The sequence below is a fragment of the Salmo trutta genome, chromosome 37 (genome assembly GCF_901001165.1).
Source record: "Salmo trutta chromosome 37, fSalTru1.1, whole genome shotgun sequence".
Lineage (NCBI taxonomy): Eukaryota > Metazoa > Chordata > Actinopteri > Salmoniformes > Salmonidae > Salmo > Salmo trutta.
Window position 1 is genome coordinate 28,108,758 of NC_042993.1, and position 72,089 is coordinate 28,180,846.

The following is a 72,089-nucleotide window of genomic DNA, read 5'->3' on the forward strand; positions in this document are numbered from 1 at the left end:
CAGATGAATTCCTTAAAGAGAAAGTGTTACTCTACATAAAAGTAGGATGATGGCTTGACGATACATAAACGGGGAAAAAACAAGAAAAACTCACAGGATGTAAATGGCTAGGACTTACTTATACCCCAATACCCTAAAGACTTACTTATACCCTAATCACAGATGCTCCATTCCAAATCCACCCCTGCCCCTGGCACTTCATCTTGATATGAAAGGATTGGATTAGGTATAAGCATTATTATAATAGTCCACCTTGCGCTCTTAGAAGATCCACCTTGCCCGCTTAGGGTCAAGATTAAAGTTCTCTGTGTCCATATTAGGACAACCTCGAAGTCACAAACAGGGGTAAAGCTAAGGCGGTATGGTCCGGTAGATCATCCCAGCAAAATAAATAGTGTGGGTATGGCGTACTGGTCAAACATAAGCCTATCACAACAATTACAACAAAATGTCAAGAAAACGGTAGGCTATTACACCATTATTTATCAATATCGATGTCATAGACATGGAAAATTGCCGAATGGACTTCAAATTCAACAGCAGATGTCACAAAGTGCTATACAGAAACCCAGGCTAAAACCCCAAACAGCAAACAATGTAGCTCTAGAAGGGCCCCCGAGTGGCGCAGTGGTCTAAGGCAGTCCATCACAGTGCTAGAGGCATCACTACAGACCCTGGTTTGATTCCAGCCTGTATCACAACCGGACGTGATTGGGAGTTCCAAAGGGTGGCGCACAATTGGCCCAGTGTCGTCCGGGTTTGGCCGAGGTAGGCCGTCATTTTAAATAACAATTTGTTCTTAACTGACTTGCCTGGTTAAATAAATAAAAAGAAGCATGGGGGCTAGGAAAAACTCCCTAAAAAGGCAGGAACCTAGGAAGAAACCTAGAGAGGAATCAGGCCTTGACGGGTGGCCAGTCCTCTTCTGGCTGTGCCGGGTGGAGATTATAAGAGTACATGGTCATTTAAGGACAGATTGTTCTTCAAGATGTTCAAATGTTCATAGATGACCAGCAGGGTCAAACAATATTTACAGTGGTTGTCGAGGATGCAATAGGTCAGTACCTCAGGAGTAGATGTCAGATGGCTTTTCATAACCGAGAATTCAGAGGTCGAGACAGCAGGTGCGGTAGAGAGAGAGATAGAGAGTCGAAAACAGCAGGTCTGGGACAAGGTAGCACGTCTGGTGAACAGGTCAGTGTTCCCTAGCCACAGGCAGAACAGTTGAATCTGGAGCAGCAGTATGACTAGGTGGACTGTGGACAGCCAGGAGTCATCAGTCCAGGTATTCCTGAGGCATGATCCTAGGGCTCAGGTCATCCGGAAGGGGAGGAGAGGGAGAGAGAGAGAATTAGAGTAAGAAAATTTAATTCCCACAGGACACCAGATAAGACAGGAATATTACACCAGATATAACAGCCCCTGGAACATAGACTATTGCAGCATAGAGACTGGAGACTGAGACAGAGGTGTGTCGGGGGACACTGTGGCCCCGTCCGACGATACCCCTGGACAGGGCCAACCAGGCAGGATATAACCCTACCCACTTTGCCAAAGCACAGCCCCCACAACACTAGAGGGATATCAACATACCACCAACTTACTACCCTGAGACAAGGCTGAATATAGCCCATGAAGAGCTCCTCCACCGCACAAGTCTGAGGCGGCGCAAAACCAGACAGGAAGATCACATCTGTGACTTAACCAGGTGACATTTAGCCAAGGTAGATGTGAGTGGCTGAATCCACTGTTTGGAGGCTGGAACTATGTTGCTATGGATGAATGTTTGCAGGTAGCCTAGTAAAGGAGCCCTTTGAAGTAAGTGTTTGACAATCAGATGAAAACATCATGACTGGTTGTGTTTACGCCACAATAAAAGGTAAACCATTTTAAAAGTTAAATGAGAAATCTTTACGACTAAGCCCACAGATATCCTATTGAATTAACAGGGATTCTATATGTCATTCTAGGATTAGGCCCATACTTTCTGGGATGCCGAATATAGGAGGTCTTGTACCCGGAAAGAAATTAAATCTACTTTCACCCCTGGTTACAAGGAGTTGGTGTCAATGACACTGAAGCTGTCCCAATATGGACACTGTGTACCTGACATCTAAGTCTCAAAACATGACTGAATTGACTACTACGAAATCTCATACAAACAGATGATGAGAGTACAGTTTATGTGATGGAAAGACTTCCGTACTGTAAATAATTCTTAACGTTATCTACGTGGACACTGGTGCTGAGCGTGGCAAGGTCGCCAGGTTGCTAGAATAAGGTATTCAGCATCATGCCAGCCTGCCTGCTGCTCCTCAAGGCTGACCTTGTCAAAGTCATGTGCTGAGCTGAGCGGCTAATACCTGCACCCCTGAATGAGAGTTCCAAAAGGAGCTCAGATCACTGTTGGCATAAGGCAGAGTCTAGCTGTTGACGTTATTGATGAGGCCAATGCTCATAATTGCCACTGCGTGACTCCGCAGGTTCAACTAGAATTTGGCTGTCTCTCTGTCTCTCTCTTCTTTTTTCATGTGGAGGGACCCCCCACCCAGTGGAACAGCTGGCTTGGATCCAGGCACATCAAAATATTGTCAGGAACTCACTGTGTCCCCAATAGTCCCCCCACTCAAAATGAACCTTTAAATCAAAGATAGGGCGCCTCTTTTTCCCTTTGCTGTCTCTTCCTCTTCTTGTCCTCTGGGTGAATTAATTCAATCTTAATTTGCCATTAGCCCCGTCAATTGGAGTAAGCACTAATAGGCTGCCCTGGTGCATTGGAGGGAAGCTTTTCCCATTCAAAATGTTCCTGCTCAACAATTAACTTCCATTGGAGCCTTTGGGGGGCTGGGATCTCATTGCAAATGTGTCTTTGTATCCAATCCACTATTCACCTCCACTACAGGAGGAGAGAAAGAAGACGTGTATTCTAAGGCCTTGGAGACGTTACAGTCAGTGAGTCACACAGACACAGATATACAGTGAGGACTTTCAAAGCATAAACCCATCCTTTTATGTCCCGACAGGAACACCATACAAAGGGTCAGCGTGAACCCTGAACTCAGAAGGGTTTGAGAGGAAAGAGTGTCAGTGATCCTAATCAAGTCTATACTAACTTTGGGTCATCACTGACAACCTCTAGAGTTTTTTGATAGGCTGTCAGACCACTGGAACACTCCACTTCTTTTTCCCAGCGTGCGGAGTAGTCTGTGCCCTCGGAACGCCCCTGGACTGTAACCCTCTCAATTCTGTCATTAGTGTCTGAAATGGGGTGAAACACACCCGGGTGGTGCAGGCTCAACCTCCTCAGCCAATTTGACACACAGTGGCTATCCAGGTGGCTGCTGGGAGGTGAAACAACTCTAAGCCAATTCATTACCTAGCCTTGTAAGCAGTGCCAAGGAACACGCTTGTCTGCGATTGCATGAGTGTAGACGTAGGGTGGACGAAAGAATCCAAACCCAATGTTTTCCAGTCTAGCACATTTTGTTTGAACAAAACTCCCTCTTTAATTCTCTCAGATCCCTCTACACCTTTCTAAGTCTGTCTTTTCTAATCAGTGATACCTTTTTTTAAAAGACCCCCATACATGTACAGTACAGCCCATGTCATTATCATGCCTGTGATGTTTGATATGGTCAGGCAGGTAGGTGTGAAGAGACTCATCTTTGAACCCACTGGATCCACAATCCACTGGGTTCATCCTGCTTTCCATGCTTTTACTGTGATTCTGATATTGATATTTGTATTTGAATGGTGTCAATCGTGTCAAAAATAACAACAGAAATAACAACAAACTGGGAATGGTCTGTCAATCCTCTAAATCCCAACCAACACCTTTCCATGTTGAAAGCAATTGTCTGAAACAGCTGCCAAGCTTTGCTCCATGCCATGTGTGCTGCTTGTTCACAAGGGTGCATGTGAGTGTGTGTGCCCATATGTGTGCACCGACAACAACCTTCCCCATGGTGTTGACTAGCAGTACACCCTGTCACGCACCCTCCCGCAATCCCACCGACCTCCCTTACCCCCTGGGGAAAACGTGGCTGACAGTGCCATGCTCAACTTCTCCTCTAATCCCTCCTGACAGGTCACATTGTGACTCACTGTGAGTCAAGCTGGGGAAAATCTAACATGGGAGGAAAAAGAAAACCTACTTCAGCGGAGGTCTTTTAGTCACTGGTGGTGAAAGTGCAAAAAAAACGTTGTTTTTTAAATAACCAATGGAGAACCTTGAGGGAACGTTACAGAAACGTTCCGTGTTTGCTGGGTTCACACATAGGCAGGAGGATGACAATTTCCTTTTTTCAATGGCTGAGGACCTCTTTGGTAGTTGAAGACATAATTCATGTGAAATATGCTCAGTTAATGATGTCCAGTGTGGTCAGAGACAGTCATTGTCATTGTCCCCTGAGACAGACATGTGTTGCTTTTGGGTCTGCATGACTAGGGGACTTGGTTGTGCCAGGGAAACCGCCGGTGCTGCTGATGTTCAAAGCTGGTGTAGAGTAAGGTGGTGGAGGAGGGTGTACAAGAACCATGGGGTTATTTGTTGGGGGGAGGGATGGCGGTGTAAAGGGAGTTTGGGAACCTTCGAGAGCATTCTCTCCATTTTAGCTCAGCAGTACTTCACCAGGCTTCCGCTGTAAACAGCCAGCCTTCAGTTGAACGTTTTTTCGCAAGAAACATCAAAGGCCCTTTCTCCATACTGTCAGATTAATTTATTGTTATTTTCTCTGTATTTATTAATCCGGCTCTGAATTCGTCAGCCCCCTTTTTGGATAATATGTTTTACCGTTCAAAGCCAACTTAAGAGAAAGGCTAACTGAATCTCTTAATTAAAATATAATTGTTTTGTCAGACAAACCAAAGGAAAAAATGTCTGCTACAATTTTAAACTGATAAAGAAGTTGACTGCAAAGAAAAAGAAAAAAGAAAGAAAAGAAAAGTGCTTAAAAGGGGTGCATGTTTTGTTGATTAAAATAATCAACTCATCAATACATTTTTGTTATTTGAATCAGCTGTGTAGTGCTAGGGCAAAAACCAAAATGTGCACCCCTTGCAGTACCCAGGACTGAGTTTGGGAAACACTACATTAGAACATATTAACCTCTTGTTATTTTGAGTATGCCAGCTCATACTTGAGTCAACAAAGAGAGCGTAATGCATTTAGGCACAGCTATTGTCTGGGGCTGTCAATGGACCTGATCTGTCTAAGGTCTCTGGTGGTGTTGCAGACAGTCTCTGGCTTGAGGCTGAGGGTGTCCTAAAATGTACACCGTACAGTGTACACTGTTTTCTTCCAGCACAAATACTGAAAGTGGAGAAAGTGAAAGCAAAATAAATAAAGTTAAGTTAATTATATCAAAAGCAAACCAAAGAGATCTTCTACATTTAATAGTATGCTGTTGTTTGGCTTGTAAAGTCACATAATATTTCCTACAATCATGCATTAATCTACACCTATGACAATTGAAAAGTGCATATTAACGACACTGGGCTTTGTATAATGTTTAGCACCGGTACACCTACGAGGAACTGCAGAGTGCCTATTTCCCCCAGAGTGCCTATTTCTCTCTTGCTCTCTGTGTTTCAAAGCTATGATACTGTAAGATGGGACAGTCTATCAAACCTCACCGAGGGTTGTGTGCCATCCGCGGCAGCTCAGTTATCTAAGCTGCATTGCGGTGGGGATATAACAGAGAATCAATTATGAGTGCACAGATACGCGCAAGGTTTAGTCAGTAAAAGATGCTTCTTGACAGCTGTGATGATATGATGGCAGTAAATAAGCGGCATACATTTCCCACATGCTAAAAATACTACACCCTTGAGCAAACGGCTGCATGTTAAGATAAAGAGAGGAGAACAGACCTTACAAAGCCAGAGAATGTTGAATTAGACTCTGGGAAAAGGAACAACAGTAATGAGAATAATGATCCAGATTATTCAGATGATAACTGAATTTAGAGCAATGGCGTAAACTTGTTTTCTCTATGCTCTTTCAACATGTAGGCCGATAGTCAAACCTGAAACGAAAAGTTCCACATTAATTTGCAAATAACAGTTACGGTTGTATTATTTATCATCTTAAAGTTCATTTGGGTACTAAGTCGTGGCGTGATGGAAATGTAAACATTGAGATAATCATACTTCAGTAATACTGAAACTGTGTTCCAAAAAGAGATGAGCTGTTTGATATACAGTACATAGTTGCCTTTTGAGTACAACATAGGAGAAAGGAAGTCAATCTTAGTTTAGCATTTTTCCGTTCCTTATTCTCTTTCAAGCTGGAGGCATAACAGAACTTAGAAGATTTCAAGTTTGGGAGTGCAATCGTTTGGACTCAAAATAAGAGGAGTCTTCAAGGGTTTGAAGTGGCTGTTGATACAGTCCCATTCTTCCGTTATTCTACATGTCTTCTAAGACATCTAAGAAAGGCCTCCAGAATTTGCCTAGGGCTATGCAATCTTCTGTTACAAGACCATTATAAAAAGTGAGAAAGTGTCACTGCTCCGCCTATGGCAATGGGAGTCAAATGGAAAATGCCTAAACATCATGTAGAAAAAAAGTATCTTCACACTTCGTTAGAGAATGCAGCCAAACATAAAAAGGCTTAAGAGTGTTGAGAGCTCGGGTTTCTATCTAATGTCCTTAACCTTGTTGTCGCTGACCCTCACTCTCCATGTCATGCTCTCAACCTCTGATAGATTCTTTTCACGCCCAACTGCAGTGTTTATGCGCAATTGAACAATAATAGGATATTGATCCAACGATCATAACCCAATGGGTCCAACCTTTAAACTCTAAGCACACCCAGTTGGTCCTCGATACTGAATTCAGTCTGAAGCTAAACGCATGCCTTTACCTGCAGAGCTTCCAGTTTGAGCACCACACACTGTGGCGAGAATACACAATATAATGGCCATGACAATGCTCAGTAGCCTGGTTCGAGCATCCAGACATAAACTGATCCATGTCGTCTAAGTATCTCACTTAGCACTATGCTAAGTGAGATACGCTTGATAGGCCTACAACATAGCATCAGGCATACTACTGTATATATGGCAGAGCACTACACTACTGTATGTCATTTTGGGAGATGTGCTTATTTGCTCAGTAACTCACAAAACTCTCCTGAGGAGTTATCGATTGCTGTGGGGTCACTGTTTCTCTGCCCCTGGCCAGAGAACACTCCCTCAAAGGAGGGACACATAGAGGAGCATTCCCTCTGGGCCTCTTGATACGGCTGCTTTGTTGTCTGTTGTCTTGGGTTGTTTTTTTGCTCTGAGCTGGAGATTCCTCTGGCAGGAGGCAGGGAGGACAGCATGGCTGAGTGTCTTTGCCTTTTGGGCTGCAGTTGAGATTAATAGACAATTCTCTTTGTTCTCCACCTCCGGGGCATAGGACAGGAGCGGAGCCTTATGCCACCTCACTCCTCTCCTGCTACAGGTGTGCAACGCTAGCAGTGACAAATGGGAAAGGGCACACAGCCTTCCTCCATACCCCACGCAGCCTCCCTCCCTCCTTCCCCGGTAATGGATTCACCTCCATGCAATCATCGCCTTCTATTAGGGCGCGGGACGGAATCGATAGTTTTCTAAAAGTAGCAGAATCGTTCATCATAATAGGACTTGCGTCCTCCTTTTTTCTTCTCCTCCACCTTCCATCTCACACTCGTTTCTCCTCTACAGATCTCAGAAGATTCAAAACAATTGAGTCTCCATTTGTGATGCCCCTGGGGGAAAGAGCTTGACGGAGGTGAGTTGATGTGTTATCAGTTTTACCGTTCTGGCCCTCCTAGCGGTGCAGATACCTTAGCAAGGTACCAGATCTTAAGACATCAGACGAGTCGCCGCTTGCTCGCTAATCTTAATTGATTTGCTTTATTCTTCACCTGGAACATAGATTTTTTTTATACACATTCAAAATAATATCCTGAACCACATGGTTTCTGTCTTAAAGAAATGTGTCTGTTAGAGATAAGTTATTAGCTCGGCAGTACCAAAACATTTCATAGTTAAAAGTATTTTCATGGATTTCCTAATCAAATTTAAATATGCTTTTCTACTGAATGAACCTATACAGTACAAACTTCCAGCATTATCAAATATGTACATGTACCTTTCATCTTCTGTGTATTTGTTTATATTGAAAAAGTTGGTCTCTGAGGAGAACTTTGGCATACCAATTTCAAAGAGCGGCGTTTGACAATATACCATCATGCTTCTCAAGTATTTATATTATGGTTGTGTTTTACTATAGGCTGAAGGCCCTATATTTTCAACATATTTCATTAACCACAAGTGGTTCATAGTTACCTAGTGGTTAGTGCTTTGGGCCAGTAACCAAAAGGTTGCTAGATCGAATCCCCGAGCTGACAAGGTAAAAATCTGGCGTTCTGCCACTGAACAAGGCAGTTAACCCACTGTTCCTAGGTCGTCATTGTAAATAAGAATTTGTTCTTAACTGACTTGCCTGGTTAAAAAAATAAAAAAATCAGTAGACCTCATGAACTTTAAGACATGATTAATTGGGGCAATGAAACTCATTATGGAGATTAAGTAGGAGTTACGAGAACGTTATTGATTGTTGTCCCTTAAATAACCTTAAAGTTACTTGTTTGAGTGTTTTCTGATCACGACAGAGGGCATCTGAAGACGTGCAGAATTAAAAATAACATTGTCCCAAAACACTTAATGAGATATGGTTGCTTAATTTTATTTAAAAAAAAGAAAATGTTTCTCCTTATTTCTTCTCTTTGTTTTACCCAGACCTGACAATGATAATTTGGTTCTACAAAAATGGTATACCGTATGTTGAGTATTTGAGGGAGTATGCCCTATTCATTTATAGAATTTTTGTTTCTGTTAAAATATGTGCTTGCTGACTTTTTGTTTGAGATTATCAGCTCCCTGATATCACTTTTGACCACATGCTTGTATGTCCTAATATGTACAACGTAGATACGTTCCTCATACACATTTTACTTGAAAAATCTACTTGTTGAACCATGAGTCATGTATGTAATGGAATTGCCCATTCTCCTGATCTATTCAATCACGAAATAAATACCTTGTAATACTTCCTTTCCATTATTCATTCTCCATCTTCTGATACCCAAATCCCCTCTATAAATCCTCTTACAACTGAAGAATATCCCTCACAGCTTTTGTACCCCTTACATTGGTGATATCACCCTCAACCTTTCACTCATACATTAATCTTACGTGTTTAAGACTGTTGGTGTGATTTTGAGGAATTTAATTACAGTATCTTTTAATTATCTTCAAGTATCTTTCCTGAAATGTATACAGCATTAGTGAATTATTGTTCTTGATGTAAAATTTGAAGTGATGCTAAAATGAATACCACAATAGACTTTCTAGGCCAGTTGACCAATTCTTAATGAGCAGCACAAGACTGCAGGGTAATCTCTTGTTAACCTCTACGGGCCACGGGGGCAGTATTGAGAATTTTGAAAAAAATATGTGGCAATTTTTAACTGCCTCCTACACCAACTCAGAAGCTAGGATATGCATATTATTAACACATTCGGATAGAAAACACTCTGAATTTTCTAAAACAGTTTGAATGGTGTCTGTAAGTATAACAAAACTCATATTGCAGGCAAAAACCTGTGAAAAATAGATTAAAAAAAATGAGAATTTTGTGACTGTACTATTTAGTGTCATTGTTTTAAAGATACCACAGTGAGAAAGGATTCAGTTCGCAACTCCTACTGCTTCCACTAGATGTCAACGATCTTTAGAAAGTTGTTGGAAGCATCTGTGATGAATACAGACCGAATAAGAAAGCTTACAAGTTGACACGTCATCACTTCATTTTTTGCGCCTGCGCATGAATCTGAGAAGAGTGCCTTTGTCATTATCGTTTATTCTAGACACTTGATAGGTTGTGTGAAAATATTACTGATGTTTACTGATGTTTCACGTTAAAAATGGACCAAAAGATTAATGATGAACAACGTTTGACATGTTTAAACAAACGTAAATAGATTATTTACTAGGTTTTCTTTAGCTTTTTGACGTGACTTTACACTGCCCACCTCATTTTGTGGGAGCCTACTGAACGCTAACTATTTGGACATAAATTATGAACTTTGTCAAAAGAAACCACATTTGTTCTGGACCTGGGATCTCTGGCAGTGCCTTCTGATGGAGATAATCAAAGGTAAGGGGATATTTAGAATGTTATTATCGATATTAGATGATGCTAATGCTAACGGTATAGCTTAGCTTAGCTTAGCATATAGCTTATTGTTGTTAGCATAGGACCCAGTTTATGCAAAATGTGATTTCCCAGTAAAGTTATTTTGAGATCTGGCCATTCGGTAGCAATTACGAGATGATAATATATTATTCTTTGAATGACAATATTATAATTTACCAATGTTTTCGAATAGTAATTCCGTGATTTGTAATGCTGGATTCACTGGGTGCATTCGAGCCGAAAAAAATTCTGAATTTCACCGCGACTGTAAATGCTGTTTTTGGATATAAATATGAACTTGATGGAACTAAAAATGCATGTATTGTATAACATAATGTCCTATGAGTGTCATCTGATGCAGATTGTCAAAGGTAAGTGCATAATTCTAGCTAGTTTTCTGTCTGTTGATGCCCTTCTTTGAATTGGCTAAACATTACACGCAGCTATTGTCAATGTACTCTCCTCACATAACCTAACTTTATGCATTCTCCGTAATGCCTCTGAAAATCGGACAGCGTGGTTAGATTTAGGAGATATATCTTTCAAATGGAGGAAAATAGTTGATTATTTGATTTTTTGAAATGATTACTCTTGCAGTTTTGAATTCCCCGCCATGGTCACATGACAATGAATCCCAATACCGGGATAAGATCGGGATAAGATCCTCAACAGGTTTTAATATGCAAAAACATCACGGGCTTCCTTAGTCTCAACTGATTGGAACATTTAACCTGTGTGTAAAAGCTGCCATGCTGTGAGAAGTGATCACCAGGTGAGGTCATTCTTGGCTGGAGGGAACATGTGCCAAGTGTTGTTTTCCCTCTAGTATAGACTCAAGACTAGATGACACTCAATTTAGGGAAAATGTATTTTTCTCAATGTAGAGTTCCACCTGAAAATACTGTCTTCAAACATTTCCAAATACATTCCAATACTCAAATTCGTTCTGTTTCCCAAATATTTCAGCACCACTTTTGATCAATAACTTGTTTTTCAACTTAAAGTTAAACATTGTAATGTTAAGTACTTCCAGAACTCCTTTTGCATATGGTGTTCATCAAGGTCAATGCCTGGTTATTATGGCCCCACATATTAATTAGGGTTAGAAAATAACTAATCTAAAAAGGCCAACTGGAAACTGGTTACAGAACAGTTGCCCTTGTGGCAACAACAGAATCAAAATCACGACATATCTCCCATGTATAGTGTCTCTAGCGGCCTAACCTGTCATTATAATGTTCAAGTAGCTGTTCATTTGTCAAGTCAGCAGAGAAACTGGGCAAGGACAAGTGTAGGTAATCAAAGCTCACTGCGGTCACACTGTATGATAGCAGTTCAAAAATCTAATATCTAGGGGAAAATGCGGACTCAGTTCTTCCACAGACTCAATGTAATTTCAAACACCTTCATCTGTCTGTAATTGTAAATGTTTATATATACAGTACACTGTGGTCACACCATGCACAAATCTGGTGAAAAAATTTGATATGTTTGACCGTAAAACAAGTTAACAAACACTTTACCGACCATTTCGAATCCCACCATACCTTCTACTCTATTCAATCCGGTTTCCAAGCTGGTCATGGGTGCACCTCAGCCACGCTCAAGGTCCTAAATGATATCATAACCGCCATCGATAACAGACATTACTGTGCAGCCATATTCATCGACCTGGCCAAGGCTTTCGACTCTGTCAATCACCACATTCTTATCGGCAGACTCAACAGCCTTGGTTTCTCAAATGATTGCCTCAACTGGTTCACCAACTACTTCTCTGATAGAGTTCAATGTGTCAAATCGGAGGGCCTGTTGTCCGGACCTCTGGCAGTCTATATGGGGGTGGCACAGGGTTCAATTCTTGGGCCGACTCTCTTCTCTGTATACATCAATGATGTCGCTCTTGCTGCTGGTGATTCTCTGATCCACCTCTACGCAGACGACACCATTCTGTATAATTCTGGCCCTTCTTTGGACACTGTGTTAACTAACCTCCAGACAAGCTTCAATGCCATACAACTCTCCTTCCGTGGCCTCCAACTGCTCTTATACGCAAGTAAAACTAAATGCATGCTATTCAATCGATCACTGCCCGCACCTGCTCGCCCATCCAGCATCACTACTCTGGACGGCTCCGACTTAGAATATGTGGATAACTACAAACACCTAGGTGTCTGGTTAGACTGTAAACTCTCCTTCCAGACTCACATTAAGCATCTCCAATCCAAAATTAAATCTAGAATTGGATTCCTATTTCGCAACAAAGCATCCTTCACTCATGCTGCCAAATATACCCTCGTAAAACGGACCATCCTACCGATCCTCGACTTCAGCGATGTCATTTATAAAATAGCCTCCAACACTCTACTCAACAAATTGGATGCAGTCTATCACAGTGCCATCTGTTTTGTCACCAAAGCCCCATATACTACCCACCACTGTGACCTGTACACTCTCGTTGGCTGGCCCTCGCTTCATACTTGTCGCCAAACCCACTGGCTCCAGGTCATCTACAAGTCTCTGCTAGGTAAAGCCGCGCCTTATCTCAGCTCACTGGTCACCATAGCAGCACCCACTCGTAGCACGCGCTCCAGCAGGTATATCTCACTGGTCACCCCCAAAGCCAACTCCTCGTTTGGCCGCTTTCCATTCCAGTTCTCTGCTGCCAGTGACTAGAAGGAATTGAAAAAAAATCACAGAAGCTGGAGAATCATACCTCCCTCACTAACTTTAAGCACCAGCTGTCAGCGCAGCTCACAGATCACTGCACCTGTACATAGCCCATCTGTAAACAGCCCATCCAACTACCTCATCCCCATACTGTATTTATTTATTTATTTATCTTGCTCCTTTGCACCCCAGTATCTCTACTTGCACATTAATCTTCTGCACATCTACCATTCCAGTGTTTAATTGCTATATTGTAATTACTTCGCCATCATGGCCTATTTATTGCCTTAACTCCCTTATCTTACCTCATTTGCACTCACTGTATATAGACTTTTTGTTGTCTTTTTTTCTACTGTGTTATTGACTGTATGTTTCGTTTATTCCATGTGTAACTCTGTGTTGTTGTATGTGTCAAACTGCTATGCTATATCTTGGCCAGGTCGCAGTTGCAAATGAGAACTTGTTCTCAACTAGCCTACCTGGTTAAATAAAGGTTAAATAAAAATAACATTTAAAAAAAACTTGTAGGACGCATTGCTAGCTAAATATAGTATTTTTTTAGCTCCAGGCAATACTGTGTAAATTACTGAGCCATTTCAGAACTCATCCATCCATAGAAGTGAATTATAGGTGAGACTAAGCAATGTTAAGGCAGCAATTGTGTTTAGACTAGTATATGAGGGAAACACACTGTAAATATACAGTATAACTGGATAGATCTAGTGTGTATATCAGGAAGGGCATTTCAACTCTCACTACTACCTCTAATATTTTCCATTAGGAAATGGACATGATGTCTAGTATTTTCGCTTGATACGAGCCAGAACGTACAATATGACTCCTCCTGAGGAGGGATATCTCTAACTGGCAAATAAATAAATATACGGCTAGCGATGTGTTTCCAAGAGCAACGCGTATCTAGATATCAGAGGACATCAGTTCAGGTTGAACTCCCTCCACCACTCTTCCATCAGGGCCGCGGGACGTTAGACGAGACGGGCCAGTGGATCAGCACCTGCTCCTACCATGGGTGAGGGGTGTCAACCTGTCACTCACTTAACCTCCAATTCCCTACGCTAAACTGCAGATCTACTGCAACTTTAATATTAGAAGCTAGCACGTCAACCTTTATGGTTTCCATATTAGGACAGCCTCAGCCTCAGGAGTTGGATTCCTTCTGACTCTAACACCAAATTCTTGTGACTATGAGGATCTCAGAATATGGACACCTTATTCTGTGCAAGAGTGAAAACTAATTTAGAGTGATGGCAGTGGCTTACGTTGGTCGGCTTGCCAGCCGTCGGCCTGTCGTTAGCGTGTTTGTCACCTTGAACAAAAGACCCCTGTTCTTAGCATGCTAATAATGTTACGCTCGGGGTGTTGCGCTTGGCGCTGGCATGGGGGCGTTGTGAGCATGTCAGTGTGATAAGAGAATAACAGGGTGCATGTTCACATGGCTTATCATGCCTTGCCAGGAGCGCGTAACGCCTGCCTTTAACAATGCTACAACCTCAAAGACTACGACCACAAAAAATGTATACCGTACAAGGGTGGGAGAGGTGCGTGTGTTCCAAATAGGTAACTTATTACTATGTATTGAATTGCGCCTGTTTATGTCTGTTGGAGAACGACTTGACAGTGAGGTGTTGGGGTAATGATTAAGGCTTGTGAGCTTAGTCTTGCTCCGTGTTGTGCGCACACCTACACATGCACACACACACGCACATGTACACGCCTCAGCACATGCATACAATAAAAAAAACAGACACACAAAATCACATACATACAGTTACAAAAATAGACAGATGGCGAGAAGGTGGCCAGCTTAAATTCTAAATGCAAGCAATGTATGTAATTAATGTATTGAATCCAGTTTAGATCCACACCCTGGCATGATTTTCAATTAAATGTACAGTGAGGGAAAAAAAGTATTTGATCCCCTGCTGATTTTGTACATTTGCCCACTGACAAAGAAATTATCAGTCTATAATTTTAATGGTAGGTTTATTTGAACAGTGAGAGACAGAATAACAACAAAAAAATCCAGAAAACGCATGTCAAAAATGTTATAAATTGATTTGCATTTTAATGAGGGAAATAAGTATTTGACCCCCTCTCAATCAGAAAGATTTCTGGCTCCCAGGTGTCTTTTATACAGGTAACGAGCTGAGATTAGGACCACACTCTTAAAGGGAGTGCTCCTAATCTCAGTGTGTTACCTGTATAAAAGACACCTGTCCACAGAAGCAATCAATCAATCAGATTCCAAACTCTCCACCATGGCCAAGACCAAAGAGCTCTCCAAGGATGTCAGGGACAAGATTGTAAACCTACACATGGCTGGAATGGGCTACAAGACCATCGCCAAGTAGCTTGGTGAGGTGACAACAGTTGGTGCGATTATTCGCAAATGGAAGAAACACAAAAGAACTGTCAATCTCCCTCGGCCTGGGGCTCCATGCAAGATCTCACCTCGTGGAGATGCAATGATCATGAGAACGGTGAGGAATCAGCCCAGAATTACACGGGAGGATCTTGTCAATGATCTCAAGGCAGCTGGGACCATAGTCACCAAGAAAACAATTGGTAACACGCTACGCCGTGAAGGACTGAAATCCTGCAGCGCCCGCAAGTGCCCCCTGCTCAAGAAACCACATATACATGCCCGTCTGAAGTTTGCCAATGAACATCTGAATGATTCAGAGGACAACTGGGTGAAAGTGTTGTGGTCAGATGAGACCAAAATGGAGCTCTTTGGCATCAACTCAACTTGCCGTGTTTGGAGGAGGAGGAATGCTGCCTATGACCCCAAGAACACCATCCCCGCCGTCAACATGGAGGTGGAAACATTATGCTTTGGGGGTGTTTTTCTGCTAAGGGGACAGGACAACTTTACTGCATCAAAGGGACGATGGACGGGGCCATGTACCGTCAAATCTTGGGTGAGAACCTCCTTCCCTCAGCCAGGGCATTGAAAATGGGTCGTGGATGGGTATTCCAGCATGACAATGACCCAAAACACACGGCCAAGGCAACAAAGGAGTCACTCAAGAAGAAGCACATTAAGGTCAAGGAGTGGCCTAGCCAGTCTCCAGACCTTAATCCCATAGAAAATCTGTGGAGGGAGCTGAAGGTTTGAGTTGCCAAACGTCAGCCTCGAAACCTTAATGACTTGGAGAAGATCTGCAAAGAGGAGTGGGACAAAATCCCTCCTGAGATGTGTGCAAACCTGGTGGCCAACTACAAGAAACGTCTGACCTCTGTGATTGCCAATAAGGGTTTTGCCATCAAGTACTAAGTCATGTTTTGCAGAGGGGTCAAATACTTATTTCCCTCATTAAAATGCAAATCAATTTATAACATTTTTGATATGCATTTTTTTGTTTTTTTTTGTTGTTATTCTGTCTCTCACTGTTCAAATAAACCTACCATTAAAATTATAGACTGATCATTTCTTTGTCAGTGGGCAAACGTACAAAATCAGCAGGGGATCAAATACTTTTTTTCCCTCACTGTATCTTGTTAGAATATGGTTGAAGTCAAGTCCTGTATCTACCCCTTCACTTAAGCATGGCCCCTAAAGCCCAATACCTCTGTCCCTGTAGGCCTGCCTGCAGTGAAAATATCCGTGGTGACTCTATGGCAAAGGATGGAACTCTAGGGTGTTTAGTCTGGCACACAGAAACAGTGTTTCAATTTCACTGATCTACAAGTGGGTTGGCGTCACATGGACATGCCGACTGTAGCTTGCTAGATACAGATAAGCAGATTCATTGACATTGGGGACACTGGCATTGCTTCATTCTCAGACCTATTACACCTCATTGATTTGTGTCTCCAAGCTATAGCTTGGTTTCTAAACTGCCCAACACAAATAAGGCAGCGACTCCATGAACTCTGAATAAATCCATGCTCAGACTGAGCAATCCCTTTGCGACTTATCCTTCTTATTACCACCATCATTTGTAAGTATTTTAGGTTTGTAATTAAACTCCTCCTGGTGCAGTATCCCTGTTAAAACAACGTTTGATCACCCGGTGGCTTGATATATGGAGTGGGTGGTTGCAGCAAGCATGCAAATGTGAAATTTTGTCTCCAGTCCATAGATGAAACGTTCCAAAACATCAAGGAGTCCCATTCCTTTATGCTCACCGTCTCTACTTATTTAAATATTCTCCAGAGGAAACATACAGAATGAAGGCGATGTTTGATTGATTAAAGTTATGTACTTAAGATGAAAATTGCTTTCCTGCCATCCAAAATGCATTTCCTTTTTAAATATACTTTCGATTTACCCCATACACAAGAACATGTCTAGCATGAAATTAAAACAATGGGGTTGGCACAGATTCATGGAAAAGGGAGTGGGTAGGAAGTAATATCTGACTTTGTGTCACCAATAAACAAGAGACAGACACAAAGAAAGAGAGAGAACCAACAAAAGCAGTCCAAATAATGCGTCCTTCATGACATCAGACAATACATTCAAAACATCACATTTAAGTCCTAATATGCACACCGTAACAAAGGCTCAAATCCACAGTCATTTAGCAGATGTTCTAATCCAGAACGACTTAATGGAAGAATTAGGGTTAAGAGCCCTGCTCAACGGCACATTGACAGATTTCGGGGAATTTAGGATTCGAACCAACAATGTTTCAGTTACTAGCACAACACTCTAATCGTCAGGCTACCTGCTGCCCTTTTATAAGGTCTGGGACTTCTAGTGACAAATATGAACAGTAGACATGGGCCATAAATCAAGTAATGTAGTCATGTATTGTACTTTGAACTGTTAATGCTGGTACTTTGTGCCTAACCCTAATGGTGAACCCAAAACACAGACCTGATGCATTCGAGTTGGACTGTCTCTGTACTCCTTCCTCCTCTTCCCTCACACCCTTTTCACTCAAGCTGTAATCAGTCAAAGGCCTGACAGTGGCTCTCTGTTTTCAGGGCCACGCGGGTCTTTGTCAGTCCAGATCTCTGGCATCGGACAAGCCCATATTGGACGCCGCCGCATCCCAGTCATTACTTCCACCTGTATGACGACAGGCCGTCTTATCTGATCTGGTGTTGTGAGACTAGCTGAGTCGGTGATTAATAGACACAGAGCTGTGTCTGGGGCTGCCTGGAGCTCTGGCTGGGTATGACACAGAGAGGGAGGAAGAGATTGAAGAGCACATTATGAAACAGGAAGATGTGTGTATTATCACGGTAATTCAGTGTATGAGAGGGCATTTGGAGGTGACAGACAAAAATAATAATAAGGCCTGGAGACAGACTCATGATTTATCTTTTTGTGTAACCATATTGTGAAAAAAAACACACTTGAGCATGCACATGCGCACATATACACACACACGCATGCACGCACACTCACACACCCTTTCTCAATCTCTCGCCCTTGCTGCTCTTAATTAAACACGAGTGACAATGTTGCCTTTTCCTTTCCCGACTGTTTCAAATTGAACGAGAGATAAGAATTATATTTAGGAACTCTTATCCAACTCATCTATTTACTGCTGGCTAATTCTTCTTTTCTCTCTTGCAAGACGAAGAAGAGGGTTTTTGTTACATCCATTTTCAGACCTCTAAAGCAAAGGGATATTTATCCCCTTTCTCTCCCTTTTTCTCTCTCCTCATCAAGCTTGTTGTACACTATATCATCAAACAAATGTAATACATTGTGGACCTGAACAGGCCATTCCAACATATGCTTATGAACAGTTAGAACAGTGAAGGGTGAGCTCTATTAGACTTATATCTATTTTTCCAGCCTGAAAGTAAACTTTCACTGTTTACCCATTTCACTGTTTACTGTCTCCTATAGATCATAGTCTATATGGGGCCAGGATAGACTGTCATCCACGTTAAAACCTCTTAGGGCTAGGGGGCAGTGTTCGGAAGTTCGGATAACAACATGCCCAAAGTAAACTACCTGTTACTCAGGCCCAGAAGCTAGGATATGCAGATAATTGGTAGCATTGGATAGAAAACACTCTGAAGTTTCTAAAACCGTTAAAATAATGTCTGTGAGTATAGCGGAACTGATATGGCATGCGAAAACCCGAGGATAATCCATCCAGAATAGTTTTTTTGAGGTCACAGTCCATTTCAATGCTTGTCTATGGGATATTCAAAGGAATTCCTCCCAGATTGCAGTTCCTATGGCTTCCACTAGATGTCAACAGTCTTTAGAAAGGGTTTCAGGCTTGTTTTTTGAAAAATGATTGAGTAGTTGTAGTATTTCCAAGGTGTCTGTCATTAGTAATGTAGTCTTGTGGCGTGCGTGAATGAGGTGCGCGCTCTTCGTTATTTATCTTCCCTATTGAACATACTAATCTCCGTCTTAAATTTGATTGTTTATTTAGATATTAGAGTACCTGAGGATTAATTAGAAACATCATTTGAGTTGTTTGGACGAACTTTACTGGTAACAATTTGGATTCGTTTGTATGCATGTTGAACTAGTGGATTACTGAATCAAGCGCGTCAACTAAACGGAAGTTTTTGGGATATAAAGAAGGACTTTATCGAACAAAACAACCATTTGTTGTGTAGCTGGGACCCTTGGGATTGCAAACAGAGGAAGATATTCAAAGGTAAGTGATTTATTTTATCGCTATTTGTTACTTTTGTGACGCCTGTGCTGGTTTGGAAAAGTATTTTGGTGTGGGGCGCAGTCCTCAGATAATCGCATGGTAATGCTTTCGCAGTGAAGCCTTTTTGAAATCTGACAATGTGGTTGGATTAACAAGAAGTTAAGCTTTTAAATGATGTAGGATAGTTGTATGTTCATGAATGTTTAATATTAAAATTTTGTCATTTGAATTTGGCGCGCTCCTGCTTCACTAGATTTTGTCGATTTTCATCCTGCTAGCGGGATCCATGCGGCAAGAGTTAAATAGCCACTGCTAACTTGAACTGACTTTAGCCACTGCTAAGCATAGCACAATGGGAGTGATAGGGGCAAGCTCACCATGTAAGAGCTGGCTGTGTTGAATCAGTAGTCGTCCAGTGTTATTACCATAAATTAGGTGATAATGCTGGCTATGTTGAAAATGGCTCAAACATCAGTCTATATCCCACCAGCCCACATTAGCTCTCTTATAATTGTGACACTATGGCATATGCCATTTCAAGCACCATATTTAGCCTGGCTTGATCTCATTACAGTGTTAGTCTTATGTAAATACAAATTTACCTAGCATGCATTGTGACAGACCCACCTTAAATCATCTAGACCTCAAATCACTTTTTATTTATTTTCTGAGTCACAGTTTGAATTCACTTTATCTACCTCCTTTTTTCAGACTGGGAGTGTCATTTTTATGTGTGGCTATAAGATTAGACTGAGAAGCCAGGCATTATGAAAGGCTTAACAATCAAGAAGCCAACACGATAGGAAATATGACATGCTCAGGAAGAACATCATGCTGCATTTGATTCCTTTAGCTTTGTCGACATATTTCTGAATGCGATCTCAAACGAAAAGAGACAGTGATTCGAAACATATTGCTTTTGAATGAGTTCTGCATTCTCCAATGCCGTCAATACATTGTCATACATGACCAAAGTGCATCTGTAAGCAAATTAGTTGCATTGTTTGCATTGGCAAACTTGCAGAGGGCAGACTAAGATAATAAAGCGCTCCACAAAAAGCCATCCTCAGCTCAACTGTCCATATACTATATCTGAGTAGTGCGTTGTCACCACCAGTGCTCCGTCTTCATTTAGACAGGACTGGTACAGAGATAGAATGCGTTTTCAGTTATAAAACATATTTTATAAATCAATCTACTTGTCTGTCCTTGAGTACTTTCTAATACTGTAATTTCTCAGGTAATATGGTGATCTGAGCTTGTTATTGTAGTATCTTTCACAATAAGAACTGCTTAGTGTTCACCGTCAATTCATACATTAACATCCTGTAATAATTAGAGTGCTTCAGCACTAAGCCTAGCTTTCATTACATTATAACATAATGAATATTACACTGCGTTCGGCTTCCAATGGGATGTAATGAGACCCGAACCATCATATGTGTGTTACAGCTGTGTTTGTTTGTATATCCTTGCCCAGGTCATCTGCTACAGTTCTTGTCCTGTGGAGTGACAAAGTGGCTGGTTTACAATGCACAAGTACAGCATTTTCTCCAACTATCTTCACATTTTTAAAGGAGAGATCTTTCTCTGTTATGGAGCTGCTATGACGTTGTGTCCTTGAGGCTCAATCCATCTCTCCTCTCCTCAAATGCCTTTCCCCTGCTCTGTCACCCAATCCCCCTCGATCGCAGCGGGCAGATTTTCTAATATCCATTACTTCCACAAGGGTCAGTGCAATCCCACTGGGTCCGGCAAAGACTTGGCAGGTGCCGATAAAGGCCTCGCTCCAGACACTGTAATAACTTAACAAATCCCTCTATGACCCAGAATCCCCTTCACCAACATTCGCCCATTTTCCATAAAGCCATTAAAATCTACCTGGTGTCATATTGGGAGTCTGGAGTCAGGGGTCGCAATGCACTGCTATGCCATTTGTGTCTGAAATACTTTTTCTTCATATGAAAAGGGTGCGAGGGTAAACTGTAAATAGAAAAGAGTGGAGGATCACGTTCCTAACCAGCTGTTGGTATACTGTTGGAGCTGATTCCATTGATGTGTCTTAGAGCATGTGTCAGTATGTGTTCAATTCAGCAAGGCCAAGCGGACTAGCAGTTTCGGTTTTCCGTTTCTCTCTCTTTCTTTCTCTCCCTCTGATTGTCTCACCCCTTCCGCCTTTCCCTTTCTCTTCCTCTCACACAAAGACGGTAGTTTTGATTGTGTTTCCCGGAGCTCTGATCCGATAATGATACCCGCCTCGCTGGGTATCAGACCGCCGCCCCGCCCGTTCTCTCTCTCCTCTGTTCCCCTCCCAGCTCCCAGCGTTCAACCTGCCAATCACGCTTTAGCCTCATCCAAGTGGCAATAGTGTTAATGATTAATTTCCCTTGTAATCCCTGCTCAGGCTGATAAGCACATGATGGGTGTCGTTATTTGTGGCTGTTTTTCATTGTTTGCTGTGTTAATTTAAGCCTCGGCGATCCATCCGTTGAGCCTCTCCGAGCATAGAAAAAACCCAAAGGCATGAGCTGGGGTAATAGATTAGCTCTCGCTAGCTGCACAATGGAGACCAAAACATGGGGGGGTGATTAATAATGTTATAAGAGGGCCATCAGTTTTAAAGAGTTGGAGGAAGATGAGCTGCTACGTCGATCACTCAGGCCTAAACTCAGAGCCTCCGTAGGTCTAGATAGTGCTGTCATAGAAATGACAATGCCAAGGTCATGAAGCCATGTCAGCTTATGGCAACTGACTTGGCATGAATAATGTCACAAACTATTAGCTAGGCAAGTTAGCTGGCTAGTGGTATGCCCTTGCCAATTAGCTGATCTGACCATTTGCCGACATCATCTGTCATGACTGTCTAGACTCTATGTCTTATGTCATCATTATGACAGCATTATCATTATTTTATGACAGAAGGTTCAACTGAAGCATTCCCAAAATATTTACCCACCTTGAAATATAAAGACAGGGGACTTTGCTATGATGAGTGTTTGGCTCAAAGGAACACCCTGTCTGACTTGAGTAGTGAGTCACATTTCACATTCGATCTAGGCTTTAATCGTTACATGGCCTACTGTCTGTCAGGGCAAGGGGAACAGCCGCTCCCTCATAAAGACATCAGGCTAAACATCAATGGAGCGCGATGTGGGTAATAACAAGTTTCATGAACCCATAAATCTGCCTAATCTAATGATTTGGCTCACCTGCCGCAGCATTTTGATGTGTCATGGTTCCTACTTTGTCATTTCAAGAGGAGGTGGCTGCGAGATGCCACCGCTTCCCCAACTGGACAGATTTATGTGCATCTGTGACCGTTGCCTGGCTGGCTTTATGTGTTTTGTAGGGAAAATAGTGTTGAAAATAGTGTTGAAATGTTTTACAGCTAAAGACCAATAGTAGTTGCATAACCTAGAATTAGCCATGCGACAGTGTTACTTGCCTCTGAAGGTTACACCACATGTATTATTGATACGTTAGGTGTTCCTTTTGGAGTGCCTTGAACAGGTTTTGCATGCATGAGTTTGCATGCATTCTCAAGGCCACCTGCAGAATGGGCCAGTGTATCTATCCACTGCTTAATAAACAGCTCAACACATCATTACAGAAATGCCACCCACCTTGATAAATGCCTTCACCAGCAATTTACTACACAATCGCCACCTTCACCAAAATTACCACTCTTAAATATGACTTCATTCAGAATTTAGAGGGCAATAAAGACCCAGATTCTCTGATGAGCGATTTTGCTCTGGTTACTTACATAAGACATAATAGCGTTGGTCTAATTGAATGGATGCTGTCACAACTTTTAAAATAATGACCGCAATATGTCCTTAACAATGCAGCTAAACGGGGGTTTGAACAAACACTTCCCCGTCTACTGTCGAGAACACATCCCTCATTGGGTCCCCTGCCGTAAAGGCCTCCTTTAAAGGCTGCTTTTGCACCATCATAAAAGCCTGTAATTATGGGCGGGTGCCAAGTGTCCCTGAAAGTCACCTTGGTTTCTTGCTGTTTGCGAGATGTGGAGATATTAATAAACTCATAACGTTAATGTGGGGGCTTTGACCTTCCTTCAGCTCTTTGACATCGACAAACAACCAACCAAAGACCCACACATATATGTGCACAGTGCACATACACACACCAACACGCATACATGCACGCACACACGTATGCACATTCTGTACATCATGGAGATCCTACAATTAATATATCTATATGTAATTCTATGCTGTACATGCTGTCAATCTGCATCAGGTACAGTATATTGTGATGAGCAACTTCATATGTGTTACCCATAGTCCTATTCTGTTACTGCTGAACCCTGCTTGCGGGTTACTACATGCCATATCGCTAACTCTAAGTAGCCTCTAGCTATACACACAATAGTTATTCTCGATAGTGTTTTCCATAAATCGTTACTCACTGATTTGTCAATGGTAAAATATGATCCAGTATTTTTAAGACAGCCCAGATATAATTTGAAAATATTTTCAAACTCATGTTCAATACTTACCAGATAAAATCTCCAAACAGTTAGTGCTGTTTGCCCATTCTCTTTTCACATTCTTTTTGTATTTTTTTGAGAGTCTTATCAGTTCTTCTTTTTTAGAGCTAATTTCTTCCAGTCAAAGTAAGGAAAATAATTACTTTCTCTCTGTACTTCCCACTCCCCTTAGAAAACTATGATCACATAGTTCTGTTCTTATACTGCTCAAAGCCTTCTTCTTGAAAGGATATGCCATATCAAAAGAACAAAATAAAATAAAACGTGTGCTATGCAGTTTAAAATGCAACATGTGGCTAACAATATAATACTATAATGAAAACCACCGCAATCTCAAAGTTGATTTTAATAGAAAAAAACAACAATCACAGTTATAAATGAGTTACAAAGGGCAGTTTATACAATAATATTGTTTGTCTTTCATGAATATTCTAGAAAAACCACCGGATGCAAACACAAATGTGATTTTGCCATGTAGGAAAGGTCCAACTGAATTTGATTTTCTGACTGCTGCCCTTCACGCAGCTCTCAAAAACACACTAAAAATAGAACCTGTCTGTTCTCAGGCCTGTAGTGAACTCATGGACGTCCATGACCTCTGGAAATGATGGAACCGCTTGTTTTTCTAGCACTAATTTGAAAGAAAGACTTTCTGGGAGAGTTGTGGTAGGTAATCTGGCCCTGGAGAGATGTCTGAATTAGAACGCGGTAACGCTGACCCACATTGACTCTGATTCAGTTACGAGGCCGGAGGGCTCTAGTCCTTCCCTAACCCTACTCATACTGCCAGTGTCACCTCAGAGTGGTGGGGCATAGGCCCTTCTATTTCCTGCCTTTGTAGATACAGTATGTACTGTGTAATGCATGTCGGGGTCCTATGAAGTCATCCCATTCTCTCTGTGAGAACAATTATGTACAAAATCATAGCTACCATGGTTTTGATTGCAGTACAAATCAAGTTAGTAGTTTCCTATCTGCATTCAGTAGCTAAATAGGACAATATAAACACAGATATTCTATTAGATTCTATGTGTATGAACTAGTACAATTGAAGTTAAAGCGTACTGTATGCAGCAGACACTGACAGTGCAGGGGCGAGAAGGCATTGTACTCTGAACAAAAATATAAATGCAACATGTAAAGTGTTGGTCCCATGTTTCATGAGCTGAAATAAAAGATCCCAGAAATGTTCTTGAAAGGTCAAGAATCTGAATAAACAGTATGATCATTACACAGGTGCACCTTGTGCAATAAAAGGCCACTCTAAAATGTGCAGTTTTGTCACACAACACAATGCCACAGATGTCTCAAGTTTTGAGGGAGTGTGCAATTAGCATGCTGACTGCAGGAATGTCCACCAGAGCGTTTGCCAGAGAATTTAATGTTCATTTCTATACCATAAACTGCCTCCAACGTTGTTTTGGAGAATTTGGCAGTATGTCCAGCCTCACAACTGCAGACCACATGTATGGCATCGTGTGGGCGAGCAGTTTGCTGATGCCAATGTTGTGAACAGAGGGCCCCATGGTGCTGTTGGGGTTATTGTATGGGCAGGCATAAGCTACGGACAAAAGCTACGGACAACGAATACAATTGCATTTCATCGATGTCAATTTGAATGCACAAAAATGATGTGACGAGATCCCATTGTGAGGCACATTTTTTTATTAAGGTATCTGTGACCAACAGATAGATATATGTATTCCCAGTCATCTGAAATCCATGGATTAGGGCCTAATTTATTTATTTAATTCGACTGAATTTCTCATATGAACTCAGTAAAATCAATGAAATTGTTGCATGTTGCATTTATATTTTTGTTCAGTAGAACTATATTGACTTAGAGTAAGGATTCTTTCTCTGGACAGGTAGACAGCGGGTGTGTTGACTTTGTCAATTAAAATGGAAGGTCTCACAGCTGGAATGGGAGAAAGAAGTTCACTTAGCTTTGACTCCCCCCACACTCAGACTTTCTCTTTATGTTTCCCTCTCTCAGATGTTCTCTTTATGTTTCCCTCTCTCACAAATGTTCTCTTTCTCTTTCTGTTTCCCTCTCTCAGATGTTTTCTTTCTCTCTCTGTTTCCCTCTCTCAGATGGTCTCTTTCTCTTTCTGTTTCCCTCTCTCTCAGATGTTTTCTTTCTCTCTCTGTTTCCCTCTCTCTCAGATGGTCTCTTTCTCTTTCTGTTTCCCTCTCTCTCAGATGTTTTCTTTCTCTCTCTGTTTCCCTCTCTCAGATGGTCTCTTTCTCTTTCTGTTTCCCTCTCTCTCAGATGGTCTCTTTCTCTTTCTGTTTCCCTCTCTCAGATGTTTTCTTTCTCCCTCTGTTTCCCTCTCTCTCAAATGTTCTCTTTTTCTATTAATTTCCTCAGTTTGTTTCAATTTCTTTGCCTTTTATATCAGTCTCACCCTCGAATCATGTCCATGTTTTTCTTCCATTGCTTCCCCCTCTTTTCACTCTCCTCTTTCTTCCCTTAGTCAGACATTCTCTGCCCTTCCCATTTCCCCATGGAAGCAGGCTACAGCTGAGAATCCAGACCTGGTGGCCACTGATAAGGCCTCTCCTTTAAACTTCTGGTCCATGGGCTCAGTGTACAGGGGGGGGCATTATACAGGAACACCACAACCCTGCGGGAGAGCAGAGCCCAGCAGCCACAAACTGCGTTTTACCCCTAACCAGAGGTGCACTCAGATTATCGGGTGGTGAAATGTCATCTGACCTTGGGGCCCATACATTTCAGAGTGAATCAGGTTATTTACGGTTATTTAATTATTCAACGAAAGAAGACCTATGAGGAGACTATGAGCAGGGTCATTTTCACACTGTATTGAACTAGTAGATCTATGGCAAACTTACAAATGTGTAATTTTTATGTAATTGGTTGTTGAGCTGGTGGTCCATGTATGTTTTGCATTATGCTCTGAAAAGTCAAACAGTGAGCCCAAGCGACACTGAAATGGATGGAGGTTTGGTTGAAATGTAATGGCACCTTAAATGTAGGGGTAAAATATAATATTGACTGATCCCAAACTAAACACGATAGAGGCTCTTTGTTGAACTACAGAAAAAAGGGAAAAAAGTAATGAGGAAGTGTTCTTAAGCTGTCACCAAGGTAATTTATTTTATCATCCCAATCTCTTTGCGGGTACTTGTGTAAGCCATAAGCCGTCAGCAACAACACCTGTCATCTCTGTAAGCTCCAACATTGTAGTCTCGCAGAGCTACAGATGCCCAGATATCATCTCCTAATTATAGTTATACTACACTCTGCCTCCAAGATTATAACTTTTCCCTATCTATGTTTGTTTGCATAATGCAGATGGATGATGGGTCGTCCATTAATGCTTTAGAACTGCACTTACTCATTGACGTTGTCACGATCATCGTAATAACATTCGGACCAAAGCGCAGCGTGATATGGGTTACACATGTTTATTGAATGAAACGCACAAAACAATAAAGAACGAACGAAACGTGAAGCAAATGAAGTGCTCACAGGCAACTACACATAAACAAGATCCCACAAAACACAGTGGGGAAATGGCTGCCTAAATATGATCCACAATCAGAGACAACAAAAAAACAGCTGCCTGTGATTGGGAACCATACCAGGCCAACATAGAAATAAACAACCTAGATTACCCACCCTAGTCACACCCCGACCTAACCAAAATAGAGAATAAAAAGGCTCTCGATGGTCAGGGCGTGACAGTAACCCCCCCCCCCAAAGGTGCGGATTCCGGCCGCAAAACCTGACTCTATAGGGGAGGGTCCGGGTGGGCATCTAGCATCGGTGGCAGCTCCGGTGCAGGTCGTAACCCCCGCCCAGACCCCGGAGCCGACCAGAAGAAGGCTCCGTCCATGGAGCTGGGTTGGACGCCATGCCTGGACTGGGCACCGGCGCAGAGGAAGGCTCCGGCTTTGGAGCGGGACTGGACGCCATGCCTGGACTGGGCACCGGCGCAAAGGAGGGCTCCGGCCATGGAGCGGGACTGGACACCCACGTGGAGGAAAGCTCCTGCCCTGGATCTGGACTGGACACCTTGCCTGGATGCTCCGGACCGTGGACCGTCGCAGGAGGTTCCGGACCGTGGACCATCGCAGGAGGTTCCGGACCGTGGACCGTCGCAGGAGGTTCCGGACTGTGAACCATTGCCGGAAGCTCTGGACTGGGGGCCGGAAGCTCTGGACTGGGGACCATCGGGGAAGCTCTGGACTGTGAACCGTCGCCGGAAGCTCTGGACTGTGAATGCGCACTGAAGGCCTAGTGCGTGGAGCCAGTGCAGGGGGCACTGGACTGGTGACACGCACTTCAGGGTGAGTGCGACGAGCTGGCACAGGACGTACTGGGCTGTGGAGGCGCACTGGAGACCTGGTGCGTAGAGCCGGCACGAATTGTACCAGAACGATGACACACTTCGCACGGCGAGTGCGGGGAGCTGGCACAGGACGTACTGGGCTGTGGAGGCGCACTGGAGTCCTGGTGCGTATAGCCGGCACAAATTGTACCGGAACGATGACACACTTCGCACGGCAAGTGCGGAGAGCTGGCACAGGACGCACAGGGCTGGGGAGGCGTACTGGAGACCTGGTGCGTGGAGCCGGCACAGATTTTACCAGACTGATAGCATGCTCCTCAGGACGAGTACGGAGAGCTGACTCAGGTGGCATCAAACTGATAACACGCTCCTTAGGGCGAATGTCGTGCATCATACACCAACACAACAACTCTCTCCTTTCTCTCTTCTCCAATTTCTCCATCAACTCACTGACGGTCTCTGACTCCCTCCGTTCACTCTCCTCCAATTTCTCCATCTTCTCCCAGACCTGCTCTGGTTCACTCCTCGGCTCCGCCGACCACCCCGTGTGCCCCTCCCCCAGAAAAATGTTGGGGCTGTTTAGAACTGCACTTACTCATTGACGTTGTCACGATCATCGTAATAACATTCGTACCAAAGCACAGCATGATATGGGTTCCACATGTTTATTGAATGAAAAGCAAAAAAAACAATAAAGAACGAACGAAATGTGAACGAACAAAAGCAATTGAAGTGCTCACAGGCAACTACACATAAACAAGATCCCACAAAACACAGTGGGGTAATGGCTGCCTAAATATGATCCACAATCAGAGACAACGAAAAAACAGCTGCCTCTGATTGGGAACCATACCAGGCCCACATAGAAATAAACAACCTAGATTACCCACCCTAGTCACACCCCGACCTAACCAAAATAGAGAATGAAAAGGCTCTCTATGGTCAGGGCGTGACAGACGTTGCCTTTAACCTGTTTGGGATAGGGGGCAGTATTTTCACGGCCGGATAAAAAACGAACCCGATTTAATCTGGTTACTACTCCTGCCCAGAAACTATAATATGCATATAATTAGTAGAGTTGGATAGAACACTCTAAAGTTTCTAAAACTGTTTGAATGGTATCTGTGAGTATAACAGAACTCATATGGCAGGCCAAAACCTAAGAAGATTCCATACAGGAAGTGCCCTGTCTGACAATTTGTCTTCCTTCTGTAGCATCTCTATCGAAAATACAGCATCTGTGCTGTAACGTGACATTTTCTAAGGCTTCCATTGGCTCTCAGAAGGCACCAGAAAGTGTAATGGGGTGTCTGCAGTCTCTGGCGAAGGCCAGCAGCTCTGTTTGTGAGTGGTCAGGCTGGGAACAGTGACACTGGAGATGCGCGTCCACGAGAGTACTCCATTTTTTTCTTTCAGCCTTTGAATGAATACAACGTCGCCCGGTTGGAATATTATTGCTATTTTACGAGAAAAATGCGCTCGCGCGTCACCCTTCGGATTGTGATCTGAACGCATGAACAAAACAGAGGTATTTGAATATAACTATGCATTATTTGGAACCAAAACAACATTTGTTGTTGAAGTAGAAGTCCTGGGAGTGCATTCTGACAAAGAACAGCAAAGGTAATCCAATTTTTCTTATAGTAAATCTGAGTTTGGTGAGGGCCAAACTTGGTGGGTGTCAAATTAGCTAGCCATGATGCCCAGGCTATGTACTCAGAATATCATGATTAATTTAGTAAATTCACCGGAAGTTTGTGGTGGGTATGCTGTTCTGAACATCACATGCTAATGTAAAAAGCTGTTTTTTGATATAAATATGAACTTGATTGAACAAACATGCATGTATTGTATAACATAATGTCCTAGGAGTGTCATCTGATGAAGATCATCGAAGGTTAGTGCTGCATTTAGCTGTGGTTTTGGTTTTTGTGACATATATGCTTGCTTTGAAAATGGCTGTGTGATTATTTTTGGCAGGGTACTCTCCTGACATAATCTAATGTTTTGCTTTCGCTGTAACGCCTTTTTGAAATTGGACAATGTGGTTAGATTAACGAGAGTCTTGTCTTTATAATGGTGTAAAATAGTTGATTGTTTGAGAAAATTGAATTGTGGTATTTTAGTTGGTTTTGTATTTCGCGCCGTGCGATGCCATTGGCTGTTGGCTAGGGGTTCCGCCAGCGGAACGTCTGTCCTTAACCTGTTGAGGCCAGGGGGCAGGATCTTATCCCGGTATTGGGATTCATTGTCATGTGACCATGGCGGGGAATTCAAAACTGCAAGAGTAATCATTTCAAATACTCAAATAATCAACTATTTTCCTCCATTTGAAAGATATATCTCCTAAATCTAACCACGCTGTCCGATTTTCAAAGAGGCTTTACGGAGAATGCATAAAGTTAGGTTATGTTAGGAGTACATTGACAATAGCTGTGTGTAATGTTTAGCCAATTCAAAGAAGGGCATCAACAGACAGAAAACTAGCTAGAATTATGCACTTACCTTTGACAATCTGCATCAGATGACACTCATAGGACATTATGTTATACAATACATGCATTTTTAGTTCCATGAAGTTCATATTTATATCCAAAAACAGCATTTACAGTCGCGGTGAAATTCAGAATTTTTTTCGGCTCGAATGCTCCCAGTGAATCCAGCATTACAAATCACGGAATTACTATTCGAAAACATTGGTAAATTATAATATTGTCGTTCAAAGAATAATATATTATCATCTCGTAATTGCTACCGAATGGCCAGATCTCAAAATAACTTTACTGGGAAATCACATTTTGCAATAAACGGTGTACTATGCTAAGAACAATAAGCTAAGCTATAAGCTAAGCTATACAGTTAGCATCATCTAATATCGATAATAACATTGTAAATATCCCCTTACCTTTGATTATCTCCATCAGAAGGCACTGCCAGGTCCAGAACAAATGTGGTTTCTTTTGACAAAGTTCATAATTTATGTCCAAATAACACCAAATAGTTAGCGTTCAGTAGGCTCCCACAAAACGTGGTGGGGGGTGTAAAGTCACGCCGAAAAGCTAAAAAAAACCTAGTAAATAATCTATTTATGTTCGTTCAAACATGTCAAACGTTGTTTAGCATTAATCTTTTGGTCCATTTTTAACGTGAAACATCAGTAAACATCAGTAATATTTTCACACAACCTATCAAGTGTCTAGATAAACGATTATGACAAACACACTCTTCTCAGATTTATGCGCAGGCGCAAAAAATGAAGTGATGACGTGTCAACTTTCCTGCATTCTAATTCGGTCTGTATTCATCACAGATGCTTCAAACAACTGAATCCTTTCTCACTATGGTATCTATAAAACAATGACACTAAATAGTACAGTCACAAAATTCACATTTTTTTAAATCTATTTTTCACAGGTTTTTGCCTGCAATATGAGTGCACACAATATGACATAATACAACTTTAGTTGCAATGGCTACATACCATAAGCACAGAGATGTGACAAGAACTCTAAAATGTAACTTAATTCTCTATTATATATTTCCAAGTGTCACGTCCTGACCAGTATAGGGGTTATTTGTTATTGTAGTTAGGTCAGGACGTGGCAGGGGGTGTTTGTTTTATGTGGTTCAGGGTGTGTTTTGTGTATGTGTTTAGGTAAAGGGGTATTTGATTTATTAGTCCGGGGTTTGTTAGTCATTGTTCTAAGTTAGTATATTGCTATGTTCAATAAAAAGAAGATGAGTATACATTTTCCCGCTGCGTCTTGGTCCTCTACACCCTACGACACCCGTGACACCAAGATGTGTTTTGTTCGTTCTCTCGTGTACTTTTGTATTTTTCGTCCTTTTTTGTATATATTTCAATCTCTTTTCCATTTTAAATCAATTATACCTTCCGGTAACCTGCCTCACCCAATATGATACGGAACTGCTATTTATTTTTTATTTTTTAGACCTTATAGCCAGAACCACCTAGCCATCAGCAGCTAACCAGCTAATTAGCCACAAGCTATTTAGTCATTGTTAGCCACTGCTAGGGGCCTTTACCTTCTGCACAGATACCAGCCCTTTTTTTAGCCTGGATAATACCTGCCAGCCTACCAGTATCAGACTGTTTCTCCACTACAATGCTGAATTCCTGACGTAAACCCTGGACTATTACTCTTGATCTTCACAGCTAGCTAGCTGCCACCGAGTGACCCAGTACCGAAGCTAGCCCTGAGCCAGGCCAGGCCCACCTCCCGGCCTACTCAGTTGTTCACCTGGACTCCACCCAAACACGGCTAGAATCCACTACTCCACCGGATCGGTAAGCTCTGGACCTTGGCACCGGATCGCCGCTGCTACCGAGTGGCTATAGTGGCTATGCCCCTGCCCTGAAGCTTGCACCAGTTAGCCGTGAGCCAGGCGCAACTCCCGGCTAGCAAACTAAATTACTACAACTAAAATACCTCTTTCACCATCTGGCTTGGACCCTTTGTCAACACGGCGCCACGCCCCGCCGCCAAGGCTGGTCTGCCAACGAATTACTCCATCCGCTGTGCCTTCAACCGGCCTCTGTCGGACGTCGGAGCAGACGCTTCTACTAGCCCCGGCCTGCTAACTTTAAACGTTTTGTCGCTAGCGTAGTAGCGACTACTTCGCGGCTCCCCTGTTCCATCTATTGCTGTCCCCTGGACCCTATGATCACTTGGCTACATAGCTGATGCCTGCTGAACTGTCCATTAATCACGGTACTCCATTCTGTTTATTTTTGTTTATCTGTCGGCCCCAGCCGCGAACTCAGGCTCAATGTGTAGTTAACCGACCCTCTCTGCCCATTCATTGCCATTTTACCTGTTGTTGTTGTCTTAGCTGATCAGCTGTTGTCTTATCTGTTGTTAGCTAGCTCTCCCAATCAACACCTGTGATAGCTTTATGTCTCTCTCAAATGTCAATATGCCTTGTGTACTGTTTTAGTTTACAATGGAGCCCCTAGTTCCACTCCTCATACTTCTGATACCTCCTTTGTCCCACCTCCCACACATGCGGTGACCTCACCCATTATAACCAGCATGTCCAGAGATGCAACCTATCTATCATCACTCAGTGCCTGGGCTTACCTCAGCTGTACCCACACCCCACCATACCCCTGTCTGCACATTATGCCCTGAATCTATTCTACCACGCCCAGAAATCTGCTCCTTTTATTCTTTGTCCCCAACGCTCTAGACGACCAGTTTTGATAGCCTTTAGCCGTACCCTCATCCTACTCCTCCTCTGTTCCTCGGGCGATGTGGAGGTAAACCCAGGCCTAGCGTGTCCCCAGGCACCCTCATTTGTTAACTTCTGTGATCGAAAAAGCCTTGGTTTCATGCATGTTAACATCAGAAGCCTCCTCCCTAAGTTTGTTATACTCACTGCTTTAGCACACTCCGCCAACCCTGATGTACTTGCCGTGTCTGAATCCTGGCTTAGGAAGGCCACCAAGAATTCTGAGATTTCCATACCCAACTACAACATTTTCCATCAAGATAGAACTGCCAAAGGGGGAGGAGTTAGCCTGCAAAGTTCTGTCATACTTTCCAGGTCTATGCCCAAACAGTTCGAACTTCTAATTTTAAAAATTAATCTCTCCAGAAACAAGTTTCTCACTGTTGCCACCTGTTATCGACCCCCCCTCCACTCCCAGCTGTGCCCTGGACACAATATGTGAATTGATCGCCCCCCATCTAGGTTCAGAGTTCGTTCTGTTAGGTGACCTAAACTGGGATATGCTTAACACCCCGGCATTCCTACAATCTAAGCTAGATGCTCTCAATCTCACACAAATCATCAAGGAACCCACCAGGTACAACCCTAAATCCGTAAACATGGTCAGCCTCATAGACATTATCCTGACCAACTTGCCCTCCAAATACACTTCTGCTGTTTTCAATCAGGATCTCAGCGATTACTGCCTCATTGCCTGTATCCGCTATGGGTCCGCGGTCAAACCGCGGACCACCCCTCATCACTGTCAAACACTCCCTAAGACACTTCTGTGAGCAGGCCTTTCTAATCGACCTGGCCCGGGTATCCTGGAAGGATATTGACCTCATCCCGTCAGTTGAGGATGCCTTGTCGTTCTTTAAAATAAAATTTCCTCACCATCTTAGATAAGCTTGCCTCTTTCAAAAATTGCAGAACTAAGAACAGATATAGCCCTTGGTTCACTCCAGACCTAACTGCCCTTGACCAGCACAAAAACATCCTGTGGCGGAATGCAATAGCATCGAATAGTCCCCGTTATATGCAACTGTTCAGGGAAGTCAGGAACCAATACATGCAGTCAGTCAGGAAAGCAAAGGCTAGCTTTTTCAAGCAGAAATTTGCATCCTGCAGCTCTAACTCCAAAAAGTTTTGGGACACTGTAAAGTCCTTGGAGAACAAGAGCACCTCCTCCCAGCTGCCCACAGCACTGAGGCTAGGTAACACGGTCACCACAGATAAATGCATCATAATCTAAAATTTCAATAAGCATTTCTCTTCCTCCTGGCTACTCCAACCCTGGCCAACAGCTCTGACCCCCCCCCCCCCCCCACCACCCCCCGCAGCTACTCGCCCGAGCCTCCCCAGCTTCTCCTTCACCCAAATCCAGATAGCAGATGTTCTGAAAGAGCTGCAAAACCTGGACCTGTACAGCTGGGCTAGACAATCTGGACCCTCTCTTTCTAAAACTATCCACCGCCATTGTTAAAACCCCTATTACCAGCCTGTTCAACCTCTCTTTCGTATCATCTGAGATCCCTAAAGATTGGAAAGCTGCCACGGTCATCCCCCTCTTCAAAGGGGGTCACACTCTAGACCCAAACTGCTATAGACCTATATCTATCCTGCCTTGCATCTTTAAAGTCTTCGTAGGCCAAGTTAATAAACAGATCACTGACCATTTCGAATCCCACCGTACCTTCGCTGTGCAATCCTGTTTCCGAGCCAGTCACAGGTGCACTTCAGCCACGCTCAAGGTACTAAATGATATCATAACCCCCATCGATAAGAGACATTACTGTGCAGCCGTCTTCATCGACCTGGCCAAGGCTTTCGATTCTGTCAATCACCGTATTCTTATCGGCAGACTCAATAGCCTTGGTTTCTCTAATGACTGCCTCAACTGGTTCACTAACTACTTTGCAGACAGAGTTCAGTGTGTCAAATCGGAGGGCCTGTTGTCCGGACCTCTGGCAGTCTCACAGGGTTCAATTCTCGGGCCGACTCTTTTCTCTGTATATATCAATGATGTCGCTCTTGTTGTGGGTAATTCCCTGATCCACCTCTACATAGACGACACCATTCTGTATACTTCTGGCCCTTCCTTGGACACTGTGTTATTAACTAACCTCCAAACGAGCTTCAATGGCATACAACACTCCTTCCGTGGCTTCCAACTGCTCTTAAATGCTAGTAAAACCAAATGCATGCTTTTCAACTGTTTGCTGCCCGCACCCGCCAGCCCGACTAGCATCACCACCCTGGACGGTTCTGACCTAGAATATGTGGACAACTATAAATACCTAGGTGTCTGGCTAGACTGTAAACTCTCCTTCCAGACTCATATTAAACATCTCCAATCCAAAATCAAATCTACAATCGGCTTTCTATTTCGCAACAAAGCCTCCTTCACTCACACCGCCAAACTTACCCTAGTAAAACTGACTGTCCTACCGATCCTCGACTTCAGCGATGTCATCTACAAAAAGCTTCCAATACTCTACTCAGCAAACTGGATGCAGCCTATCACAGTGACATCCATTTTGTTACCAAATCACCTTATACCACCCACCACTGCGACCTGTATGCTATAGTCGGCTGGCCCTCGCTACATATTCGTCGCCAGACCCACTGGCTCCAGGTCATCTATAAGGCTATGCTAGGTAAAGCTCTGCCTTATCTCAGCTCACTGGTCACGATAACAACACCCACCTGTACACACGTTCCAGCAGGTATACCTCACTGATCATCCCCAACGCAAACAACTCCTTTGGCCGCCTTTCCTTCCAGTTCTCTGCTGCCAGTGACTGGAACGAATTGCAAAAATCGCTGAAGCTGGAGACTTATATTTCCCTCACCAACTTGAAACATCAGCTATCTGAGCAGCTAACCGATCGCTGCAGCTGTATATAGTCCATCTGTAAATAGCCCACCCAATCTACCTACCTCATCCCCATAGTGTTTTAATTTACTTTTCTGCTCTTTTTCACACCAGTATCTTTACTTGCACATCATTATCTGCTCATTTATCACTCCAGTGTTAATCTGCTAAATTGTAATTCTTCGCTACTATGGCCTATTTATTGCCTACCTCCTCGTGCCTTTTGCATACACTGTAGATAGACTTTATTTTTTTCTACTGTGTCATTGACTTGTTTATTGTGTTATTGGCTTGTCTATTCCATGTGTAACTCTGTGTTGTTGTCTGTGTCACACTGCTTTGCTTTATCTTGGCCAGGTCACAGTTGTAAATGAGAACTTGTTCTCAACTAGCCTACCTGGTTAAATAAAGGTGGAATAAAAAAAATATCCCAAGGATAGTTTACAGTAGGTCAATCTAAATCTGAGTAAGATTACAGTGGTTTATGAAACTGTTCACCCCCCTTGGCATTTTTCCTATTTTGTTGACTTCCAACCTGGAATTAAAATAGATTTTTTGGGGGGGGATTGTATCATTTGATTTACACAACATGCCTACCACTTTGAAGATGCAAAATAGTTTTTAATGTTAAACAAATAAGAAATAACAAAAAAACTGAAAACTTGAGCTTGCATAACCATTCACCCCCCCAAAGTCAATTCTTTGTAGAGCCACCTTTTGTAGCAATTACAGCTGAAAGTCTCTTGGGGTATGTCTATAAGCTTGGCACATCTAGCCACTGGGATTTTTGCCCATTCTTCAAGACAAAACTGCTCCAGCTCCTTCAAGTTGCATGGGTTCCGCTGGTGTACAGCAATCTTTAAGTCATACCACAGATTCTCAATTGGATTGAGGTCTGGGCGTTGACTAGGCCATTCCAAGACATTTAAATGTTTCCCCTTAAACCAGTCGAGTATTGCTTTAGCAGTATGCTTCGGGTCATTGTCCTGCTGGAATGTGAACCTCGGCCCCAGTCTTTCCCTGTATTTAGCGCCATCCATCATTCCTTCAATTCTGACCAGTTTCCCAGTCCCTGCCGATGAAAAACATCCCCACAGCATGATGCTGCCATCGACATGTACGGCTTAAAGTGTACGGCTTAAAGTGGTCCTATGGACAGATATTCCAATCTCTGCTGTGGAGCGTTGCAGCTTCTTCTAGGTTATCTTTGGTCTCTTTGTTGCCTCTCTGATTAATGCCCTCCTTGCCTGGTCCATGAGTTTTGGTGGGCGGCCCTCTCTTGGCAGATTTGCTGTGGTGCCATATTCTTTCCATTATTTAATAATGGATTTAATGGTGCTCCGTGGGATGTTAAAAGTATCCCACATTCTTTTGTAACCCAACCCTGATCTGTACTTCTCCACAACTTTGTCCCTGATCTGGTTGAAGAGCTCCTTTGTCTTCATGGTGCCGCTTGCTTGGTGGTGCCCCTTGCTTGGTGGTGTTGCAGACTCTGGGGCCTTTCAGAACAGGTGGATATATACTGAGATCATGTGACAGATCATGTGACACTTAGATTGCACACACAAGGACTTTATTTAACCTGTTAGGGACAGACATTCCTCTAGCGGAACGCCTCACCAATATCCAATGGTATAGCGTGGCGCGAATTACAAATACCTCAAATGCAAAAACTTCAATTTCTCAAACATATGACTATTTTACACCATTTTAAAGACAAGACTCTCCTTTATCTAATCACATTGTCCAATTTCAAAAAGGCTTTACAACGAAAGCAAAACATTAGATTATGTCAGGAGAGTACCCTGCCAAAAATAATCACACAGCCATTTTCAAAGCAAGCATATATGTCACCAAAACCACAGCTAAATGCAGCACTAACCTTTGATCTTCATCAGATGACACTCCTAGGACATTATGTTATACAATACATGCATGTTTTGTGCAATCAAGTTCATATTTATATCAAAAACCAGCTTTTTACATTAGCATGTGATGTTCAGAACTAGCATACCCACCGCAAACTTCCGGTGAATTTACTAAATTACTCACGATAAACGTTGACAAAAAACATAACAATTATTTAAAGAATTATAGATACAGAACTCCTTTATGCAATCGCGGTGTCAGATTTTAAAATAGCTTTTCGGTGAAAGCACATTTTGCAATATTCTGAGTACATAGCCCGGCCATCATGGCTAGCTAATTTGACACCCACCAAGTTTGGCCCTCACAAATCTCAGATTTACTATAAGAAAAATTGGATTACCTTTGCTGTTCTTCATCTGAATGCACTCCCAGGACTTCTACTTCAACAATAAATGTTGTTTTCGTTCGAAATAATCCATAGTTATATCCAAATAGCTCCGTTTTGTTCGTGCATTCAAGTCACTATCCGAAGCGCATTTCAGCGCATTTCGTGACAAAACAAATTCAAAATATTCCATTACCGTACTTAGAAGCATGTCAAACGCTGTTTAAAATACCTTTTTATGCTATTTTTCTCGTAAAATAGCGATAATATTCCAACCGGGCGACGTTATATTCGTTCAAACACTGAAAGAAAAAAATGGAGTCGTCTCGTGACCGCGCACTCCAGTGTCATTGTTCTCAGCAGGACCACTCACAAAAACTCCTGCTGTTTTTCGCCCAGAGACTGGAGAGCTCTCATTCCACTTTCTGGCGCCTTCTGAGAGCCAATGAAAGCCTTAGAAAATGTCACGTTACAGCAGAGATGCTGTATTTTTGATAGAGATGCCCTAGAAGGAGAACAAATTGTCAGACAGGGCACTTCCTGTATAGAATCTTCTCAGGTTTTGGCCTGCCATATGAGTTCTGTTATACTCAGACACCATTCAAACAGTTTTAGAAACTTTAGAGTGTTTTCTATCCAAATCTACTAATTATATGCATATTCTAGGCTTCTAGGTATTCTAGGTTTCTGGGCAGGAGTAGTAACCAGATTAAATCGGGTACGTTTTTTATCCGGCCGTGAAAATACTGCCCCTTATCCCAAACAGGTTAACTAATTATGTGACTTGGTAATTGGTTGGACGAGATCTTATTTAGGGGCTTCATAGCAAAGGGGGTGAATACATTATGCATGCACCACTTTTCCGTTTACATTTTTTTGCATTTTTTGAAACAATTTTTTTTCATTGCACTTCACCACTTCCATTATTATCACGACTTCCGCCGAAGTCGGCTCCTCTCCTTGTTCGGGTGGCGTTCGATGCCATCGCCGCTCCATTTTTCATTGTTCCATTTGCTCCCTGCTCACCTGGTTTACATTCCCTAATTACACTGCTATATATTCCTCTGTTCCCCCTCCATGTCTTTGTGTGGAATTGTTTTGTGTTACATGTTTTATGTGATGCGCCAGGCTGATATTCCATGATCCGTGTTTATTTCACGAAGTATGATTATTTGGTAAACTATAGCTTTGTGACTGTTTTCGCACTTTGCACTTTTGCCATTTTTGCTGGAGGTTTTGACTCAGTTGCGTCCATCTGCTGTTTCCTCCTGCCTAAATAAAGTGTGCGTCTGTTCAAATCTCTCTGCTCTCCTGCACCTGACTTCGCTACCAGTACGCACACCCATGACAATAACATGAATTTCAAATAAAAATCTAATTAAATTCCAGGTTGTAATACAACAAAATAGGAAAACGCCAAGGGGGATGAATACTTTTGCAAGGCACTGTAGGTAGTGTAATTTTGAATGAGGGCCAGGCTATGGGATTTTGGCTTGGACACCAGGGTTTCCTTTATCACATTGCAAAACATCATTTAAATCTAAAACATGCTGTAAATAAGTTATGGGCAGCCAAGTTGTGGTGTTACAGCTTTAGCACATATCGATTTTCTGAAGGATATCTGATGACAGGGTTGGATGACACCATGATGCCCCTGCTTGTCATCTTCATCACTCTTCAAAGACAATTATGGAGTAGGGAGCTCCATTGTAGAAGGCTAATCCTTTTACCAGGCCTCCTCAGGGCTCCCAAATAGATAGCCTGGTCCAGGATATAGACTCTAGCCACTCTAGTCTATCCCCAAAATTGTCTATTGATTTCCCCTTTTGATAGTTGTTAGTGGGAAACTTAAGACTGACCTACATTTTCATATGAGGAACACTGTTGTTAAACACAAGTCATCCGTTCGCCTTGATTTTGTTTTGGTGCTATAATTGTACGCCGTTGCTACTTAAGAAGAAAATCGATAGAAACAGTGCATGCTCAGCCCTACAGGTACTCTGGCTGACGTTGTGACGCACTATGACAATCTAAAAGTAATAGGTAAACAAAATACTATAATACATCTTCAGGAGTAGAGTATAATTAGCTGAGTTGCGGAATACAGTAAATGACGTGGATGTATTATAAACCGTTACTTGTGGAAATTATTGAACACTGGTATACAATAGTGTGAAGAAAAGCAAACATATTTGATAAAAAAGTAAAACATACATTTAATAGATTTTTTTTTAAACTCACATTCATGTTCTTGCTTCTCTTTCCAAAAAACTATTTCTTAAACAAGTGAAGACCTTGCTCTCAAGTCATGGTAGTATAATCTCACCAACTTTGCATTCTCTTAGACTTCTGGTTATTAACCTGAATTATTAATGCTTTATTGATTGCACCTGGTAAATATTCTGTTGCATATTGATTGTCTTGTTTGGTTATTCTCCTTGGGTTCTTGCTCTTGTAAGCCAACGTGTAAGTCTTATTTTCGATTAATGTTTTTTTACAAACTAGCATTTGAAATGTCCTTAGAGGACTCCTGTAGTGACTTACCACCTGGACTGTTAATTAATTAAACACTTAAAAATATAATATTTTTGGGCACAATTTATTTATTCCATTAATTTAGCTTATACTTGCAAACACATTAAAAGTCTCATGAAATCTTTCATACATCAGTGAAAGTGCTATAAAAAAAATAAGCAGCATTGATGGTATAACAAGCTATCAGTGTAGACATTAGGCAGCTTTCCATTGACCTAGGTTTATTCAACAAAATTTATTCAACAAAATAATTGTGTAATGTGTAATGGAAACGGCAGATATAAGATGACATTTTCTAAAGTGCGACAATATATTTATCCCGTTCGACAGGGGTGGATTTTTCTTTTGTCAAAGTTTCTTTATTGCGACAAATGATGACGGAAACTGTTTTTTAATTGAATTATGATTGCCGAATACTTTCAAAGGTGCGTGGGGCACGTGATGTCATATATGCTGTCACCAATTATTTGCAGAATTTGCCTAAATGGAGACACTTCAACCACTACATTTCTATTCGACACTGTAGTTTTATTTTTGGTGTGATATTACATCCAGCTATTTTTATCAACACAAGATAGTTGAATGGAAACACACCCTATCAGTCAGTTGTCGCATCCGTTTTCTGTGCGAACTTTCTAAATGTAGACCAAAAAAAATCATTGGACAAGTTAATGGAAACATCTGAGGGTGATGTCCAAAGTTTCTGACCACTCTTCTTCACAGAACCTGAACCTGTCTGCTTCATCCGCGTGATTCCCTCCATCAAAGCACTTAAATTAATATTCAGAGGATGGGCTATTGATGAATACTCAATGCTGACGAAATTCTTGTTTATTTAATTCACTCCAGCAGGATTTTGTTATTTGTAATATAGAGAGACATAATGGTTAGATATGAAGTCGGTGTAACATGTATTAATCTGCCAATGTGGTCAAGAGGCCTTACTCAAAACTATCCAGGCACTATATCAGCGGATTATGTTCATGTTCAAATTATGTAAATTACAGTATGAATAAACTTTAATTTAGAAAAAGGTGTTTCAAGACATGAATTGTTGAATTGAAGATCTGTCGTCTTCATGTGGCGAAAAGAGGGAATCAAAGTCTTAGAGGGAATCTAGAGAGGCTTTATCTAACAGAGTGCTTTGATCAATAGGTAAATCAATGGTTTAAATAAATTAAGTTTAAAAAAAAGAAGGGGGGAAATGTTCTTAAGACCGTCTGAAACTCTTAATGATGGTTAATCTTTAATGGAGTTTCAGACACCAGCCCAGGGTCCATCAGTCACCGCCAAGGCAGATATGGGACTGTTGTGTTGAGTCTTGCCTTGAGTCTTACACTATCCTCTCTGTCTATGTCTGTGTCTCTTGTTATCTTTCAATCTGTCTGTGTCTTCTCTGCTGACTACCAACATTATTTTGTAATCATCTCACTCTCTGCCTAGTCTCTGCACAACACACACACACACACACACACACACACACACACACACACAGACACACGCACAGTTGCGCACACACACCACACATACACAATTGAGTATCAGTACTTGAGGTATAACAGTCCGTTAGTCTTATGAAAATTGACGCCCGTGGTCATTCCACTCAATGCACCATTAAAGAATTTTTGTTCCCCAATAGTGTTAAAGCTGTAGTAAGTAGCCTCTCAGCAAGTCATGATATGAATAGATTATGGTTTTCTCCCCCTCTGGATATTATGCACCTTTAATTACCCTAGGTATTAATACAATGTTTGCTCTTCGTACTGAAGATCAGTGGTATAATGGACTGCTAATTTTTCACATTGACAGAATATCATTACACAAAGCTATAAAGGAGAGATGGCAAATAAGAGACTTGCGTTCTTGCATTACTATGATACACAGGCTTGGGTAATAATAACAAATATACCACCGGGAGGCAAAATCAAGTGCAGATTTCTCACTAGCGCAATATGTGATCTATACAACAGGATTTGGATAATGGAAATGGATGTAGAATTTCTGTAGATTTTGTGAAACATGCTAAAGAGTTAGTTTTGTCTTGGATATTCATGGGTTTTGTTAAAGTATGTAAACTAGTCCTGTAAACTCAGTAAAAAAAGAAACGGCCCCTTTTCAGGACACTGTCTTTCAAAGCTAATTTGTAAAAATCCAAATAACTTCACAGATCTTCATTGTAAAGAGTTTAAACACTGTTTTCCATGCTTGTTCAATGAACCATAAACAATTAATGAGCATGCACCTGTGGAACGGTCGTTAAGACACTAACAGCTTACAGACGGTAGGCAATTAAGGTCACAGTTATGAAAACTTAGGACAGCAAAGAGGCATTTCTACTGACTCTGAAAAACACCAAACGAAAGATTCCCACGGTCCCTGCTCATCTCCGTGAACGTGCCTTAGGCATGCTGCAAGGAGGCATGAGGACTGCAGATGTGGCCAGGGCAATAAATTGCAATGTCCGTACTGTGAGACGCCTAAGACAGCGCTACAGGGAGACAGGACAGACAGCTGATCGTACTCGCAGTTGCAAACCATGTGTAACAACACCTGCACAGGATCGGTACATCCGAACATCACACCTGCGGGACAGGTACAGGATGGCAACAACAACTGCCCGAGTTACACCAGGAATGCACAATCCCTCCATCAGTGCTCAGACTGTCCGCAATAGGCTGAGAGAGGCTAGACTGAGGGCTTGTAGGCCTGTTGTAAGGCAGGTCCTCACCAGACATCACCGGCAACAACGTCGCCTATGGGCACAAACCCACCGTCGCTGGACCAGACAGGACTGGCAAAAAGTGCTCTTCACTGACGAGTCACGGTTTTGTCTCACCAGGGGTGATGGTCGGATTCGCATTTTTTGTCAAAGGAATGAGCGTTACACCGAGGCCTGTACTCTGAAGTGGGATCAATTTGGAGGTGGAGGGTTCGTCATGGTCTGGGGCTGTGTGTCACAGCATCATCGGACTGAGCTTGTTGTCATTGCAGGCAATCTCAGCGCTGTGCCTTACGGGGAAGACATCCTCCTCCCTCATGTGGTACCCTTCCTGCAGGCTCGTCCTGACATGACCCTCCAGCATGACAATTCCACCAGCCATACTGCTCGTTCTGTGCGTGATTTCCAGCATGACAGGAATGTCAGTGTTCTGCCATGGCCAGCGAAGAGCCCGGATCTCAATCCCATTGAGCACGTCTGGGACCTGTTGGATCGGAGAGTGAGGGCTAGGGCCATTCCCCCCAGAAATGTCCAGGAACTTGCAGGTGCCTTGGTCGAAGAGTGGGGTAACATCTCACAGCAATAACTGGCAAATCTGGTGCAGTCCATGAGGAGGAGATGCACTGCAGTACTTAATGCAGCTGGTGGCCACACCAGATACTGACTGTTACTTTTAATTTTGACCCCCCCTTTGTTCAGGGACACATTGTTCCATTTCTGTTAGTCACATGTCTGTGGAACTTGTTCAGTGTATGTCTCAGTTGTTGAATCTTATGTTCATACAAATATTTCCACATGTTAAGTTTGCTGAAAATAAACACAGTTGACAGTGAGAGGACGTTTCTTTTTTTGCTGAGTTTACTATCACCACTGGAACTAACCTAATATGAACCAGCTAATAATATAAGGCAACATGACAGAGCTTGCATGAGTCCAGGGTTGGGTTTATTAGGCACAAAACAGACTGAAACTAGCAGTAGTAACCTGAACTTGTCCAACAACAAACACTTATTTCCAGTTTCTATTGCAAAACATTTTTAAACATTGTCTGTTGCATACCTTAACTAACACAGCCCAGTTTAAAGTAATCAGAAATGGTTCCTGAATAAGACTATAAACAGTGTATTTGTCAAAAGCATAGTTCCTAAGCAGTGTTGGAAGACATATCCAATTGTCATACTTGAGTAAAAGTAAAGATACGTTCATAGAAAATGACTTAAGTGAAAGTTACCCAGTAAAATTCTACTTGAGTACAAGTCTAAAAGTATTTGGTTTTAAATTTACTTAAGTATCAAACGTGAATGTAATTGATAAAATGTACGTAAGTATCAAATGTAAAAGTAAAAGTATAAATAAAAACTTCCTTATATTAAGCAAACCATATGGCACCATTTTCTTGTTTTTTTTATTTACGGAGAGCCAGGGGCACACTCCAACACTCCAACATAATTTACAAACAAAGCACTTATGTTTAGTGAATCTGTCAGATCAGAGGTACAGTAGTAGGGATGACCAGGGATGTTCTCTTGATAAGTACGTGAATTGGACCATTTTCCAGTCCTGCTAAGCATTCAAAACGTAACAAGTACTTTTGGGTGTCAGGAAAAATGCATGGACTAAAAAGTACATTGTTTAATGTAGTGAAGTAAAAGTAAAAGTTGTCAAAAATAAAAATAGTTAATTAAAGTACAGATACCAAAAAAAACGACTTAAGTAGTACTTAAGTACTTTACACCACTGGTTCTAAGATCCCACGTCAAACAACAACAGATACAGGCCAATGTACAATCAAAGGTTCTTTATTAAATTCAAAGTATACAAAAGGTGACAATAGCGTAAAAAGTATTTGTTTGAATGGTTTGATTTAAAACTACTAAGAGCCCAGTTAAAAACATATAGGGAGGCTAGGAGTTAGGACTGTAAGTCAAACTAGCACAATGAGCACAGGGACAAAACTAATACAGAAGTTGCTTCATTCACAGAGCAGTGGCCAATGTTGGATCGTTCGTTGAGCTCCACCCAAGCAAGTTTCATTCATTCGTCTCTACCCGAGCAGGGTTCGGCTCTTCCTCCCCAGCTGGGATCATTAGTCGATGGCTGGTCCGGTGGTCGATGGCTGGCTAATGGGCTCTCTTCCCCTCCACTCCAAGCCTGGCTGAGCCGGATGTGTCCCCATGTCTGTAGTCACGGGGGACAACAAACATACAATTAGAACATGTACTGATCTACAACTTGGATTCACACTCACTGCTTATTAGTGCTACAGCAAGCGTTGTATGGTAGCCGGCTTCATGGTTGATGGCTCGATGGATGCCGGCTGTCCCTCGCTCAGCGAACGGGCCTGCTGGGTTGTGTTGTACTGTCGATAGCCTTTTGCAGCTGCGTTGAGCGTGTCCCCTATGTCTGCAGTCACAGGGGACAAAAAACATACATGAGAGTATGTACTTATCTACAATGTGAGTCATATGCACACATTCAAAATAAGTGCTTTCCTTTATGGAGAGCTTTGTAAATTAGTATTTTTCCCCACAGGCACAGGTGATCAGCGGAGAGGGACAGTGGTCGAGGAGCAGCGTCAGACATCCATCCGTGCAGAGTTTTCTGAGGGCATTTAGTAATTAGTTCGAGGAGTTGAAAGCGAATTGGCAACATCTGTCTCTTCGTCAATGTAGTCCATGCCAATCTGAGGAATTACAGCACATCATGCAAGCAAGCAAATAGATGATGCAATTCAATTTCACACGTGAGAACGCCAGAAGTTAAGTGAAGGCAATAGTTGTAACCAACACAGCACACATGAGTGAAAGGCACTCGTAGAATACGGGATGAGAGCAAAATAAATACTACAATAAACTTGCGGATAATATAAATACAAGGTAGAATGGCAGTCTAATTTAGCACGAGTCAGTGTCATTTGTGACATATTAACCCTTTATAAAGCCTTTGTGAATGATACTTTGATGCAAAGTGTTACCAGCAATGTAATATCTACTCCTTCTGTAAACAATGTTTTTGTTCTGCTCATGTATTTTCTTGGTTGGCTGTGCCACTTGACGTCCACACATCAGTAAGGAGTTTTGGATCATTAGCCAAAAAGTGAATCACTCCCGTCTCTTCAAATAATACTCTACCAACTGCTCATTGACTCATCTCATCTCAAAATAACATCCATATTAGATCTTCATCGTCTAGTACACATAATACACTGGGTTCCTGTTCCTGAAGGCAGATATAAGGTACAGTGGCTAGCGAAAATATTATATATATTTTGGTGACTTACAACCTGGAATTAAAATAGATTTTTGGGTGGATTGTATCATTTGATTTACACAACATGCCTACCACTTTGAAGATGCAAAATAGTTTTTATTGTGAAACAAACAAGAAATAAGACAAAAAAACAGAAAACTTGAGCGTGCATAACTATTTACCCCCCCCCAGTCAATACGTTGTAGAGCCACTTTTTGTAGCAATTACAGCTGAAAGTCTCTTGGGGTATGTGTCTATAAGCTTGGCACATCTAGCCACCGATCGCTGCAGCTGTATATAGTCCATCTGTAAATAGCCCACCCAATCTACCTACCTTATCCCCATACTGCTATTTTGCACACTCGTATCTCTACTTGCACATCAACATCTGCTCATTTATCACTCCAGTGTTAATCTGCTAAATTGTAATTCTTCGCTTCTATGGCCTATTTATTGCCTACCTCCTCGTGCCTTTTGCATACACTGTATATAGACTTTATTTTTTTCTACTGTGTCATTGACTTGTTTATTGTGTTATTGGCTTGTCTATTCCATGTGTAACTCTGTGTTGTTGTCTGTGTCACACTGCTTTGCTTTATCTTGGCCAGGTCACAGTTGTAAATGAGAACTTGTTCTCAACTAGCCTACCTGGTTAAATAAAGGTGGAATAAAACAAATAAAAAAAATATCCCAAGGATAGTTTACAGTAGGTCAATCTAAATCTGGGTAAGATTACAGTGGTTTATGAAACTGTTCACCCCCCTTGGCATTTTTCCTATTTTGTTGACTTCCAACCTGGAATTAAAATAGATTTTTTGGGGGGATTGTATCATTTGATTTACACAACATGCCTACCACTTTGAAGATGCAAAATAGTTTTTATTGTGAAACAAACAAGAAATAAGAAAAAAACTGAAAACTTGAGTGTGCATAACTATTCGCCCCCCCCAAAGTCAATACTTTGTAGAGCTACCTTTTGCAGCAATTACAGCTGAAAGTCTCTTGGGGTATGTCTCTATAAGCTTGGCACATCTAGCCACTGGGATTTTTTGCCCATTCTTCAAGACAAAACTGCTCCAGCTCCTTCAAGTTGTACAGCAATCTTTAAGTCAAACCACAGATTCTCAATTGGATTGAGAACTGGGCTTTGAATAGGCCATTCAAAGACATGTAAATGTTTCCCCTTAAACCAGTGTTGCTTTAGCAGTATGCTTAGGGTCATTGTCCTTCTGGAAGGTAAACCTCGGCTCCAGTCTCAAATCTTTGGAAGACTGAAACAGATTTCCGTGTATTTAGCGTCATCCATCATTCCTTCAATTCTGACCAGTTTCCCAGTCCCTGCCGATGAAAAACATCCCCACAACATGATGCTGCCACCACCATGCTCCACTGTGGGGATGGTTTTCTCGGGGTGATGAGAGGTGTTGCGTTTGTGGCATACATAGTGTTTTCCTTGATGGCCAAAAAGCTCAATTTTAGTCTCATCTGACCAGAATACCTTCTTCCATATGTTTGGGGAGTCCCCCACATGCCTTTTGGTGAACACAAAACGTGTTTGCTTATTTTTTTCTTTAAGCAATGGCTTTTTTTCAGACCACTCTTCCGTAAAGCCCAGCTCTGTGGAGCTTAAAGTGGTCCTATGGACAGATACTCCAATCTTTGCAGCTCCTTCACGTTTATCTTTGGTCTCTTTGTTGCCTCTCTGATTAATGCCCTCCTTGCCTGGTCCATGAGTTTTGGTGGGCGGCCCTCTCTTGAAAGATTTGCTGTGGTGCCATATTCTTTCCATTTTTTAATAATGGATTTAATGGTGCTCCGTGGGATGTTCAAAGTTTCCCACATTCTTTTGTAACCCAACCCTGATCTGTACTTCTCCACAACTTTGTCCCTGACCTGGTTGGAGAGCTCCTTTGTCTTCATGGTGCTGCTTGTTTGGTGGTGCCCCTTGCTTGGTGGTGTTGCAGACTCTGGGGCCTTTCAGAACAGGTGTATATATACTGAGATCATGTGACAGATCATGTGACACTTAGATTGCACACAGGTGGACTTTATTTAACTAATTATGTGACTTCTGAAAGTAATTGGTTGCACCAGATCTTAATTAGGGGCTTCATAGCAAAGGGGGTGAATACATATACATATGTCCATTACATGAAATCCAAATAAAAATCAATTACATTTCCAGGTTGTAATGCAACAAAATAGGAAAAACGCCAAGGGGGATGAATACTTTTTCAAGGCACTGTATATTCACACAGGAACAAATATCTATTGTCAAATTAGGAATGTTGTGATCCTACCACAAACTTGTAGTGGTGACGAAATTGACATATAGTATATTTTGCATATAGTGTACTGTGGCGACACTGCTAAAGTGTATAGGCTACTGTATGTGTGAGAAAACACCATTAGATTCTAGTGTCTTAAAACACATTCACAGTTTACATTGTTGGCTGCCCCTCCTCCTGAACACGTACCCGTAGCCTGTTTTCCACTAGCCATCTTTGGACCAATGTCCATGTCCATGTGACATCAAGTGTGTTCACGTAACAATAACCTCATAAAAAATGTTCAATAATCCCAAGGTTAATAGTGCTATTCATATTGGACTAAGTCTGCTCTTTCAATAGAGAATAATCAACAGTCTAATCAAGGTCTTTCATGGAGGGCCTTTGTTTGGTGATGTATGCTGGGCGTTTGTTCCCTATAAAAGGGGACCTGTCTAATGCAGGATGTAATTCTTGTGCTATGATATTCACTTTGTTTCACGGAGGGCAATGAATGGGGGACATTCGATGAATCAAGCTCTAATGCGAACATTATCCTTCAGAAGTTTGCGCCTCTCCACTAATGTCTGTCTCAATGGAGCTGGAAGGAAGGTGGCGGATTTTATTGTGTATGACAAGCACTTCTTTTCGCCAGTGGTCATAGTTCACGCTACTGCCATTTTATAATGGAACGTAAGTATGTGTGACAAAGGGACTGGAAGGCATGTTTGAAGCATTCTTAGTACATAGCGCACTATGATGGGAAGACTGAAATAGACTAACCACATGTGGCTACTCCCTGAAAAGTCATTGGAAATCAGAGCCGCTGGAAAACGTGTGGCGAGACAGCATTTGATGATTATTCACAGATGTTTGTGGTAAACAACCTACAAATTCAACAATAGAGAACAAAAGAGGAAAGGAGTTTCTCAATGTGGAAGTACTCCCATTACTTTGATTCGGTAGGAGGACAAGATTACAAGAATAAACTGTAAAATGTGAACTGCCCAGGTGAGAAACATCTCTCCACTTCTAGAATCACAACTTCCAATCTCTTGAAGCACCTGCAAAAGCAACGCACCAAGACAAAAGACCCCCGAGGCCTGACCACTGCTGCTGAAGATTAGTTTAGGCCTACCTCATCCAAATAACCAAGGCTTGATTTTAATCATTGAGGAGGACAGGCTGTAACCCAGGGAGAGCTGAACAAGCTTGTAGCTGGGTATGTAGTAGACATTGACATTTACATTGATTGTGGATGCACAACGTTTTGGGGTGTTAAGCAAAAGTAATATAACAAGTATTATAAACTGTGTGGTTGGAGCCCTGAATGCTGATTGGCTGAAAGACGGGGTATAGCAGACCGTATACCACGGGTATGACGAAACATTTATTTTTACTGCTCTAATTACATTGGTAACCAGTTTATAATAGCAATAAGGCACCTCGGAGGTTTGTGGCATATCACCAATACACCACGGCTAAGGGCAGTATTCAGGCACTGCGCCTTGCGTCGTGCTTAAGAACAGCCCTTAACCGTGGTACATTGGCCATATACCACCCCCCTCGGGCCTTATATTGCTTAAGTGTAAACTTTTGCCAAGGAGTAATAAGTAAAATAATGTGTTACTGTTGAAATAAGTAACGAGAAGTGGCGAACCGTGACTATTGGAGCTAGGCCCTGAGTTGGCTCAGTTGCGGAAAAATATCTGACGTCATACATATAGATAGAGAACTCGAATGCCTGTGTTTACAGAGCATGACTTGAGATCTTTCTTTTGCAGACCTATGTAGGAGAAGCAATTCTTTGATGACCGAGTCAAACGGTCCTAAGCCACGCCTCGCCTGTGGCTCACAGAAGCAGCACACGTACACAATGGTTGCAAATATCAATAGCAGGAACCACGTTACAAGAAAATACGGTTGCGTCATTTCAAAGAAACATTTGGCAAAACAAACAGTCACTCAACTAGTGGCGTAATAAAATCAACCACACAACTACTCACATTGTTTCAAGACCACGGACAGTATATTCTGTCAAAGAGAAAAAAGTTACGCTGTATTCAATGTTCTATCTCCAGCCTGCAACATAAAAAGAATGCACCACAACATGAAATGTCATGTACCCAGTACTTCCAACTGCAACGTCATTGCCTTTGTTTTTACCACACAACCAGTGATCTAAAGTTGAAATAATATTTTACACATTGTATTCAAAATGATATGATCGAGATAGCAACAAAAAGCAAGCTGTAGATGAAAACAAAGTCCACTCACCATTATGATTATCATTTAAAAACCAAGTCCATTCTCCTGTCCTTCTATATGAAATGGGCAATGGCAGGTTCATATAGCTTGTCTTTTGATTTTAAATCCAAAATAAGTTATTTTTCAATTGAGATCAAAGCCAGGGCTGAAAGTTGGGCCTGTCCAGTGGTGTTCCTGGAATATGTCTTGATCCTTTTTAGTGCAGAAAATGTTCTTTCTGCTGATGCAGTGGACACTGTAATGGTCAAAAATAGACAGGTAAGCAGATATAATTGATGCATACTATCAATTAGTCTCTTCTGCTGAAGAAAGTGGAGAAGATCAGCCGAGCTCTTACCCTCGAACTCAGACATTGAGTACGGTGAGTTCTGTTTTAAGCAGCGGCAAATCAAAATTAGGGTCATAGCTTTCCTCGAGACTTGAGAACTCAGCATTTGGAAAGTTTGGCGTTTCCCTATATATTGGAATATTTTGTGGGTCAAGGAGGGCAAGGAAAATGAGCCTTTCATGGTCATTGAACCTGTTTCTTAGCTGAGTGACAATGTTGTCGATGATCGCACTGTGTAGCTGTTGGTACTGCCCACAAACGTCTCCTTGCATATGTGTCCCGCGCCCCCTTGGAACTCTGGTCTCACTCACAGTGTCTTCGGAGATGGAATCAAATGTTCCTTTTCCCTTTCAGTGGTGTTGCAGAAGTCATCCACCCTGGACAATCAGAACTGCATGTCAAACTCTCTGTTCTGCAATATTCCAAACAGCACGTCGGAGTATAGAAATATGGAATAGAACGTGGATAGCAGGAAGCAGAACTCAAAGCTTGTCAGGTGCATCATGTATCCATCTGCGTTGTGAACGGTGTCTTCATCAAAGTCCTCGGGATGGTCCACTATGTATTCAAATAGTTCAATGAGTTCCGCCTTTTTTTCATACACAGTGCAAACCAACAGTGAGGATAAGTTCCATCGTGTTGGCGCCACTCTGGGTAGTCTTCGCTGGCATATTTCATCCAGTAGTTTTGTTCGTTTGACAGATCTTGAGAAAAACACTGCTAGGCCACCAAGATGAGAGAAAACAATCTTGCATTATTTTAGTTTACCAGCACCTTGTGACATCACCAGATCAAGAGTGTGTGCATAGCAATGAATGAACAGAGCTTGCCGGATAGTTTCTTTCACCTTGGCTTGTACTCTGTTTATACCAGAGGCCATGACTCATGGTAACACTGTGTCACAACGTTGGCCGTGCATTTACACTCCTCTAAAAAGCTGATTATTTGGGCAGCAACCGCTTCTGCCCGTTTATCCTCAGTTATATCGTCAAATTTGAAAAACTTTTCCTTCACACCACCTTCGGTAGTGTAACGCAACACATAAGACATTTGGGCTACAATGATTTTCTTCAATTCTTCCTTCATAACATCTGTCATTACATTCGCGACCGTGTGTATCAGGTCATTTTGGATTTTGCTGGAAGTGTCTGTGAACTTGGTAGCCGTAGCCAAATGGCAGTTTAACGTGCTGTCATACTCAGCCAAGAAATCCAGTATTTCCAAGTAGTTTCCCTTATTAGCTGATTCTTTACCCTCATCATGTCCTCTGAATGCTAATTCTTGATTGCATAAAAACACAACCGTATGAATAAGGCGCATTAGAATCTCCCGCTTGTGCCTGACTTTATCATTGTGAGCAAGTGTCTCATTGTGCCACTGCTTGTTAAGAAGAAGGTCTACTCGTTTCCCCAAATGTTTTTAAACTCACTGTAGCTCGCAGGTGTGAAGTTGAGTTTTGGTGTTGAAGTGCTGACTTTATCAAACAGGCTAAATCTTTCAAACCAGTTGTCCAGGTTATCGGTGCTGCTATTATCGGTGCTGAAGATTAGACAATTCCAACATGAAAGCTTTTTTGTCATGCTCACAGACAGTTATCCACGGATAGCGCTCATAATTATTAACTTGAAAATGCCTTTCAAAACGCTTTCCTGGTTACACCAAATCAGGCAGTGCATGAGTTGGCTCCCGGTCTGTACAATATTTATCTTTTCATTAAAAGTTAGTCTTGAAAGGGCGATGCTAACAATTTAGCCACCACATCGTCCTTGATTACTCTCTCTGCAGTTGCCATCGCCATCGTTGCAAACACTCACTGCAAAAAGCTAGCCAGCAAGCTAAGCTCAAGTGTGAAAAAACAAGATAAGGCTCGCTATTGGCTCTGAATTAGTGATGTATACTTAGGCCCTCTAGAATTGTCACACCAATTGCAAGACAATTTGTTATTGGTTGATTCTACTGTCATTCCAAAATGCTGCTCTACTTGAAATCAATGTCAATGACGTTGGCTGGTGCCTTCTGTTCAAAGCCTGAGGGCCTAGCCAACGCTCAGTTGAACCCAGCTACATTATTTCTACCAAGAGACTACCAAAGAAAAATTCTGATTGGATATATGAACCATTCTTTTTCCAACACAAACTGAAGAAATTCAATAGGAAGATCATTACAATTAAGACAAAAAAAGATTAAAAATCAATGAAAACAAATGTACAAATTATAATCAATAAAAATAAACTCAGCAAAAAAGGAATTGTCCTCTCACTGTCAACTGTGTTTATTTTCAGCAAACTTAACATGTGGAAATATTTGTATGAACATAACAAGATACAACAACTGAGACATAAACTGAACAAGTTCCACAGACATGTGACTAACAAAAATGGAATAATGTGTCCCTGAACAAGAGGAGGGGGGTCAAAATCAAACGGTCAGTATCTGGTGTGGCCACCAGCTGCATTAAGTACTGCAGTGCATCTTCTCCTCATGGACTGCACTAGATTTGACAGTTCTTGCTGTGAGATGTTACCCCACTCTTCCACAAAGGCACCTGCAAGGACCTAGCCCTCACCCTCTGATCCAACAGGTCCCAGACGTCCTCAATGGGATTGAGATCCAGGCTCTTTGCTGGGCATGGCAGAACACTGACATTCCTGTCTTCCAGGAAATCACACACAGAACGAGCAGTATGGCTGGTGGCTTTGTCATGCTGGAGGGTTATGTCAGGATCAGATTGCAGGAAGGGTGAGGGAAGAGGATGTCTTCCCCATAAGGCACAGCGCTGAGATTGCTTGCAATGACAACCAGCTCAGTCCGATGATGCTGTGACACACAGCCCCAGACCTTGACGGACCCTCAATCTCCAAATTGATCCCACCCCAGAGTACAGACCTCGGTGTAACGCTCATTCCTTCGAAGATAAATGCGAATCCAACCATCACCCTTGGTGAGACAAAACCGCAACTCGTCAGAGATGAGCACTTTTTGCCAGTCCTGTCTGGTCCAGCGACGGTGGGTTTGTGCCCATAGGCGACGTTGTTGCCGGTGATGTCTGGTGAGGACCTGCCTTACAACAGGCCTACAAGCCCTCAGTCCAGCCTCTCTCAGCCTATTGTGGACAGTCTGAGCACTGATGGAGGGACTGTGCGTTCCTGGTGTAACTCGGGCAGTTGTTGTTGCCGTCCTGTACCTGTCCCGCAGGTGTGATGTTCGGATGTACCGATCCTGTGCAGGTATTGTTACACATGGTCTGCCACTGCGAGGACAATCAGCTGTCCGTCCTGTCTCCCTGTAGTGCTGTCTTAGGCATCACACAGTACGGACATTGCAATTTATTGTCCTGGCCACATCTGAAGTCCTCATGCATCATTGCAGCATGCCTAAGGCACGTTCACGGAGATGAGCAGGGACCCTGGGCATCTTTCTTTTGGTGTTTTTAGAGTCAGTAGAAAGGCCTCTTTAGTGTCATAAGCTTTCATAACTGTGACTTTAATTGCCTACCGTCTGTAAGCTGTTAGTGTCTTAACGACCGTTCCACAGGTGCATATTTTTGTTTATGGTTCATTGAACAAGCATGGGAAACAGTGTTTGAACCCATTACAATGAAGATCTGGGAAGTTATTTGGATTTTTATGAATTATCTATGAACGACAGGGTCGTAAAAAAGGGACGTTTCTTTTTTTACTGAGTTTATATACATATTTGTATCTATCCTTAGGCCCTTAGGTTACCCACTGTTAACGAGTAATAGGTAATATATTACTTTCTTTGAGTAATGACCCCAACACTGATTTGTTGTTTTTAGTGAACCATTTTGGTCAAGTCCTTCCTTTTTGGGGGAGAGGCAGTGGAAATCCAAGCCACAGGTGGACACGGAGCCACTTGAAATGAGGTTGACTGACCTGGGAAGGGAGCACAAAGCCAGCACCAAATGAAAGAAATGAAAAGAAAGAGAAAAACTTATTAGATGTACTGAATCATTTTACTTTGTAGCCAACAGGGATTGGACAGCGAGTGAAATCAGACTGTGATTCGCAACTTGGGGCACAATGTGTTTTCACACTTTGTCCCTTTCAGCCAATTGTTGTGCAGTGTGAATGCACCAAAGGCACTTTGATCTCTCAAAAGAGCCCCCGAAGTGAACTGAACTGAGAATCTTGAGAGGTGGTCTGAGTTTGGTTCACTTGAACTCTGTTTTAGGGCAATGTGAACACAAAGCTCGCCAGGTTCATTTATCATTATTCCCACACCAAGCACTAGGCTACTGCAACACTGTTTCCCCTGCCATAACTGCCACATTAGAGCCACAAACTGCTGTATGCAGGTTTGCGGTACAATTTGAAGTACATTCTTTTCAATTAAAGCATTATTTAATCTGCAATTCTTCTTCTGCCATTTATCCTGTAACCAGTCATTTTTACATGTGAATATTACATTTTGATTATACTTTGTCTTATTTTTTAACTAAATGCAAACTATTAGCTTCCAAAATGAACACTGAGTATGCAAAACATTGCTCTTTCCATGACATAGACTGACCAGGTGGATCCAGGTGAAATCTTTGATCCCTTATCGATGTCACTTGTTAAGTCCACTTCAAATCAGTGTAGATGAAGGGGAGGATAGAGGTTAAATAATCATTTTTAAGCCTTGAGACAATTGAGACATGGATTGTGTATGTGTGCCATTCAGAGGGTAAATGACCAAGATAAAAAATTGAAGTGCCTTTGTGTCAAGAACTGCAATGCTCCTGGGGTTTTTCACGCTCAACAGTTTCCCGTGTGTCAAGAATGGTCCACCACCCAATGTACATCCAGCCAACTTGACACAACTGTAGGAAGCATTGGTGTCAACATGGGTCAGCATCCCTGTGGAATGCTTTCGAGACCTTGTAGAGTCCATGCCCAACGAATTGAGGGGGTTCTGAGGGTAAAAAGAAAAGGGAGGGGATGTGCAACTCAATATTAGGAAGGTGTTCTTAATGTTTGGTATACTCAGTGTTTGTAAGTACATCCCTGGCTGTACATCCCTGGCTGTTCTAATCGTATGGCTTGTCCTGCACTGTGTACTTACCCAGAGTTAATACATAGTGATGTGAATTGAAAGAGGACTCGCACCACAAAAATGTTGAAGTGAGCTGGCAAGATAGCTGAGTCCTAATTTAAAGGCAAGGGCAGTATGAATACAAAGACAACAGAGTTCTGTTTTTCACCGCAGAGTTCACTTTCAAGTGGACTGAGATTGGTTCTTTTACCGTTTTTCCCAATTGTTTACACACTAAAACTGGTCCATGAGGCACAATGACCCAAACCTGTAACTCATTTAGCAGAACCATATACCAAATCTGCAATACTACTGGCACATGTTTTGCTTTACACTCAGATTGTAATTCTATAACAAATTTGGCAAAACATTTGGCAAAACACAACACAAAAATCATTACCTTTGGCACAACCTTCACAACTAAAATCTCGTGTGAAAATTTAAAAAACAAAAAAACGCTGTTCAACATGCTAAGCTCAATTACCAACTGATCACTTTCACTCTTTACATATGCAAACAGTAATTGTGTAAATGTTCACTTTGCAATCAGACCTTTGGTATGGATAAAAAGGCCACAGGTGAGTATTCCTGTGTTTGGAGAACAACAGAAGCAAACTTGGCAGAGAGAGGTGGAGGCTGGGGTGGAGGTAAAGGTAGAGGTGGAGGAAGACCATGAACAAGGAGACCTTGAGAGAGGCTGGGCAGAGTGCAGCCCAATCTGAGCCGCTTCACCGTAGCATCCATCATCCGGACATTCCAAAATGAGAATAGGTATGTACTGCAGATATTGGACCTATCTACTACTTGACAGTAGTACAACATAAAGCACAGTAAAGAACGTAGATTCCATTACATATTGTAAGGGAAAACAAAGTAAACGTTTCATGTATTACTGTATGTATGAAATTGGGAGCTTTTCTACTCTGTGACATGTTTATCTTGTATATTGTATTACTGTAGTGTTTACTGTACTGTATGCTATTTTGTTTTTGTAGAACTGAAAGACGACAACCATGTGGTGGTAGAACACGTCTATTTACAGACAAACAGGAGGCTGCCATTGTGCAACTGGTAGTTTAAAATAATGCCATAAGACTGCGGGAAATCCAACAACAGACTATTAAAAACCCTGCCATTATCCATAACATCAGAGTAGCTATAAACCATATCCCACTGTCACGGCTGTTTAAAGGATCGGACCAAAGCGCAGAATGGTTGTAGTTCCACATATTTATTATTACCGTGAAATGTTGCAATACACCAAATACTTGAAATAACAAAACAACAAAACCATGACGCAGAGAGAAATACACACTACTCAAAAATTAACAACCCACAAACACAAGTGGAAAAACCCCCTACATAAATATGATCTCCAATTAGAGACAACGAGAACCGGCTGCCTCTAATTGGAGATCATCCCAACAACCCCAACATAGAAATAGAAACCTAGAAAAACCACATAGAAACAGATAACAAGAAAACCACCCAAAAACACCCCCTGTCACGCCCTGACCTACTACTCTACTATAGAAAATGACATCTTACAAGGGTCAGGACATGACACCCACATTCTTAAGAATCTACTGAGTCCCATTTGAATGGAATTTCCAAAGAGTGAAGCATAAACGGTATGAATATGTGCAAGTAAGTCATTTACTAGTATTACACTCTTGAAACTTTAGAGACTCATTGATGTTGCCAGTGAGACAAAGAATCAATCTCAGTCCACTTGAAATCATGGAGTTTGATGCAAGTCCCATCCCCAGGAACTCATATTCATAGATGAGACTGGATTCAATTTAGCGAAGACGAGGAAGTGAGGAAGGAACATCATTGGTCAACGTGCCATCATTGAGGTACCTGGCCAGCGTGGGGGAAATGTCACCATATGCACAGTTATGAGCCACAATGGGGTCCTCCACCGCCATGCCACCCTAAGGACCATACAACTCTGCCCATCTCCTCAATTTCCTGAATACCTCACATGACAATCTTTTTCAGTCAGAGTGTATGTTCAAATGTTTGTTCTAATTTGGGACAACTTGAGTTTCCATCGGGCTGCTCAGGTCCGCAACTGGTTCCATGACCATCCCAGGTTTACAATTCTCTATCTCCCACCATATTCCCCATTTCTCAACCCCATTGAGGAGTTGTTTTCAGCATGGCGGTGGAAGGGGAATGATTGCAAACCCCATGAACATATGGCCCTTCTCCAGGCAATTGAAGAGACCTGTGGTGACATTCCAGCAGAGTCCTGTCAGGGGTGGATGCGTCATGCCAGAAGATATTTCCCCAGCTGTCTGGACAAGGAGAATATCGCCTATGATGTTGATGAAAATCTGCGGCCGGACCAAAACAAAAGACATGACTGATTTTTTTCTCGCAATGGATTATTTGTTTCTTCACTTATGATTTACATTTTACTGTATTTTAAGAGTTTCTTTATCTATTGTGTAAAGCTGATCTAGCATACAATACAGTAGTACAAAAATACTTATTTTTCTTCTTTTGAATATGCAAAATATATTTACTGTATGTTTGCATTTTTAGTTCATGTGTGCTTACAGTATGCTGTTTGACATGTATTGAGTCATGTTGAAATATTAAACTAACATTTTTGCATTTGTGTTCCTTTCTTGTTTGAGTACACACAGACAGTATACAGTATAACAACAAAATCTTAGTCTTTACACTAAAATAGGTTCTGATAGTATTGTTTTGAATATGTCACAGTGTGTTCTCGGTTGTCACTAAGGCTAGATTCCTTTGATGTGTGTGTGTGTGTGTCTCATATGTATGCATCGTTTTATTTTGAGCAGGGAGTACATGGTTTTGAGTGCTTTGTTTCATTTTTGCAAGATCTCTTTAGGGTTTAGGGAAATTGGCTAACTATTTGGGGTTTTGTATTTGGAGTTTTCAGTACCTGAGATAGTTTCAGCAAACGTGTGTTAACAATTGTGGAAAACTGTAAAGAGGACTATATGTGAAAACACCCTTTGATGTCCGATTGTTAGAGACACCATTGACACTGACGAAGAAACACACATGCACGCAAACACACCGTTGTTTTGGGGGAAAATGTAAAAGCTGATGCACATTATCTTAAACGAGTGCAGTTAGTAAACTGAATAGCATGGAAAAGGTTAAGAGCATAATTTCTCTCCTCATTTCTAACCCTCACCAAATAATTCCTTTACAGCAGGGTGACTCGTTCCTACTTCTTCATTGCTCACACACCCAAATAACAATTCATAACAATTTCTTATAGATAGAATGATAATATATATGCATTATTCATGGTTCACGGATGCAGAATCTTTGTGCAGGAGAATTTTTTTTTTTTTTAAGGTGTTTTGCCCAACAGAGAGTCACAGATGACTGTATATTAAGAATGTGCATTTAGTGGTTATATATTACTTCTCTCCCTTTGAGACTTAGAATTCTCATCAGATATCCATATATATTTGATATTTAATATTATATTTATCAAACGTGGGCAAAAGAGGTGTCTTAAAGTGCAGGGTCATTGGGGTGCATAAAATGTGAACTACTGCAGAGAGGAAAGTGGTGAAAAATAAGTAACAAGAAAGTGAACTACAGTTATGAAGTTCCCTGTTATGACTGCGACAGTGCCCAAGGAAATGACAACAGAAGCTGACAACAGAAACTGGAAGTGGATTTTATTTGTCTGCTTTCTTTTTCTCCTTCTTTTTCCCATATAGTCCTATCGATTTTCAGTATGGGCATCTCCAGGCCAGGTCTGAAAGAATGAAATGGGAGTTTAGAGACTCATAGAAGTCTTTTGTACACACAGTACACAGTGTAACTTTTATGTACCTTTGTGACTGTCACTATAGTAGATCTATCCCCAAAAAAGTTTTGATAACTTGTTGGTGTAAGTTATCTTAACATTACCTTACCTTAACATTACCTTACCTTACAATGAGTATACCAAATATTAGTAACACCTTACTAATATTGAGTTGGTGTTGTATGAATATGTCTGAATAATTCCCTTACTCTGACTCAAACAGAATAGAGTATACCTTTTTATCTGGGCCTAAAGTCACATTTAACACTTTAGCAGGCACATTTTTACAACACAATTTAAATACAATTAAACATATGAACTTTGTATGGCATATGTTATCATCTCAACCAATGTCATTTAGTAAAATGATCATGTGGTTTTCATTATCAGACTCCCATATATTTTTTTAACATTCAATTCAAAGATGGTTGAAAACCAGGAAGTGAACGTGAAAAAAACCAAACCTCATTTACCACAATTTTTTTGATAGTAATTGTGTATACAATGGGAAATTGCACATTTTTATAAAATGTTTTTAACCTTTAAAACATAATTGAACAATGAATATGTTGTTTTACAACTTTAGGAACTCTTGAATATTGTGCTCAACCAGGTGGTTGAGTTGACCATTAATGGAATTTATTATGTCTGTGCAAATACAAAACTCCTTTCAAATCCATATAATTATTTACTGTCTGTGTCACGTTCTGACCACAGAAAGCTGTTATTTTCTATGGTAGAGTAGGTCAGGGCGTGACAGTTTTTTTTCTGGTTTAGATTTTCTATGTTGTTATATTCTATTTTTGTATTTCTATGTTGGATTTTTGTTTGGGATGATCTCCAATTAGAGGCAGCTGGTCATCGTTGTCTCTAATTGGAGATCATACTTACGTAGGTGTTTTTCCCACCTGGGTTTGTGGGAGATTGTTAACTCTTCGTCACGGTTTGTTGTTTTTGTTCGTTCAGTTTATTTTGTATGTATTGCATAGTTTCACAGTTCAATAAAATATGTGGAACGATAATCACGCTGCACTTTGGTCCGCTTCATCCTACAACAACCATGACAGTCTGCCTGTTATCTTCAATATGTTTCACAATATCATAAAGTACATGTCATTTTACTGGTATTCTAAGCATATAAACTGTAAACACTTTAATTTAAGAGCATTTGAATATTTATATTTTGACACACAAATGTATCATATTTTATTAATATTTCTTATCAGTCCTCATGTAACCATTATAAGTAAATTAAGCAGACATCATGTAAATTCATGTATATTTTTTATATTTTAAAAAGTCTAATTCCAATACAAAATGTGTTTACTCTAATTGGGCAACCCAACCAGCTGGTTGAGATGTTTGATATGCATTATCTATCAAAGTCTAAGTAATACAAACAAAACATTTATCATTTATGGCCTATACTGAGGCGAAATACAAATATTTTTCTGATATTTATTTATTGTTGTGCCAGTTAAAGGGTTAATGGTCTTTCTCCTCAGCAACCCAATGGATTTCTACACCCCTACAGCCACTTTTAACTGCAAATTGATTTTGAAACATTGAAAGGGATTTACTTTGTCACTTGTCAGTCCTGCCTCTGAATACGTTGGCTTGCAGTGTTGGCACATAGTACAATAGAGGTAATGTTTGTGACAATGATATCCTTTACAGTGCTAAAGAACATCTGTGAAACGTTATGTTGTGTCTTTACACTACCTATCTACAGCTGAACATGGATTTAAAATAGTTCATACTTTACCCTACGTTCTGTATCCTAAAGTTCTCTTACTCTGCAATGTAGGTCCACCATGATGCAATGTCCTGAGTCATTTTTTTTTCTTCTAAGAATGTATTTCTAATAATGTAATAACAATTTTTTTTCTCTTCCACAGTGTAATGTCTCACATTGTTTTTTCTGTTCTTGTAACATTCATCGTTGAAGGGGGACCAAAACGCAGTGGGTAAAGTGCTCATCCTCTTATTTATTAAAGAAAACACTTAATCAATACAAAACAAATGACGAAAACAGTCCAGTAATGTGCATAGACTATACTAGAAACAACCACCCACAAAACCCAGTGAAAACAAACACAACTAAATCTGGCCTCCAATTAGAGACAACAACAACCAGCTGTCTCTAATTGGAGGTCCTTGACAAAACTCACGTAGAACTAGAAAAGTTAGATAAACATAGAAATAAGAAAACTAGTAACCTAAACCCACAATACCCAACCACACAAAACAAACACCCCCTGCCACGCCCTGACCAACTACAATGACAAATAACCCCTTTTACTGGCCAGGACGTGACAGTTCTCTGCATGAATGGTGGCTTTCTAGGGAAATGGTTGCTGTGTTGGATTGTACATGCCCAGCCTACTCAGCTGCCTCAATTAAAACTAGGAATGTGCATAGGACTTATTTCTCCTTAGACTGTTCTAACATTGACATGTACTGTCCTCATATTTAGCTGCATGCACAACATTTTTAATAAACTAGACCTGTTTGTATTTTTGGGTGGCAACATCACATTTTTGCCAGAAGCAGATACTATAAAAGTAAGAAAATGTTTGGTGACAACACCTGAAGTGTGCAGAGACAGGAGTTTAGGTAATAAAATACTACAGTCTGGAAATCCCACTTAAATTGCAAGTAACATTTACAGCTCTAGCCGATGGAGGATTTTTATTTGTTAGACTATTGAGAGGTTATGTTATGAAACCTCTTTTCATATTAAAATGTTGACCGTCATTAAATGATAAGCATACTTGGCATGAACAGTGATGCGTGTGCATTATCACTGAATTGATGTACAATTGGGCCGGATTCAATGAACACTTTGTTCAGCAGTCCTCTCAGCAAATCATTTCCAATTATGACCTTCCATAAATGTAATAACAGCATATTGTTGCTTGGGAGAAAAAGGAGCAACACAGCATTTCTCCAAATAAAAATGCCTCTGACCATTACCATATTTGCTTGCAATTGTCATGCCTCCACATACTGAAACAGACGCAATTTACAAGAACATGGTGATTTTCAACACACATTCAAATGTAATAATCCCACTTCTTTCGAATGGAAATAGACTTGAGAATAATTACAAACATGAGAAAGAAATAGAGAGTTAGAGATACAAAGAGAGAGAAAATAAAGAGAGAGACCGACAGAGGCAGAGATGGAGAGAAGGGAAAGAGACAGAGACATTTGTAGTTAATTTGAGAAATAAAATATGGGTAATAGAGGACAGACAATTGCGATATATGGAGCTGAAAATAAACAGCCAGGCTGAATACAATCTCATCAGGAAGTGGCTATAATCTGAATCTGACCCATTTATCACTTGACAGAATAGATCAGGTTTTGATACCGCGCTGAGACAAAATTACCATAGGTTCAAACTAAATATGAAAAGGGAGAAAGATGAACAAGACATTTTAATCTTGAGGTAGGCTTTCGACTAGATCAATCCTATAACCAATACTAATGTTGAAAACTGAGGGTAGCAACTAGTAGCAAATAATACCTGACTATGGTGATTTGCTATCCCTTCATATACAGTATGCTACTTAAAGAAGAATGAATCAACTAATGAGTGTGTGTATAAAGTTCAGGACCTAACTAAGTACATACACATCTGTAAAAGACGCACTGACCATCCAGGACTTGGAACTTTAGCAGATTCATCTCCTTAAAAAAAGTTTCAGCCGAGATAGAGGAACTGCACAGATGGTGGTTAACTCTCTGCGAGCAACATGGGACAATTAGCATGTGCATTGATGATGATGCAGGCTCAGTACTAATTGGAGGCTGGTAAATGAATGCAATTTCTCCCTACATCTCAATGGGCAGAAACATCAGGTAGCGGTGTTATAAGTCTATTTCCATAACCAGCTCTGGCAGCATATAATAGGTTGATCATATGCGATGTGCAGCCAATCTGCACCTCGACCAGGAGCACTAATCACACACAGATTGCGTTAGCGAGGCAGGATTTGGCTTTAAAATAATTAACAAGCGACAGTGTCCCATTCTACTCTCTGGGTCGATCCAGGAGACAACGATTCTAATGTTTGGGGAATGGAAACTAATCTTTGGGGATGACATTTTTATAGAATATGGCATTCCCTGTACTGCCAGTCATCTGCCCCCCTCTCTATTTGAGTAAATGCTTGTTCACACCACATATGAAAGCAGACCCAGGTTTGAAGCAATTTGACGCCAGACACTTCAAAAGTAATGGATATTGATGCCACTGCGTATCCCCACTCCAGCAATCTTATGAAGGCATTTGGTAGTCTTCCAAATCTCATACATGAAGTAACATTTTCCCATTTGGAGACAAAGTGTGTGCGTGTGTCTTCAATAATTTAAGGTATGATGGCATATCATTACAGGCAACAGATGTTTGAATAAGTGTGCACGCGTTCAGGTAGCGACTGCAGAGCAGATGTTTGAACCGCTTGACAATACAAAGCTCCATTTATAACCTGCTCTTAACTGGCTCCTCTCTGTAGTAACCAGCAGGCATAAATGATAACTCCTTCAAGTTTAAATGAACATCTGCTGCTGCTCATGCATTCCTGACCATAACATGTATTTATGTTATGAATACTTTGTGTATGTCTAAAAACTGTAAGGCGATCATTGTGCCTTTTGCCGTTCAACTTGGCTGTAAAGTGGCCATTGCTGTTCACCTTCATTGTAAAGCACCTATAGCACCCGTTACAGTTCCCCTTCATTGTAAAGCACCTATAGCACCCGTTACAGTTCCCCTTTATTGTAAAGCACCTATAGCACCCGTTACAGTTCCCCTTTATTGTAAAGCACCTATAGCACCCATTACAGTTCCCCTTTATTGTAAAGCACCTATAGCACCCATTACAGTTCCCCTTTATTGTAAAGCACCTATAGCACCCATTACAGTTCCCCTTCATTGTAAAGCACCTATAGCACCCATTACAGTTCCCCTTTATTGTAAAGCACCTATAGCACCCATTACAGTTCCCCTTTATTGTAAAGCACCTATAGCACCCATTACAGTTCCCCTTCATTGTAAAGCACCTATAGCACCCATTACAGTTCCCCTTTATTGTAAAGCACCTATAGCACCCATTACAGTTCCCCTTTATTGTAAAGCACCTATAGCACCCATTACAGTTCCCCTTTATTGTAAAGCACCTATAGCACCCATTACAGTTCCCCTTTATTGTAAAGCACCTATAGCACCCATTACAGTTCCCCTTCATTGTAAAGCACCTATAGCACCCGTTACAGTTCCCCTTTATTGTAAAGCACCTATAGCACCCATTACAGTTCCCCTTTATTGTAAAGCACCTATAGCACCCATTACAGTTCCCCTTTATTGTAAAGCACCTATAGCACCCATTACAGTTCCCCTTTATTGTAAAGCACCTATAGCACCCATTACAGTTCCCCTTCATTGTAAAGCACCTATAGCACCCGTTACAGTTCCCCTTTATTGTAAAGCACCTATAGCACCCATTACAGTTCCCCTTTATTGTAAAGCACCTATAGCACCCGTTACAGTTCCCCTTTATTGTAAAGCACCTATAGCACCCATTACAGTTCCCCTTCATTGTAAAGCACCTATAGCACCCATTACAGTTCCCCTTCATTGTAAAGCACCTATAGCACCCATTACAGTTCCCCTTTATTGTAAAGCACCTATAGCACCCATTACAGTTCCCCTTTATTGTAAAGCACCTATAGCACCCGTTACAGTTCCCCTTCATTGTAAAGCACCTATAGCACCCGTTACAGTTCCCCTTTATTGTAAAGCACCTATAGCACCCATTACAGTTCCCCTTTATTGTAAAGCACCTATAGCACCCATTACAGTTCCCCTTTATTGTAAAGCACCTATAGCACCCATTGCTGTTCACCTTTATTGTAAAGCACCTATAGCACCCATTACAGTTCCCCTTTATTGTAAAGCATCTATAGCACACATTGCTGTTCACCTTTATTGTAAAGCACCTATAACGCCCATTGCTGTTCCCCTTCACTGTCAACTCAGGAGTGAAGTGACCAATGTAGCTGAATGAAGCTGTGGTGTGTATTTTTATCCCAAATACATTCTCTACACTACAGAATGTGGGGGATCTGTTTGGGGAACCCCTCTCATACAGTACAATGGATATGCTACTTAGGTTTGGCATCACACTTTCATTTAACTGATGATATTATAGTGATAGATGTAGTTGTAAAGGATGTCACGCTGCTTTCTTAGCGAGTAACACTTCCTCCTGACTCAGCTCATGAAGCTCGATTCCGGGACCTATGCCTTGCCAGCACACATGACCCTCCTCCTGAAGCGTCTTACCAGTGTTCTACATTCACCCCTGAAACTTACTCAACAGCAACCCCAGCGTTGAGCTAAGCGCAACTGTAGATCCGGGTCACAGCACCACTGTAAAGGACGTCACACTTCTTGATTGGCGAGTACCACTTCCTCCTGATAAGTCTCGTGCCGAGGATCGAACCTGGGACCTCTGCCTCCTGAAGTGTCTTACCAGTCAGCTCCATGCGAAAAGCTAGCTATGCGTAAATGGGGACACACATCCCAGTTTCACACATCCCTATGTGCTACATAGTCAAAGCAAAATAGGTGAGCCAGGACTAATGCACAAACACCGGAAAACGAACAACTCTGACATTCCACTTTCGACTGAGTATTGCTCAATTAACATTATTGCCCATGTATTTATTGTTTATTTATTCCATCCTGATTGTGCCTGTGGCTGGCAGTCAAGCCACTTGGGAAGACTGGCCTGGGAATCTTTCCTCTGCTAAGCAGCCTGGCATTTCTCAGAGCTCACAGTTCCCTCCAGGAAACCAGCAGCAAGAAGCAGTAAATCAATAGGAGCGCCGAGAGGGCAAATGACAACCCATTTAGGTTGGCGGCCTACTTCGTTTCACAACATGTGGCCTGGCCTTCTAAACCAAAAGCAGGGTCTCGGGGAGAAAATATTTCCCTGCACTAAATCAGATTTGGCGGCAGGTGGTCCAGGGGTTTGTGAGTGAGCTGCCTATACACTCCTGCTGCCGTGATATTATAGAGGAGCCGAGAGAAAACACAATTTTTCAGCTGCCACTATTTTCCAAGCCTCCCTTTCCACCACAGCTCCATCAGTTCAATGGATCAATGATATTCACTTTGTCATGGTCTTTGTTCATCAGTCAACACAATGATAGCTTGATAAAGCACCATTTATCATAATACATGATCTACGGTGTTTAGGCTGCAGTGCATCTTATTCGTGTTCTACAGACTGCTGAACTGAAGTCATACAATATGTTATTAATAGCCTAATAGTAGGTTTTTTGATTTTCACATTATGTATACAAATAATGAAGTTGTTGATTTACAACCATAACCATGATCTGCCATTCTAAGCTTCTCTAAATATTGTATAGGCAGTAAATACAGTGTCTCTGTATTTCCAGCATGACTTTAAATGTATTTATGTAGTGTGAGTGAACATTACAGAGAAGACGTAGAGATGACCACCTCAAGTTTTAGGGTTCAAAGAAAGGATAAGAGGGTGCTCCAATTTCCACACTAAAATAGATTACCCTTTTACTTTTATTAAACCGGTGTGAAAGGACCATAACCCTCGGGGCTCAAATTGAGGCATGGGCGACAGAGGAGAAATAAATTCAGGCCATGTACCCAAATCCACAACAATTTGTCCTGAGCAGCAAAGTCACCCCAGAAAAAGAGGCATAAAAGCTAACTGAGGGATGAATAATGTATGTGAGGCAAAACTCGATTACATAAACGTTATTTATCTGATTGACTGGTGCTGTGGTGGCAAGGTTCAATTTCCGCTCCCTCGCTCACACTTCATAGCCTCTCACTCTGTGATCTACAGTATAATCTTTACATTTCAAGAAAGTGCAGGACCTTTTTTTCTCCCCCTCCCTCCCATTCCTTATAGTCAGGGCGATTGTTTCCTGCTGCTGTCTCAAAGACCCCTGTTATATTGATCATATGCAAATTAACCTAGCTGTCATGACTTCCGCCGAAGTCGGTCCCTCTCCTTGTTCGGGCGGCGTTCGGCGGTCGACGTCACCGGCCTTCTAGCCTTCGCCAGTCCACTTTTCATTTTCCATTTGTTTTGTCCTTGTCTTACACACCTGGTTTCATTCCCCCAATTACTTGTTCATTATTTAACTCTCTGTTCCCCCATGTTTGTTTGTGAGTGATTGTTTGTTGTATTTATGGTCCGTATTGTGGGCTAGGTATATTCGACTTGTATTTGTAAGTCTTGAGTAAAATTACGTGTATTACTCATCTCTTCTGTCCTGCGCCTGACTCCTCTGCACCAGCTACACACAGACCTATTACACTAACAGCAAATAGCATCATCATGTCCTCTCACGTGTCCTCTCATTTTCCTTGAACCTTAACAAAATTGCACCTCTACCATCTGGGAACGTCTGGGATATTTATCCTGTGTCTGATTTTTTTTTTTTTTTACTCCCTCGGTTGTTATCAGTAACTCCTGAAATTAGCAGTTTAACAGAGAAATTACTAAGAGAGGCAATCAAATACATTTGAATACATTTACAGGTGCATATATAGGCCTATACTCTGGCTAAAGTTGATAGGCATTGAAGGCTTTGATTGGTGGAGAACAATTTGATCGCTATGTGATTGATGCATATGGAAGTTACACTTGCAGTGTGTTATAGCCCGGAGGTAGCATGACAAAATGGGATCTCAGCAAATGCATTGTATGGTACAGTAGTGCCAGGCATCACCCTAAAAAGTCCCTCTGGATATTGTTTCCTATTTAGTTTTATTGAGTTGTTAATTAAGCTCTAATTTGTGGAGTTGACATACTTTGTTGAGTCATTTGCATAGATTTCTACTATAAATAGCAACTCGATCCACTGAGGACAAATGAAAGAATGGTGAAATGGAAACATCTGAATGACCTTCACAATATAAATTCTCCAGTGATCACATGATGCCAACAAATTATGCATTCGCTCTGTACAAGCAAAATGTATTTCATTCTACACTGTAAAATGTGAAAATGAGTGGACCTCCGGAACTGGTGCACAGAATGAGCAGCAGTACCGGGGGAATGTGTGACAAATGTAAAGATTGTGGGAGGTTATTTGCAAGAAGATCTGAACTTTTCAAACATTATAAACTTGATAATAGGCATTATGGACATGGTCATAAATACCCATGTACTTACTCAAATTTCCCATGTACATTCAAGAATACTTTACGGAGCCATCTGTCAAGAAATCCCCCTGCCCAGCGGTACTCAGTAACCAATGTCTTATCTATGTTCACGTGCCATATCTTTCTACAGACAGGGAATATTTTCAACATATTGGCCAACACCTGAAAAATCATGACTGCCCATACAAAACCAAAATTTCCGAGAATTTCAAAACTCATAAATATAAATTGACATGCAGTGAATTACTTTAAACTCGGCATTGTAGAAACAAAGACCCTTACTCATTCTGACGAATAATATTTTAACAGTGTTCCTGCTGGTGGGCAGGATATATCATGTAATGAAGGGAATTATTATTATTATTGTGTATTTTACCCCCTTTTTCTCCTCAATTTCTTGATATCCAATTGCGATGCAATTACGATCTTGTCTCGTCGCTGCAACTCCCCAACGGGCTCCAAAACATGACCCACCAAACCACGCTTCTTAACACCCGCCCGCTTAACCCGGAAGCCAACTGCACCAATGTATCACAGGAAACAACTTTTATGTGACGACCGAAGTCAGCCTGCAGGCACCCGGCCCGACACAAGCAGTCACCAGAGCGTGATGAGCGAAGTAAAGCCCCCACCAGCCAAACCTTCCCCTAATCCGGACGATGCTGGGCCAATTGTGTGCCGCCCTATGGCACAGCCTGGGATCGAACCCGGGTCTGTAGTCTGTAGTGACGCCTCAAGCACTGCACCACTCAGGAGGCAATGAAGTGAATTTCGATACGGGATTTGACAATGAAAGCTCTGAGGACTTATCAAAATAAATTAAGCTTATAATTGCCACGGTCATTAAGTTAGAAAAAAATTATATTGTATCTAGTGCAGCTGTTGATGAGCTCCTGTAAGAGTTTCAGTATTTGATCAGTTCTGTATCTCTGCCGATTACACAAAAGACTATTCCCAAATATTATAGGATCACAGTTGCCAAGTTGCCAAATCAGTTGTTCAAGAGCTAGCCAATGACCTCTGCAAGTCAAACCCCATTCAAGTAGCAATAGGAGACAGAGGTCCACTCTTTCCTGCTTGGAAACAAAAGGGGTATTATAAGAGCCACTTTAGTGTTGTAGAACCAGTAGAATATGTACTTGATTCAAGAAATAAGAAGTCTTTCCAATATATTTCAATTTCAAAGTCCTTGCAGCAAATTCTTAATTGTCATACTATTCTAGATCAGGCTGGCAATTTCAGTGCCATAGACAAACAGACACAGAGTAATGTGAGTGTATACAAATCCCTCTGTGATGGTGTTTTCTTCAAAGAAAATTCATTTCTGTTAAAGCAGGACAGTATCTCGTTGATACTGGACATTGATGTTTTAGAAATTTGTAATCCCATCGCTATGTCAAGAAAGAAACACAACTTTTGTGGAACCGCCAGGTTCTCAGTCTGCTTTGTCGTCCATAGTGTATATTTTTGCTACTTTAATCAAAAGCAATGATGTGAAGTGCTATGGTTATGAGAAATTGTTAGAACTTCTGATAAGTGATCTTGTTCATTTAGAACAGCATGGCATTTTTGTCTCAAAGTTGGGCAGAAGAGTAAAAGGCACAGTTCAGTGTGTTGTCGCTGACAACCTTGGTGCGCATGTTATTGAAGGTTTGTTGAGAATTTCACAGGGACATACACATGCAGATTCTGCACTTCAGAGAAGTTGGAGAGAGTTCCATTTGAGGAACCAGCATGGCAAATCTTAACAGACTTGAAGGACATAGTAGACTTTGTTGCACACCTATTCACACTGAGGAATCCAATGCATATCTTGACTTTAATTTCACAGAATAAGATTTACAGAGGTTTTCCCTGACTCTAAATTTAAGCCTAAACACCATTATCCACATTTGATCCAACAGTTTGGACCACTAGTTGCACTATGGACAATGCGTTT